The sequence below is a fragment of the Taudactylus pleione genome, unplaced genomic scaffold, assembly GCF_031769625.1.
Source record: "Taudactylus pleione unplaced genomic scaffold, aTauple2 ptg000824l, whole genome shotgun sequence".
NCBI lineage: Eukaryota > Metazoa > Chordata > Amphibia > Anura > Myobatrachidae > Taudactylus > Taudactylus pleione.
Window position 1 is genome coordinate 3,782,239 of NW_028285226.1, and position 72,089 is coordinate 3,854,327.

Here is a 72,089-nt window from a genome sequence, read left to right on the forward strand (position 1 = left end):
AAAACAGTGATACAACTATAAAGATAAATGTTTTGTCAAGTTAAAAACTGCTGCTGTATATATAACATACAATGGGACATTTATGAAAATTGGTCCACAGGTAACTTCTAAGAGTATGTGGCACTGTCATCAGTAGCCAGACTGTGAATATTTTAGCCTCACACCTACCCTACTCCAACATATACTACTCTCACTGGTACACCATCACATCCACTCCAACCTATACTACTTACACTGGTATACCCTCACACCTACCCTACTCCCACCTATACTACTCACATTGGTATGCCCTCACACCTACCCTACTCCCAACTATACTACTCTCACTAGTACACCATCACATCTACTCCAACCTATACTACTCACATTGGTATGCCCTCACACCTACCCTACTCCCAGCTATACTACTCTCACTAGTACACCATCACATCTACTCCAACCTATACTACTCACATTGGTATGCCCTCACACCTACCCTACTCCCACTGGTACAGCCTCACACCTGCCCTACTCCCACATATACTACTCTCACTGGTACACCATCACATCTACTACAACCTATACTACTCACATTGGTATGCCCTCACACCTACCCTACTCTCACTGGTACAGCCTCACACCTACCCTACTCCCAACTATATAACTCACACAGGTACACCATCACATCTACTCCCACATATACTACTCACACTGGTACAGCCTCACACCTACCCTACTCCCACATATATTACTCACACTGGTACACCCTCACACCTACCCTACTCATCCTATACTACTCACCCTGGTATACTTTCACACCTACCCTACTCCCACCTATACTATTCACACTGGTATATGATCACACCGACCCTACTTCACCTATACTACTCACGTTGGTATACCCTCACACCTACCCTACTCCTCCTATACTACTCACACTGGTATACCCTCACACCTACCCTACTCCACATACTGTATACTACTCACACTGGTACCCCCTCACACCTACCCTACTCTCAACTATACTACTCACACTGTTATACCCTCACACGTACCCTACTCCCAACTAAACTACTCACACTGGTACATCCTCACACCTACCCTACTCCCAATTATACTACTCACATTGGTACAGCCTCACACCTACCCTATTTCTACCTATAACAAAATCCACCAGTAATCCCATTTTTGGAACTGTCTTAATCCTCTTTCTGAGTCAGTCTCACTCTTTCCATCTAAAATGTGACATTTTCTCCTTAGACTGTAATCTAACCCATGAGCAGGGCCCTCCCAAACCATTTTATTTTTTTTGTCTACCATTTATGTCCCTGTTTTAATTATCATGTGTTTTCCTTTCTGTCTATTGCTGCCCAGTGTAATGTTTTACAAATCAGATACAACAATAATAATAGCAATATTAATAATAACATTTATTCATAGTATTTGAGCTCTAATGACTAAAGTAGTTTCTACGCAACTTGTTACATGATAACCATACTTGCCTACTTTTGAAAAAGCATTTCAGGGAGATTGTGAAAGTAACACCTATGAGCGCGGTGGTAAAGTGGGTGTGTACTGCTATATCTGAGAGGCGAGCTATAAAACTGACTTCCATCCACATGTAAACAAGCCCCAAAGAAATGAGTAAAATCTACTTGTTAATGAAATCACACTGATACTTTTCAGGGCTTGCTCTTGTATTGTGTTTTACAAGGGGTTCCATATAAGAGGCCGAAAGAAACCTTATATGAAAATTAGCGATGTTTGCTGACCCCCGTGTTTTGGTTTTGGAGCTGGATTCATCATTGTATTTTTTGGGGTTTTGGATTTGCAAAACCACCCTTAAGTGTGTTGGTTTTGATTTTGGATGTGAATTTAAAAAACAAAATAGATTAAAAAATAAATAAAAACAGCTAAAATCATGTAATTTATGCAATCCAAAACCCAAAATTCGGATTTAAAATCCGAATTCCGAACCACGAAAACATTAGAACCGCGACTCAGGAGATCAGAACCGTGACTTGGATTTACCCGGATTCATGAAATTCGGATGGATTCGTATTTCTGGAAGACCGAGCCACAAATCTCAATGCAGGGAAATGACACTGATGAGCCCATTTGAATGTATATGTCTCTGAATTTTATTTTCCCAAGTATATAACAGCTTCCTAATGGAGTAAGGTGCAATCAGGGAGATTGCTGGACTCTTCAGGGAGTCAGGGAGATATCTGCTATTACTTCAGGTAGTCTCCCTGACAATCAGGGAGAGTTGGCAAGTATGATTCATAACTCAATGACATTTTGATGCACGTGTCACAAAATATTTAAATATTATTGAATATGAATAAACAAAATGATACTCACAATATCTCCATCATATTCATAATCTTCCAATTGGCACTGTATGCCAGGGAGAAATGCAAGGACTGTAAGTACAAAGACAACATGTTACAGCCTTTAAAACTAACAACAAGTATAATCTCACACCAAAAAATAAATATATCAGTATATTAGTTACGAAGAAATAGTACTTTTTTATAATCTTTCAAGACCCATCCACTTCATCTATTTCATTTGAGAAATGATTTGTATATATGAAGGTGCTACCTAGTAATCTTATGGTTACCACTATTGAAAAAACACAAGAAAAGATAAGATTTTATCTGGTGCACTAATGGGATCCAAATATCCTTTCGTAGCTTTGGGTTCATATATTTAAAATATAACTTTTATTCTTATTAATTAAAATAGTAGCTAGATCCAAAAATAAAGGCGAAATATGATTGACAAAAAAGAGTATAAAGAAAGTGTGTATACATATGTAAGAATGATGTTACAGCCTTTACCTGTGTATATATGACTATGCAATAGTGTGTTATGTTCATGTGCTGCTATGTACGTTTTCTAATAAATACACATGAATAAACATTGGAAACCACACACACCCCCCTTTTAGTGTGAGCCCCACATGCACAGCTTGCTCCGCTTTCTGGCTGGGCAATCTTGGCAAATATCAGGGTTGGACTGCCCATCTGGAAGTTCTGGCAAATGCTAGAAGGGCCAATGCCCAGATGGGCTGGACCGGCCCGACCAATGTCGGTCTTTGGATTTGTTGGCGCACGCCCTGCCGCCTGCAGCAGCCCTTGAGAATGACAGCCCTATTTTTGGGTGCGTGCTCACAAGTGTCCCTCTTCCCCATCTTCAAAAGTTGGGAGTTATGCCAATGTAGTGCCAGCGTTACCTAACAGAACCAACCAAATACCAAATGTTTAACTATAGCACATGTATGAATCCCCTGCAGGATGAGCTCTGTAGTGTGTGTATTTTAATACAGAGAATAATGTACACTTCTATGTCCTAATATTATATATAGTTGTAAGAGCATAGACTAAGAAGTGGGAGGAGTCAGGAATAGTAAGGGGAGGAGTTTATGCCAGGAGTCAGATGCTGATACGAGGTGGGCCTGTGTGCTTTAAACGCCAGGGCCTATTTTTGGTCCCAGTCCGGCCCTGGCAAATATGATATATAAAAGCCTAACTGTATGTCCCAGGGATAAGTGGCGTCTATGTAAAGGAACCCGAGAAATGTGTCTGCCTCTCTTTGGTTACATTTATAAAATAAAGATAAAATAATGTTACATGCATGCAAGCTAAATGTTGGAATACTCACAGCATAGGATCCAAAGCATCTTGCTCTGTGTACACCTCATTGCAAATCAGGGGCCTTTGTCTGGGAGGGGAGGTTATATGGCAGTAATGACATCACACACTGTGATGTCATAGTAGTCTGCTTTACAGGGAAACTGCACCTCAATAATAAGTGACCTGTATAAGTATCAGTAGTTATACAGGTAGAATGACCGGTAATGCTGCCTCTCAGTACACTAGGAACTACTGACGTACACTTTGTGCCTCCGATTTTGCATCCACCTCTCCACTGGCCACAATATGTGTATTTTATTATCAATATATCTGAGTACTAAGTGATGCAATATATAGGAGGTTACATCCAGTGCAAGATTAATGTCCACATGGGCCTGGAGCTGACATTTATGAAGGTCCTATTGTGTGCCGCTGCAGGGGGTGTGACCAGCGCTGCAGCAGTGTGACTGGTGATGTGGGGTCATGACCAGTGTGGTGTAGGTGTGATTTACATAGGGGTGTGCAGGTGGCGGAACTACCGGCGGTGCAGCTGGTGCATTCCACTGGGGCCCACTGCAATAAAGGGTCCTGCAACTGGCTGCATTATAATGAGTCAGATTGACTGGTTATACACCACCACGTGACGCCAACCCGTCCCAGTGGTAACATTATGGAATGATGAGCTGCCTGTGGTCGTGGATGTGATCCGGCTGGAGTTGGCTGGGCCCCCTCTCCTCCCCTTATATCCTCTCTCCTACTTGTTCCTCCCGGTCCCGCCCTGCTTTTCCCCGACTGGCCTGGCTCTTCCTCTCTGAGGTAGTCCTTGCCACTGGTGCCTGGGATCTGATTTCACAATTTCGTGACCGTCCCCGTTGTTAAAATCCAAGGAGGAGAGGAGGATCCACGAGCTGCAGTTCTGGGATCACGTAAGTAAATAGTAATATAAGTAATATATTTGTCACCCTCTCCCTGTCACCTCTCCCTGTCACCCTCTCCCTGTCACCACTCCCTGTCACCCACTGCATGTCACACACTGCCTCTCACCCTCTTCATCACCCTCTCCCTGTCACCCACTGCCTGTCATCCTCTCCCTATCACCCAGTCCCTGTCATCCTCTCCGTCACACACTGCCTGTCACCCTCTCCTTGTCACCCTCTACCTGTCACCCAGTTCCTGTCACACACTGCCTGTCACCCTCTCCCTATCACCCTCTTCCTGTCACCCAGTCCCTGTCATCCTCTCCCTGTCACACACTCCATGTCACCCTCTCCTTATCAGCCACTGCCTGTCACCATCTCTCTGTCACCCTCTACCTTTCCCTGTCACCCACGGCACTGTGAACTTGGGGTGGGGCAGAGGAGGGGGGCCCAAACATATTTCTGCACATGGGCCCACCAGTCACGAGTTCCGCCACTAGGGGTGTGGCCTGTGTTGTGGGTGTGTTTTGACTGTATACAATGCCATAACTACAGGTATGCGACCGGTGTTAAAATCCAAGGAGGAGAGGAGGATCCACGAGCTGCAGTTCTGGGATCACGTAAGTAAATAGTAATATAAGTAATATATTTGTCACCCTCTCCCTGTCACCTCTCCCTGTCACCCTCTCCCTGTCACCCACTGCATGTCACACACTGCCTCTCACCCTCTTCATCACCCTCTCCCTGTCACCCACTGCCTGTCATCCTCTCCCTATCACCCAGTCCCTGTCATCCTCTCCGTCACACACTGCCTGTCACCCTCTCCTTGTCACCCTCTACCTGTCACCCAGTTCCTGTCACACACTGCCTGTCACCCTCTCCCTATCACCCTCTTCCTGTCACCCAGTCCCTGTCATCCTCTCCCTGTCACACACTCCATGTCACCCTCTCCTTATCAGCCACTGCCTGTCACCATCTCTCTGTCACCCTCTACCTTTCCCTGTCACCCACGGCACTGTGAACTTGGGGTGGGGCAGAGGAGGGGGGCCCAAACATATTTCTGCACATGGGCCCACCAGTCACGAGTTCCGCCACTAGGGGTGTGGCCTGTGTTGTGGGTGTGTTTTGACTGTATACAATGCCATAACTACAGGTATGCGACCGGTGTTAAAATCCAAGGAGGAGAGGAGGATCCACGAGCTGCAGTTCTGGGATCACGTAAGTAAATAGTAATATAAGTAATATATTTGTCACCCTCTCCCTGTCACCTCTCCCTGTCACCCTCTCCCTGTCACCCACTGCATGTCACACACTGCCTCTCACCCTCTTCATCACCCTCTCCCTGTCACCCACTGCCTGTCATCCTCTCCCTATCACCCAGTCCCTGTCATCCTCTCCGTCACACACTGCCTGTCACCCTCTCCTTGTCACCCTCTACCTGTCACCCAGTTCCTGTCACACACTGCCTGTCACCCTCTCCCTATCACCCTCTTCCTGTCACCCAGTCCCTGTCATCCTCTCCCTGTCACACACTCCATGTCACCCTCTCCTTATCAGCCACTGCCTGTCACCATCTCTCTGTCACCCTCTACCTTTCCCTGTCACCCACGGCACTGTGAACTTGGGGTGGGGCAGAGGAGGGGGGCCCAAAACATATTTCTGCACATGGGCCCACCAGTCACGAGTTCCGCCACTAGGGGTGTGGCCTGTGTTGTGGGTGTGTTTTGACTGTATACAATGCCATAACTACAGGTATGCGACCGGTGATGTTGCACTGCTCTGTTTGCAGCACTGTCGCTACCCCATGGCCCTTGTTACTGGCTTGCAGGGTGCTTGCACCATGCAGCCAGTATCACTCCTGCAGTGCTGCCAAGTCAGACACCCTGCAGTCTTTGCACCGTCTTCAGGATGCTCCGGGCAGTGTTGCAATTCCAGGCCCCTCTACGGGACATCATGCACTTGGGGGGCAGTGCCAGACACAGGGCGGTCTGGAGTAAGCTGATTGTATGTGTGTGTGTGTGTGTGTGTGTGTTGTGCTCTGGAGCCAGCTGATTGTATGTGTGTGTATGGGTGTGACATGTGTGGATGGCTTGTATATAACACACTGACCCGTTTACATAATCAATGTTTCAGAACTTGTATTTGTCCTTTTGGTAATCCTGAGAAAGGAATGAATACAAGTTCTGAGATTGATTACTTAAATGGATTTTGGTGTGTTTTATACAAACCGACAGTCATGTTGACATGAAAATTAATGATAAAATTTCGGTGTATTTGTGTATGAGGGGGGGTTAGGCCCTAGGGCAGGTGTGGGGAACTTTATGATATATATAACATTATTCACGGGCCCGGTCCAGGCTACTCTCCCTTGATGTGATGTCGCCGGTGATTACAGTAATTCCCGGAGCATCCTGAGGATTCTCTAGGGAGCTGTAAGGGCAGCGATGTGACCGTCTGAGGCGTCCTAAGCTCCTGGTGGCACTGCTGCATAGATTCTGGCTGCAGAGTGCCATTCTAGGCCCCCTGCTAGCCAGATGAGGCTAGCAGAGAAAAGTTCAGAGGGCCAGACCAAATGACTCTGCGGGCCTTATATGGCCCGAGACCTGAGGTTCTCCACCCCTGCACGATGTGGGGGAGGAGGATAGGTTTAGACACTGCACGGAGGGTTAGGCACTAGGGGAGGATACAGTTAGATTGTGGAGGGTGGCTAAGGTTAGGCACTATAGGGTGGGTTAGAGGTAGGGATTAGGGTTAGGTTGTGCAGGGAGGTTAGGCACAGGGCCAGCTCCAGGGGTAGCACCCCCTGTGCCACCCAGGTGGTAGTCTCCCCCTAATTACTATAGGCCATGCCCCCTAAATGACATTATTTGGGGCATGCCCGCATGGCACTCCTCCCGTGTAACTTCAGGCTGGGGGGAGCCCAGCACTTTGTCACTAGCTGGGTATCCCCCAGGCCTCTCCCAGCACTGAATGGATGCCGCACACATGCGCACAGCATCCATTCAGACTCCGGGGTCCAGCACAGCCGCGTCAGTGGGGGTACCCGACATCCCAACCAGACCACCCACGGGCCACTTCGGCCCATGGGTGGAACAGTGTTGTCCCGCTGAAATCGGGATGTTGGGGAGGGCACCCCATTTCGGCTGCACTGGTCGAACATCCCAAGAGCTGGCCCTGGTTAGGCACTAGGGGAAGGTTAGGGTCAGGCTGCAGGGGGAGAAGTGGGTTAGGCACTGCAGGGAGGGGTAGGGATTAGGTTTAGGGATAGGGGGGAATACTCACCGGAAGGCAGGAGCAGCAGAGGTCAGGTCATAAATGCTGGGACCCGGAAGCTGCGCTGGAGCTGCCACAGCCGTCAGGAGCATGTAAGTGGGCCAACAGGGATGATATGTCGCTATTCCATCACAGTCTACATGATGAATGTCGACATATCATACCACACCCGCTTTAGTCGCCATAAGTGTGTCTCATTCTCCTGTACCCTCCCTATTTACCACTGTGTGTGTGATCTCTCTCTCTATATACACACACACCCACACACACACATATGATATGTGTGTATATATATATATATATACACATATTATAAATAATATATATGTATAATATATGCTCCTGTATCCACCTAATTTCACACACACATATATATATATATGTAAATAAATATATAGATACATACATATACACAAAACATACATAAATAATACACAGAGGCCAAACTTTACACTGACCTGTTAACCTGAAGTGACATGCTGGGCTGCAGTGCCTTCCATCCTGAACTAGGCGATTGGTCTGGTGAGTCACAGGACACAGCTTTGCAGTAGGAGAGCTCAGGAGGCGGAGCTTAAGGCACGTAGGGGCGGAGCTTCAATGGCCAGTGATGGGCAGGGTTTAGGTCAACCAGCTGAGAGGGGGGGTGTGGGGTTACGATGGGCCCAGCTTTGTGCGGCCAGGAGGTGAGTGAGCTGGGCAGTGAGCTCGGCTGTCGGTGGTGACAGGAAAAAAAACTTTTTTCCTGTCTGTACTGCAGTCAGTGTATCCTGTGTGACTAGTTTCAATGGTAGGCCTGGAGCTGTAGCTCCACCCGCCCCACTGTTAATCCGGCCCTAATAGGGGCCCCCAAATGTTCTGATTCAGAGCCACTCCTAAGCGGCAGCTCGTTCGCTCCGAGTGATGTTTGGCCAACTGCGCATGCGTACGGATCGTTATACGCATGCGCGAACCAGTCAGTGCGGTCGAAATTCATGTGCTCACAAAATAGCGAATGCCTGCTAATTTGAGTGACAGAATGAGGCGTTTGTGGGTGGTAACAGGGGAAGGTGCTTGAAAACGGGGAGTGGAAATCAGAACGCAGGCGTGCTTAAAGGTCAAAACGGGCGTTTTATGGGTGTGCATAATTAAAACAGCAGCGTCATTAACCACGTCACTGGGTTATTTTATAGCCAGAACTGCTCGCAAAATTGTGGTAGCAAAAACCGACCACAAGAATAGCGAGCAGTTCATACCCTGTTCGATGTAGTCGATTAATCTAATAAATAGCGGACATGACGTAGGATGCGAGCGGCCAGGGGGCGTAGTTTCCCAAAAAACGACCGCAAGTTTTGTTCGCTCGTTCAGACCTAGAGGCGTGAACAGAACGCAACAGCGAACGGTTCATTTGAATAGCCACCCCTATTTTCAGGACGAGCGAGCACTAATTGCGTCCAGCTCTGAATCAGGCCCAAAGAATGTTGCAATGTCAGTTAAACACATATTCACTCCATTGTATTTGAAATCTTTCTAACGTAAATATGTTTATTATAGCTGAACATTCATAGTTATATTACACACGATACAGATGAAAATAACTGCTTTGCTATAAGAATCCACATTGCTCAGTCTACCTATGGCTGTCACTTGCTGCTGTCCATGAAGAGGATCAGTCAACGACTAGTAACCCTCTACAGATAACAAAATAATAAAGAGTAGCGATATAGGTTTCTAATGAAATAACAACTAATAATATATGTTTATAGTCATCTCTAATGAGTTGCCCAAGAGCTAGGCAGGGGCTTATCGCCTCTTTTGGGATGGCCGCTGAGGGTCTCGACTTCTTTCATGAGACGCAGGCAGAGCTCATCCTGGTGGGTAAGCGCCACACACTGAACAGACAGCGGTAGACCCACCCCTCCTTCCACAGCCTGCAGAGATAGTGATAGAGAAGCAGTTACACAGAGTAAACAGTAGGGGGAGGAAGAGAGACATGGCACATAACCACTGAGCCCCAGCAATGTTTAGACACCTGTCCAGGCTTTGTACTCATATATATATAAATAAACACAATCCTGGAGATTAAACACTTTATAACAATAGTATTATGGGCTCTATTTAATAGAATCCGCATTTTGAATGCAGATTGTAGTGTGATATTACCGACTGAATTCGTATTGCGAATTCAGGCAATGGGCTCTATTTATTAACATTATTTTTACTAAAATAAAGTAAAAAAGGGTGTTTTCACACCCTTTTCACATTATTTTAGTTTCACTTGTAGTTATTACAGGGCAATTGGAGTAGAATTAGTAAAATTCTACTCCAACCCCTAATTATCACTTATTTTTAGTAAAGCAGATCGCATTTCCCATAATTGTAATGGGAAATGTGATCCGACCATAGTTACTAAAAATAAATTGTAAAAAAATACCGGGGGAAGCCCTGTGATAATAACGCCACCTGGAGGTGGCGTTATCCAGGGTCTCCCCCGGTTACCGGCCTCCTGCTCTGCTCTAACGGGGAGAGCAGAGGCGGGAGCCGGTACCAGTAATCAGCTATGTGGTCTAAATAGACCGCAAGCTGATTGCTGTAAAAAAAAATAAAAAAAAAATGAAACATTTTTTTTTTACTTACCTGAATCCAGGGACCGGTGATCGGGCCTCCGGTGATGGCTCCTCTCCGGTCAGCTGGTCTCCCACAGTGCACTGCTGCCCGGTCATCAGGTGATCGGGCCCCAGTGCAGTATGGGAGATCACCTGATCGGGAAGCCCGGAGAAGATCACCAGAGGCCAGGAGGATGTAGGTAAGTGTAATGAAGGGAGGGGTGGAGTCGCGGTGGGGGAGGGGTGGTCGCGGGGGTCCGCGATCGTGGGGGGCGGGGCTTAGCGTTGGTGGGGGGTAGCAGCGACGGTGGGTTGGCGCATGCGCGAGCTCTTAGTCACTGTATTTTTTCCGAAAATACCGCGACTAGAGTGCGGATGGGATCCGCAGGTACAGAGCTTTATCACAAGCTCTGTCCCTGCAAGGGATTTATAGTAGTACGATTTCACTCGGTAATATCACACTACAATCCGCATTTAATATGCGGATTGTAGTAAATAGAGCCCAATCTCACAGGGAATTTTACTAATTCTACTCCAATTGCCATTTAGTAACTTTAGGTGAAACTAAAATAATGTGAAAAGGGTGTGAAAACACCCTTTTTCACTCTATTTTAGTAAAAATAATGATAATAAATAGAGCCCTATGAGAGATAGCACAAATAAACCTCACCTATATCTTAAAAACCACTATAATAATTACCTTCTTATACAGTTTGTCCCAGGGATCATTACAGTAACCTTTGTAATTTTTTAGCTCTTCCTCATCCTCCGCAGTGACGGAACCGACAGGAACGACTCCAGCCGGATAATTTAATACATTGTACAGCATTGTGCAGGCAATGGGAGCTGAGAGACATAAGAGAGATTGGTGACTTATGTAAGCTTCTAAGTGGCGCCCTCTTATCGCTTTGTTTGTCTAATACCCAAACCCAAACTTATAGCTGTATTGCTTCATAATTGAACAGCGCTGTGGACTATGCTGGTGCTATTTACATACATGTTAATAATAATAATAAATCATTTAGGAAGGGTTTTGTGACATCATGTGCCTAACCCTAATCCTCCCCCAAGTGCCTAACTTTAACCCCTAACCCTCCCCCTAACCCCGCTACTCACCTTCGGAATGCTGGTGGTCGGGATTCCAGCGCCAGGACCTTGACCGGTGTCGGCATGCCGGCACCGGTATTTTAAGCACTGGCATCCCCTTTGCTAGGATATTAACTGTATCCCCTGTGAGCTTCACATCATACGTCTTATTTTGTCACTGTTGCACACTAATTGCCATTGTGTACAAAATGAGGTTACAATATTACTGAGCATTTCTCCTTTGTATAAAACCAATGCTCTGTATATGTACTGTCCCCAAACACCTGCTCATTACAGACCAATCACTCAGTGCCAGAGCCGTAACTAGACTTTTTGGTGCCCTGTGCCAGAAAGAGCATTGGCGCCCCCTCATTTTTCAAATAGGGACATAATGCACCCAAAAAAGGGCCATGGCTTCATGGGGAAGGGCCAGGGAAGTGATAGAAGAGACCAGGAGATGCTGGGAATGAAATAAGAGGAAGCTACAAGCAAGAATGATAATAAACAGAAATTTGACAGGCCCAAACAGCGCCCCCTGACCTGTGGTGCCCTGTGCCATGGCACAAGCCACACTACCTTAGTTACAGCCCTGCTCAGTGTACTTTGATGTGTGCTTCTATACGTAACATTTTGTAGTATAAATCATAAATGAGGATGGATCTTTGATCAGTGTCTGTGGCTTGTGGTATACTGTATTTGTGTCTTGGATTTGATCCCCATAATTACAGTGCTTAAAACTATTCCATATACCAAAGTTTCACAAACTCCGCCATTTACAGTCCAGGTTTTATGGATAGCCATACCGAAATCCAGATGGTTAAATCAAATTGACTGAGGTACTAATTAAGTCATCTGTGCTCAAGTATGGATATTCTTTAAAACCTGGACTGTAATGGCAGAGTTTGGGAACCACTGCCATATACTTTTGGTATACGAAGCTCTATGAGTATGACTATATGAGGCATGTTTGGTTGGTTGCCTATGGGTATACTGACCATACGGGGCACATTAGATTGATGGAATACAATGCTCTATGGGTGTATTGGCGATAAGAGGCACATTAGGTTGGTGGCATACAAAGCTCTATGGGTATACTGGCCATAAGGGGCACATTAGGTTGGTGGCATACAAAGATATATATCGGTATAGTGGCCATACAGGGCACATTAGGTTGATGGAATACAAAGCTCTATGGGTATACTGGCCATATGGGGCACATTAGATTGATGGAATACAATGCTCTATGGGTATATTGGCCATTAGAGGCACATTAGGTTGGTAACATACAAAGATCTATATCGGTATAGTGGCTATACAGGGCACATTATGTTGGTGCATACAAAGCTCTATGGGTATACTGGCCATAAGGGGCACATTAGGTTGGTGGCATACAAAGCTCTATGGGTATACTGGCCATAAGGGGCACATTAGGTTGGTGGCATACAAAGATATATATCGGTATAGTGGCCATACAGGGCACATTAGGTTGATGGAATACAAAGCTCTATGGGTATACTGGCCATTAGAGGCACATTAGGTTGGTGGCATACAAAGCTCTATGGGTATACTGGCCATACGGGACACATTAGGTTGGTGGCATACAAAGATATATATCGGTATAGTGGCCACACAGGGCACATTAGGTTGATGCAATACAAAGCTCTATGGGTATACTGGCCATAAGGGGCACATTAGGTTGGTGACATATAAAGCTCTATGGGTATACTGGCCATATGGGGCACATTAGGTTGGTGGCATACAAAGATCTATGAGTATACTGGCCATATGGGGCACATTAGGTTGGTGGCATACAAAGCTCTATGGGTATACTGGCCATATGGGGCACATTAGGTTGGTGACATACAAAGCTCTATGGGTATACTGGCCATAAGGGGCACATTAGGTTGGTGGCATACAAAGCTCTATGGGTATACTGGCCATATGGGGCACATTAGGTTGGTGACATACAAAGCTCTATGGGTATACTGGCCATATGGGGGACATTAGGTTGGTGACATACAAAGCTCTATGGGTATACTGGCCATATTGGGCACATTAGGTTGGTGACATACAAAGCTATATGGGTATACTGGCCATACGGGGCACATTAGGTTGGTGACATACAAAGCTCTATAAGTATACTGGCCATAAGGGGCACATTTGGGTTGGTGGCATACAAAGCTCTATGGGTATACTGGCCATATGGGGCACATTAGGTTGGTGACATACAAAGCTCTATGGGTATACTGGCCATATTGGGCTCATTAGGTTGGTGACATACAAAGCTCTTTGGGTCTACTGGCCATACGGGGCACATTAGGTTGGTGACATACAAAGCTCTATGAGTATACTGGCCATAAGGGGCACATTTGGGTTGGTGGCATACAAAGCTCTATGAGTATACTGGCCATAAGGGGCACATTTGAGTTGGTGGCATACAAAGCTCTATGGGTATACTGGCCATATGGGGCACATTAGATTGGTGGCATACAAAGCTCTATGAGTATACTGGCCATATGGGGCACATTAGATTTGTAGCATAGAAAGCTCTATGGGTATACTGGCCATATGGAATTAAGTTAGACAATTGAGTCTGATAATTCTTTTGTCATGAACATTGAATATATATTTTTTCTCTGTACTGAAATAAATATATCCTTATGTACCATAGCGCACATGCTGAGATCTCCCTTTTATTCTGCAATAAGAACTTCTTATATCTTATATGAAGTAAACCAGTTATATCATTATCATTACATTATGCACATTCTATATCTCATGTTGCTGTATTGGCTGCTAATGATTAGTGAGTGTTGCATGTGCCACTGTCATTATACACTGCAGGACACCCATCGGAGGACCTAAGGTGGTCCTACTGTAGTGAGAGGGGGTGCAGCTACAAGGACCCCACAGCTGAGAATGGTTTTCTATTAAACCTAAGCCACACCATTTCCAGCGGACAAAATGTACAAAGGGGCTCGTAATAAATGTTGCTGTGGGGCCCATAAATCTCCAGTTACATCCTGTATAATAATATAAATAAATTAGTGACGAAGCACAGTGACTTATAGAAATACCATAAAGTCTCCCCGGATAACCGATGTTGAAGGCCGGGCCCAACATGGGACATAGGACCACATCTAGATTCAGCTTTCTCCACTCAGTGAGGAATTCTGTCTGGTATTCCTAAAAGAAAGACTTATCACAAGAGCTGACAATCACAGACAGACCTCAGAGAACAGACTGGGGTACATGAATTATAGGTATTTAATATGTGAATAAAATTTAACAGTGTCATTAAAGACATTACTGAGAAATAATTTGAAATTAGAATTACATATATTAATTAAATATGAACACACTTTCCATATATACCTTGTTTACCAGATATATATCCAATCCTCTCCTATTTACATCTCTGACCTTATCTCCCTGCACACTCCTGCCCGGGTTGGGTACGGGATGCCGGTGGTCAGAGTCCCGACACTTTCCTCCCGACAGGGTTAGGATACCAACACCTGTCAGTCGGTATCCTAATGCTTCCCCTAACCCTCCCTCCCCTATGCCTAAACTTAACCTCCCTCCTAGTGCCTAAACCTAACCTCCCTCTCCCTGCACCCTAAACCTCCCCCTAGTGTCTATCCCTAACCCCTAACTCTCCTCCTAACAGGATTCTGACAGGTGTCTGGATTACGGCGCCGGTATTCTAATTGCCAGCATCCCCTTTGCCGGGATATTGACTGTATCCCCTCCCGCCCATCCACTTCGCTCCACAAATTAATGCTCACCAACTAATTACTTCATCCACTCCCTCCTGCAAGATTTTGCCTGTGCTGCTCCCTACCACTGGAACTCTCTTGCTCTCCCTTTCCTTATCAGACTCCACATCTATACAAAGTTTAAAACAGGCTCTCAAGACCCACTCCTTTATCAAAGCTTTCCAGCTCTTATCCTATCCTACCTTCCATGCTCCTTACTCACTGTCTCTCCCCTCTGTGTCACCCCCATCTGTCTCCCACTCCCCTTTAGATTGTAAGCTCTAACGAGCAGGACCCTCTTCCCTCATGTGCTTCTCCTTTCCTCACTTATACAATCATCTCTTCCCCATGCCCAACAATGGCACCAAAAGTTCTGTACTGTAATTATTTTTTTCTTGTTTTGTTCATCCAGTTTCTGTTTGTGTACTCTGTAAGGCCCTAATGAACCCTTGTGGGCGTCCTGTGGATCCTATGGACTTTGAAGAAATAGGTATACTTCTGAAGAAGCTGGATATCGATTTACCAGCGAAACGCGTTAAGCCTCTCCACCATCGCTACAACCCTTGGGGTACATCTATATCCATTCATCTTGGACACTTTGACACATTTTCCTGCTTTTGGGACATTTGCATCAACTCCACAGGATAACAGCTACAAGTGGATCCCATCCAGTCTATACTCTGTGATAATACCAACAGGATTTGGACACATGATAATTTCTTTGGACTGAGATTAAGAATACGCCACCTGGTAAATATTTGCTGTACCTAGTTACACAGAACCAACAATTTGTCCCACAGCTAGTGTCTTTATCGAATATGGATTAACCAGCCTCCCCTAGTAGCGATTACATATGACTGCAACTATTTTTAATACAGCACTTATTTTGTGGATTTTATTATTTTCCATATAACAAATTTTATTATATTGTAATGTATTAAATGTGATATTAATTGACTACACATCCGTATCTGAGTTTTTATATACAAAAACTATATATAGCGCTGGTATCAACTATTTGTATATTTGAAGAAATAGAGTTAACAAATATAAGTCTACCATAACTCAATTTCTTCTTCAGGGTCCATAGGTGATCCACAGGGATACCATGGGGATGTCCCATAGCAGTTTCCCCTAAGGCCAGGGACGCTCCTGAACAGAAAGAAGGTGTAGAACCTGAGAAAGGTGTGGACGGAAGACCACGTGGCTGCCTTGCACAATTGTTCAGCAGAAGCGCCACATCGAACTGCCCACGAGGGTCCCACATACCGAGTAGAATGTGCTGTAACCCTGTTTGGAACAGGAAGATTAGCTTGTGTGTAGGCCTTAGCGAGTGTCATTCGGAGCTATCCAGCCAGAGTCTGTTTGTTAGCTGGCCAGCCTCACTTATGAAAGCCATACAATACAAATTTGCCATACAATACAGAATCTGATTACCTAAAGGAAATAGTAGATCCGAAAAGCACGAACCACATCCAAGGAGGCTTCACCTGCAGAAAAATCCGAGGACTGGAAGGTCGAAACCACAATCTATTAATTCAAATGGAACCGGGATACCACTTTAGGGTTATAACCAGCCCTGGTACAGAAGACAGCTCTGTCCGGATGAAAGATCAAGAATGGGGAGTGACAGGAGAGCGTTGTCAAATTATATACCCTGCTCACAGAGGAGATAGCGAAGAGAAAGAGCGTCTTCACTGTCAGCCACTTGAGGTCTACTGAGTCCAGAGGTTCAAATGGAGGAGCCTGTACAGCCCGGAGAATCAAGGACAAATCCCACGGAGCCACCGGAGGGATAAAAAGGAGGTTGAAGGCGGAGAACACCTTGAAAGAATGTTCTAACATTAGACAGGGGAGTGATCCTTCACTGGAACCAGATTGACAGAGCAGAAACTTGAACTCTAAGGAAGGCCAGATGGAGGTCGAGGGCTAACCCAGCCTGCAGAAAGGCAAGCACCCGGGAGACCCTAAAAACTGTATGGTACCCCTGGGCTCTTAAAGGGGTCTCTCAAGAGCCATGCCGTGAAAGACAGATGAGGTAGGTATGGGTACAGGCAAGGACTCTGTGCTAGTAGATCCTGCCATAGAGGCAGTGGGAATGGAGTGTCTATGGAGAGACTTCGTAGGTCGATGAACCAATGTCGCCTGGGCAAGGCTGGGGCTATTAGTATCACCATTCCGACTTCTTGCTTGAACTTTTGGAGAACTCTCGGGAGGAGGGAGATTGGAGGAAAGAGGTATGCAAGATTTAAGTTCCACCTCACTGCCAGAGCATCCACGAAGGCAGCTGAGGGATCTCTGGTCCTGGACCCATACCTGAGGACCTTGTGGTTGTGATGTGAAGCCATTAGGTCTATGTCTGGCAGGCGCCATTGTCCACCAGGAGTTGAAAGCCATCCAGATGTAGAGCCCACTCCCCGGCGTGTATGTCCTGATGGCAGTCCGCTTCAAAGTTGAGCACTCTGGGGATGAACACTGCCGAGATTGCCGGGAGATGACATTCGGCCCAGACCAGAATGTGTGCTTCTTCCCGCATGGCTGCCCAACTTCGCATGCTTTCCTGATGGTTGAGGTAGGCTACCACAGTCGGGTTTTATACTGAATTTAGACTGGCCTGTCCCGGAGCAGATCTTGTGCCAGAGAGAGCGCTTTGTACACTGTTTGCCCCTCCAGAATGTTTATGGGCAGGCGACTTTCCTCGGTTGTCCACCGTCCCTGAAAGGTATGATGACCGATTACCACATCCCATCCGCGAAGGCTGGCATCTGTAGTGAGAAGTCCCCAATTTGGAATCTAGAAGGGGCGACTCTTGTCCGGATTGGACGTCTGTAGCCACCATGAGAGGGAAAACCGAACCTCCGGAGAGATAAGGATCATCTGGGAGCAGATCAGATGATACTGCCCGTTCCACCGGGAGAGAATCAGTTGTTGAAGGGGCCTGGAGTGGAACTGGGCATATTCTACCATATCAAAGGAGATACCATGGACCCCAGGACCTGCATTGCTAAGTAAATGGATACCCCCTGATTGTGGAGCAAGTTGCGCAAGTGTAGTATAAAAATTTTGTCCGCTGGCAGAACGATCCTCTGTATTCGAGAATCCAGGAATGCCCAAAGATGTACAATCCGTTACGTCGGAGATAGGTAGGACTTTATCCAATTGATGAGCCAGCCGTGTGTTTGCAGGCAGTCAACGGTCAGCTGGAGATGTCGTTGTAACACAACTGGTGAATGTGCCAAGATTAAGTGGTCATCTAGGTATGGCAGGATTCTGATTCCATGGCACCTGAGGTGGGCCACCATAACTTCCATTATTATGGTAAATAACTGAGGGGCTGTTGACAGACCAAAGGGCAGCACCCGAAACTGGTAATGTTGCTGCAGAACATCAAACTGTAGGAACTGCTGGTGGGTTGGAGTAATAGGTACATGCAGATATGCATCCTGAATGTCGAGAGAAACCATGAAATCCCCAGGCTCCAATGCCAGGACAATTTATCACACATTTTCCATGTGGAACTTGGGTACTCGGATAAATCTGTTGAGGGGTTTGAGATTCTGAATAGGCTGGTGAGACGCATTCGGCTTCTGAATCAAACAGAGAGTGGAATAAAAACCCAGTTCCTCGCTGAGCCGAAGGAACCGGTATTTTCACACATGAACGCAGCATGGAGTGATTAGCTTCCTGGAGGGCCAGGGCCTCGATAGCTGGGGAGGACACCTGAGGAAGGTGAGGGCGTACTCCTGAGAGATCACTTCTCGGACCCAAGCATCTGTTGTTGCTTGATGCCAAGATCAGGCGGAGAGTTTGTCGTCAAACTTGGAAGCTGGACATCTAGCCAACCAAGACTGCTTGGATCGCGGCTTAGTGGTCTTGTGAGAACTAGACTGCCTGGGAAAGGACTGCTCACTTGCCTTACCCTGAGGGCTAAAGAACAGAGAAGAGGACAGCCTAGGCTTAGGGACAGCTTCTTCCTAAATATGGAAGATGTAGGTCAGTTTTACCTTGGTAGGGTCTGATGGCAGGCTCTCTTCCAGTGCCTCTGCCCATCCTTCGATAGCCTTAGCCACACAGGCCACAGCCATACTGTAGCTGGCCTGCTGATAGCGCCAGAAAGCGAGCAGACTGACTTGAGACAAGTAAAAGCAGAGTAGAACTTCTGACAAAGCGTACCACATGCGAATCAACAGTAGGAGGGATTTCTGACTTAGCACACTCACTATTAGGAAGAGGGTAAAAAGACACTAGTCTTTTTGGGACCTGGAACCGTTGCCAGGAGTACTCCAAGCTTCCCCCATGAGCTCAGTGAGCTGTTCTGATTGAGGGAATTCAGCCTTAACCACCTTTTGACGTTTAAACATCTGGGTTTTTGGCTTAGGGGCCGGCTCATCATCCTCTACATTCAGGATCGATATAACCGCCCTCACTAAAGGAGGGACATCCACTGTTGAATGATGGTTCTCCTTGCCCGAGTGCGACCCGGAGAGAGAACCCTGTGCATCATTTGCCTCCACAGATGATGCATTAGAATCCGAAAGCGGGGTGGACTGAGAGGATGATACAGTCCGCCTAAGTGTTTTAGTGGCTGTCTGTCCGCCTTTTGCTGATAGGCGGCAGATGATTGAGCCATATTCTGCACTGAGTGGACATAAACATCCATCCAAGGAGGATGCATAGGGGGTACTGACATAGTAGGCTGTAATAGCTGTGGGTACCCCATGGTGGAAGGCAGCATGAGGGCTGATAAGAGGTCCACTAGCTGCGTCATAACCTATGATAAGGAGCACACCAAAGGTGGCTCCTGGACAGGGGCTGGTATGGTGGACTGAGGAGGTGGTACATAACAAATAACTCACAGACCATTCTGCATGAAATCCTAAGGGGACAAGCCCGCTGAATAGGATCTGCAAGTAACCAGCACAGGGGCCTCAGGCTCCTGTTTACCCTTAGAAGACATAGTAATAACCAGCTAGCAGCACATAATCAGTGTATGACTAGTAATGCAGAGTGACACCTATCACAAATACAAGTAAATGTGAAGTAATAATGAACCCCTACACGCCTGGTAGTTGAGGGTTTAAATAAGAGCAGCAGGGATAGATATAACTGACGGAACGTTTTAAGACAGTATAATGCACATAAATAAATCTACTTATAATGGGCACTAAATCAACTACTCAAGCCTCAAAGGGCTGGCAGAGTTATACAGGAAGACTGGACCCAAATCTCCTGAGACCTGTAGCTTCAGAATTAATGGCTGCTGAGTGTCTCCTATAGGCAGGGCCGGATTAAAGGGGGGGCGACAGGGGCGATCATCCCTGGGCCCCCACACCCAGCCATCGGGGTTAAAGTGAACCAGAGGAGACGGAACCAGTTCCGCCTCCTCTGGACACCTAACCCCAGTGCCGCACGGAGACACCAGACGCCCGCTTAGATTGTAACCAGCGGGCGCCCGGCTCCCTCCCCGCAGCGGCAGCCAGAGCCGGTGACTAGAGCTCACTCGTGAGCTCCGGCTTCCGGCTCAGGCAGTGAACTATGGGAGAGACGTCATGCGTCTCTCCCATAGTGCAGAGGAGCAGCGCCAGCTGAGCGGATCAGAAGGCAGCGGGAGCGGGGCTTAAGGTAAGTAAGATTTTATTTTTTTCTCTTTTTAGCGCAAGCGGCTTTTCCACTGCTGTGGGGGACATTACTCGGGGGGGACTACTGGGGGCATTACTACAGGGGACATTACTCGGGGGGGACTTTGCTACTGGGTGCATTACTCGGGGGGCATTTCTACTGGGGGCATTACTCGAAGGGGACATTACTACAGGGGACATTACTCGGGGGGGGACATTACTACATGGGACAGTACTTGGGGGGGGCATTACTACTGGTGCTACTACCACAGGGGGCACAACTACAGGGGTATTACTACTGAGGGCATTACTATTGGGCACACACAGGGGGCATGACTACTGGGGGCACAACTACAGGGGTATTACTACTGGGGGTATTTATACAGGGGGCATTACTATTGGGAACACTACTACTGGGGGTATAACTACAGGGGGCATTGCATAGGGGGCACTGCATAAGGGGCAACACTCCTGGGGGCACTACTACTGGGTGCACTGCATAAAGGGCACGTAATAGGGGCCCCCACATGTTTGTTGCCCTGGGGCCCCCACAGACCTTAATCCGGCCCTGCCTATAGGGAAGAGGGTGAGGAGGAGGAACAGCTCAGAAGCGGGAAATCTCAAAGTGAGGGATTGTGCTCTGGGCTGGGGGAGAGGATGCCGGGGGAGAGCCTACCTCCCCGCTGCTACACCAACCGCCGGGTGCCGCTGACCTCTTCATGGTCCCCGATGCCAGCTTTTAACTGCCCCTTTGGTCTAGTGGGGGAGCGGATGAAGCAGTCACCCCACTGCAGCGTCCTCTGGCAGATCTCCACCGCCGGAGGTAAGGACTGCACAACATGCCTTACCTGTTCTTCCTCATCTGTCTGGCTGCAGTCCTGGGTCCCCAGTGGAGCTGCAATCAGAGCCCCGCTGGCGCCCACCGTGATCACCGGACCACTCACCGGTGTTGCAGTGCTGGCGGAGGTAGCTGGAGCAGCAGTACAGGCACCCATTAGGACGCCTTGCTGCTTGCTCAGATAAACAACAAAAAAACCTCATAAAAAATCTTGGGGCTGCCTAAGCAGTCCTCCTGTCTAAAGGTGCGACCGGTCCTGCTGGCACCAAATGAAAAACTGTCTGCCTGTGGCTGGGGGCGAGGTATAAGTGGAGGAAGACCGGGGCATCCTGGGAGCTAAAGCTTTAACTGTTTGGTGCGTGGATCTCTCCAACCACACCCCCCCCATGGTATCCCTGTGGATCCCTATGGACCCTGAAAAAGACATTATTATTAATATATACGCAATGTATACTACCTGCAAGGCTATCTGCTCCTCCCAGAGATGCTTCACAGATCTAGATGGAGGAATGAGAGAGATCAATACAGACAATAACAGCAAAACATAACAGAGAAAACACAAAATCACTGAAACTTTGATGGAAGAAAACCTACAGATCCACCGAGTCTGCTCTCTCTGTGAGCCCGATTCATTAAGGATCGCAACTGCTAAAGCGTACATAGACGGCCGATTGTTGCGTACTGCGCATGAATCGCAGTGTGCAAAGACACCACTGTGATCGCAATGCGATCACCCAGAGCACGGAGAGCGATCACTAAGTGACTGACAGGCAGTGAGCGTTTGGGGGTGGTGATGAGAGGTGGTCAGAAAAAAAATGCTGGCGTGCCTGACCATTTGAACGCCGTTGCATGGGCATGCATAAATTAGCCAGTGTGATGGCATAAGCAGCTTGAGTACTTACTGCGTGCAATGAGGTTAGCAATATCTAAGTAGAGTCAGGGCTGCTGTAATTCTGCATGAGTGGCCGATGGTACTCGATATTACCGATTTTTATGGAGGTTTGCAAGGTATTACGGATGTGAGTTAGCAGTAATAGGAGGCAGTGGACGTCTCTATGCAGGCAGCGTGAAGGCATTGTGACTGCAATCATTAGAATATTTTCACAGCAGACCTGCGCGCGATTATGAGGCTGGAATCGCAATAGCGATCCTTAATGAATCAGGCTCTATGTTTTTATTGTATATTTTAGACAGAATCGGTATGAGTTCAAATCCCGATACCTGAAGACCGGCACTAGAAGATCCCTAGGAGGGTAAGTATTTGTACTATAGAAAGGGCACTAGAAGAGTAAGTATTTGTACTATTTCTAACCCTCTCCCCCCCCTAAGCCTTCTTTATGGGTGCCTAACCCCCCCCTAATGCCTAACCTCCCCCTGTATAATTATCACAAAATTGAAAAAAAGGTATAACTCCGGCGCACGGTAACTGTCAGCTCAATCTCAATCCTATACCTGCCCAGACAAGTAAAACATACAGAATTAAAAAGCAATGGGAAAAAAAGATCTAAGGCGATACAGATAAAATTATACTTAAATCGTGGAGGTCGTTGATATGGAGGTTTTTCCTTTTCTAGAGATGATCCACTCCGTGGAATACAATATGAAATTTAAACACAAACATAAAAGACCATATGTGAAGTAATATCAAAACGTAAAACCACAACAAAATGAAATAGTCCTTTTGTGTTTCTGAAGAAAAAAAGGGTAATATCCGTTTTTTCCAAAAGTAAATGTCAATCAAACAGATCAGGATAGATCCTCACCACCACAAATCTTAGAGATGGGCGTACCATAAACTCACTTAATACGTGAATGGGAAATATACATAAAGGTATCTTTCAAAATACTTCACCGTGTGTCAAATGAAAGATTGAAGGATAAGCGTACCCCAACTCACGTAATAAGAAGTTGGGATCAGCATATAAAGGTATCTTTTCCACAAAAAATTAAAAAACCATAGGTAAAGAAGACTTTTGATTTAAAATAGAGGATGAGGTATCACTTCAAAAAAGGTTTATTAAAAATACAAATATTAAAAACATGTAAAATAAAATAAAAAATCCTTGAACAAGTAAAGATGAAAATTAGAAGTATTAACAGTAGTATCTCCTCTTACAGGTAAAAGGTCCGGACTGAACCCGTAATGGATCTACTATATACCTCAAAAATATAAGTCCAAGTCTCTCTTGTAATCCATAGAATGCCCACAAATCTCTCCACCAACGCCGTTTCGATCCTCCTTGGATCTCCACCAACGCCGTTTCGATCCTCCTTGGATCTTTATATTTTTCATCAAAAGTCTTCTTTACCTATGGTTTTTTCATTTTTTGTGGAAAAGATACCTTTCTATGCTGATCCCAACTTCTTATTACGTGAGTTGGGGTACGCTTATCCTTCAATCTTTCGTTTGACACACGGTGAAGTATTTTGAAAGATACCTTTATGTATATTTTCCATTCACGTATTAAGTGAGTTTATGGTACGCCCATCTCTATGATTTGTGGTGGTGAGGATCTATCCTGATTTGTTTGATTGACATTAACTTTTGGAAAAAAACGGATATCACCCTTTTCCTCTTCAGAAACACAAAAGGACTATTTCATTTTGTTGTGGTTTTACGTTTTGACATTACTTCACATATGATCTTTTATGTTTGTGTTTAAATTTCATATTGTATTCCACGGAGTGGATCATCTCTAGAATAGGAAAAACCTCCATATCAACGAACTCCACGATTTAAATATAATTTTATCTGTATCGCCTTAGATCTTTTTTCCCATTGCTTTTTAATTCTCCCCCTGTAAGTGCCTAAACCTACCCCCCCTCCCCGCTCCCTAAACCTAACCCTCCCGGTGGGGTGACTAACCCTAACCTACCCCCGGGGTTGCCTAACCCTAAACCACCCTTCCCCTAGCCTGACCCTAACCCTCCCAGAGGGGTGTCTAATCCTAAATCCCCCCCAGGAGCCCCTAACATAACCCCCTCCCTGCGGCTGTCCGCAACCGCCGCCCGGCTTACCTTCATTCGGTGTGCCGGGCGTCAGGATCCCGACGTAGGGATAATGATAGGCGGCAGAATTTTGTCGTCTATCATTAGTCCCTCGGCGGGATATGACAGTCGGGAAGCCGGCGGTCGGCATTTTGCCTGCCGGCTTCCTGACTACATGCATTTTAGACTGGTCTTAAAAATATCCGCATGTTTACACCATGTATTCCCCAATTCTTTTACTGTGTGAGCCCCAACCACAATGGTCAGTAGACAATTCCTCATACCTCCCAACATTTGGGAGGGTCGCACGTAAATTTGGGGGCCTTGTCATACGTCACGCCCCCAATCTTAATCATACTGGGGGCCTCCTTCCACCGCTGCTCTGCTATTTCTTCCATAGCTGTATCCGTAGATTTATCACTCCCTCTGTATCATACATGCCTACTCTCCCGGAAGTCATGGGAGGCTCACGATTTTTCGGGTAACTCCCTGCACACCCCGTAGAGTAGGCACTTCTCCTGCATTCCTGCCCACTTCCTAGTGAAGTAGGCAGAATGGGGGAAAATTTCTAGAGCAAACGTGGATTCCCGTGTAGGGGCGGGGCTTAATGATGCTATTCTGCAATAATCAAGTCATTTGGTCCCGCCCCTATTTAAATTTGCACCAATCGTGGCAATTTACCGCATGGGGAGGGGCTTAATGATGCTGACAATCAGCCACCCACCGGCTTCTTCTCCCCGGGCTTCTACTGGGGAGGGAAAGCAAAAGGCGGCAAGTATGCTCTGTATAAAAGTTCTTCCTATTTCCTCTCAGGTTTCCCTCCTTCTATTCCACAGTTGCTGTCACAGTGTCACCTTGTTCTAGAAACCCTCTTATTTATGTAAATGCTGCCGTCCTGATCACCTATTATTACTTATCTATCATATCCCCTATGTTATGTCTCTACTTGGAGCTGGACAGCTCCTTTCATCATGGTCACAGCCCTCCATCTTGTCAGTTACCTATAACAGTCTTCCACCTCAGGACGCAGAGTGTGAGCGGGTGGGAATTTATGTGGAATAATCCACCAGGGTAATATATCTATGTAGAGAAAAGTGATTGGACACTGACAGGACATAGATAAACAATATTTTATTGACGTCAGTACTTTGTAGGTCCACCACGTGCAGTGATTACTGCAGACACCCTTCTTGGTAAACTGTCTGTCCACAAGTTCCTGGATAACAGCAGGGGGTATGTTTTGCCATTCCGCCTTACGTACAGTGACCAACTGTGACACTGAAGAAGGTCGAGTCAGCCTAGAACGCACCCATCGTTCCAATTCGTCCCAGAGGTTCTCACTGGGGTTAAGATCTGGAGTCAGAGGTGGCCAGTACATCCAGGTTACCACATTTTCTGTATACTAGTCCAGCGTCACCCTGGAAACATGGCAGGTGGCATTGTCATCCTGATAAAAACATTCATTGCTTCTGTAGAACTGCCACAATGAACATCTTTATACTTCTCAGAGTTAATGTGACCATGCACGGACCCATGCTAAACCAGCTGCAATGCAGAGGTGTCCAATCACTTTTGTCTACATAGTGTACATTGTATATGAGAGATAATCTGGAAGAGCACACAGGGTCTTACCTTGCACCAACACTGGAATTTAGAAACCTGGAAATCCTCGGATACTGGAAATATTTAAAATAAGATTTACGTACAGGGAAAAAATATCAGCATCACTATCAATTTTAAAATATTTTATCTTCAAGTTATTATTAGATGCCGCATTGCAACACTAAGTTCTATGTACTATACAGATGGTTCAGGATCTGCTCTGAATGCTGAAGTCTTATAATCAGTGGCTATGTAGCTAACCAACAGCGGCCAAATATCTGGAGACGGAACCAGTTACGCCTCCTCCGGCCCACCTCAGCCCAGCGCCGCAGGGAGGCTCCATTTGCTGGGCGCCCACTGATATTTTGTTACCAGCGGGCGCCCAGCTCCTTCCCCACAATGGCACTGGCAGGTGGAGGCTGGCGCTCACTCCAGAGCTCCGGCTTCCAGCTCCTGAAGTGTGCACTATGGGAGAGATGTCATGAGGTCTCTCCCATAGTTCCGAGGAGCAGCCTGTTGGACGGCCGGGGATTCAGGTGCGGTTCTTATGGTAAGTATTGTGTTGGGGTTTTTTTGTGTGTAAGTGGCATTACTACTGGGGGCATTACTATTGGTATCACTACTACAGGGAGCATTACTATTGTGGGCACTACTACAGGGGGCATTATTATTGATGGCATTACTATTGGGGGCATAACTATTGTAGGCATTAATATTGGGGGCACTACTACAGGGGGCATTACAGCTAGGGGCATTATTATTTGGGCATTACTATTGGGGGTACTACTACAGAGAACATTACTACTGGGAGGCATTACTACTGGGGGCACTACTACATGGGGCACTGCATATGGGGGCACTACTACTGGGGGCACTGTATAAGGGGCACTACCACTATGGACATTGCATAAGGGCCACTGCCACTACTGGGGGCACTGCATAAGGGGCACCACTACTGCGGGCACTGCATAAGGGGCACTACTACTGTCGGCATTATGTGTATTAGGGGCACTACTACTGTGGGTATTGTGTATACGGGGCATTACTTTGGGTTAAAAAGTTAAAATGCCCATTGGTCACAACTTAATGTACCTGCTGCTTACACACCGCTAATTTCTTCTCATGGACTCAAGGTCTAAGGATTACTATTGGGGCTAGGAAACCCATGTCAGGGCATTATCAAAGTGTCACTTAGGATTTTAGCGAGTATTAAGTGAAGCAATAAAACATAACATCACTTATGTAACCATTGTGTCTGCCAGAGCAATGATAGATTTTCGGAATTATGCTGTAGAGTGAGAAAGTTACTAATCAGTGTTAGGGCACCTGGGCGCACTTACCAAACACAGGGACAGGGGTTGGGGGACAGGAGCAGTCTGTTTCTTTACGGTAGTATTCAGGTTATGGGCTATTGCTAGATATGTTATATATTCTCATATAGAAAAATCATTTATTAATTAGTGGGATAAAAGTATAGCTACAATATGGGGCCTGTTTATTTATTATCAGGTTTTAGACCCGATAATTAGAAAATGATTATTGCCAATAAGGAATGATGTACCGCATGCATGTATTTAAATGCACTCGCAGGAATCTGTCCTTGCTGATTGTAAAAGTAAAGTGACCACTAATGTGACCACTTTGCTTTCAGTTTTCGGGACGTTAGCTACCAGGGCCAAGGTCTGGAATGAATTGCTCGTTTCCGCATTATTTAAGGAGAAATTTGATTGATGAATAGAGTTCTAAGGAACCTATTCATCATCACTTAATTTTTACAAAAGTTGTAAAAATTAAGTTATTGGGCCATTCATTAAGGAGGTAAAGCAGCGGAATGGCCCGCTGTCCCCATATACTAGTATCACAGATATCTCCTACTTACCTTCCTCTGGCGGAATGGCCCGCTGTCCCCATACACTAGTATCACAGATATCTCCTACTTACCTTCTTTTGGCGGAATGGCCCGCTGTCCCCATATACTAGTATCACATATCTCCTGCTTGCCGTCCTCTGCCGGAATGGCCCGCTGTCCCCATACACTAGTATCACAGATATCTCCTACTTACCTTCCTCTGGCGGAATGGCCCGCTGTCCCCATACACTAGTATCACAGATATCTCCTACTTACCTTCCTTTGGCGGAATGGCCCGCTGTCTCCATATACTAGTATCACATATATCTCCTGCTTGCCGTCCTCTGCTGGAATGGCCCGCTGTCCCCATACACTAGTATCACAGATATCTCCTACTTACCTTCCTCTGACGGAATGGCCCGCTGTCCCCATACACTAGTATCACAGATATCTCCTGCTTACCTTCCTTTGGCGGAATGGCCCGCTGTCCCCATATAATAGTATCACATATATCTCCTGCTTGCCGTCCTCTGCCGGAATGGCCCGCTGTCCCCATACACTAGTATCACAGATATCTCCTGCTTACCTTCCTTTGGCGGAATGGCCCGCTGTCCCCATACACTAGTATCACAGATATCTCCTGCTTACCTTCCTTTGGCGGAATGGCCCGCTGTCCCATACACTAGTATCACAGATATCTCCTGCTTAAATTCCTTTGGCGGAGTGGCCCGCTATCCCCATACACTAGTATCACAGATATTTCCTGCTTACCTTCCTCTGGTGGAATAGCCCGCTGTCCTCATACACTAGTATCACAGATATCTCCTGCTTACCTTCCTCTGGCGGAATGGCCCGCTGTCCCCATACACTAGTATGGGGACAGAATTCATCAAGCACCATAAATACAATATTTTCAGAGCTTGTTTGCTGGAGCATTTGCCATCTTCAGATGGCGAGTGCTGCCGCTACCCACTCCTTCCGTATGGGAAGGAGTCCTGGGTCATGAAAAGGGATCCTTTCGGACGTCGGAGCTCTTGTGTGCATGCGTGACCTGCTCCGAGAGGAGCAATGAAAGTGTTCGGGAAGACAGCTGATTTGATGAATTCCTCCGGCGCTCTCGTCGAGAAGAAACATTAACTATCGAAGTCCGTTCGGACAATGATAATTAACATATTGAATAGACCAATTAGTGTTTATAATTATGTTGTGTTTTTTTCATTTTTGTTTATAATGAAATTGTCCGTGTTAAATTTAATTACAGTAAGAATTGGGTTTTTTTTGTTTTTCGTATCTACTTACTATCGGCCGGAAAATGAAGCCCAGGATCCTCTTCACCACGTCGGGCATTTTACAGAGTTGTGCGCATTCCCCCAGGTTGGGGTCTATGAAGTTGTTCTTACTAATAGGAATAAAATACAAGGTGGTTATATAAAGTGGTCCCATTTATTCACTACCCCTGAAATGCATGAGTATTCCGAATATTCCAGGAGAGTGGGCAACGTACGGACAAAGGTTTTTAGTTTCCCCTGCCTATACATACTATGCCAGGTTATCAGCCCCCGCCATCTTTATTAGCCCCCCTGCATTTCCTGATCACAGAGGTCATGGCATCAGAGACTGCCCCACAAACGCTGGCCAGGATTTTATTATGGATCCGTTAGAGTGCTGCCTCTTGTGCACAGCACTCTAGAGCTTCAGCAGTCCCACAGCTGAACATTTAGGTCCCTGTTGACTATAGGCCGCATAGGGGAGCAAGGCCAGTAAGCATCACAGGTGGCCACGTGGTGCCTGCAGACTGTTGAGGCCCCCCGTTGATAGTTACACCGATTGTCATAAGATATTCTTATAACAGCTCTGCTAGGGGGGAGATGCTGAGCAAGGATCCTTATGTACATCAACTCATCGTAACATAAAGGGATTCTCTCCCGCTTTCCTACATGCCCTCCAGTCTGCTTACTGCAATGTTATCTATATATAACTAGATTGGAGATTCCATTCCACAGTTGGCAACATTCTCATATTATTGGCTCTCTCTGAGGTAAAAAAAACCCAAATAAATAAAAAATACTTAATTTCTATATATACTGTATATTGTTAGAGGTGTCCAGCATGGAATCTGGTATCCAGAACATTAGGGAAATCCAGAAAAAGTTCCTGTGACTGAGGACAAATTATGTGATAATTAGGGATGCAATCGGGAAGCCAGCTGACATTAAACTGACAGCTGGCTCCCCGACTGTCATATCCCGGCGAGGGTGAAATGCCCGGCGTCTAGATGTATACGCCGCTCATTTCCCCGACGCCGGGAGACCTTCGATCGGGATGCCGGGCGCCACGAGCGGACAGCCGTGGGGGGGAAGGGTTAGGTTTAGTGCACCCGGGAGGGACTTAGGGTTAGGCACTCCCCCGTGAGGGTTAGGGTCAGGCTAGGGGGAGGGAGGGTTAGGCACCCCCCCAGGGGACTTAAGTTTAGGCAGCGGGGAAGGGGGGGTTAGGGTTAGGCACTTACGGGGGGGATTAGGGTTAGGCACTTGGGGGGATTTTAGGGTTAGGCACCCCTAAGGAGAGTTAGGGTTAGGGGGGTTAGGTTAGTCTATACATACCTTACAACGATCAGGATTTCCAGCGCTGTCGGGCTCACGCTGCCGGGATGTGTTCCAGTGTCGTGCTGCCGCTGCCGGGAATCGAACCACCGGCCATGCGGGGGCGGTATTTCATACCGATTCCGATAATTATATGTACTGAATAACTTTTCCCTCATTCACTTGGGTCACATAGCTCCTCTCAGTGATTACAGATGGTGGAGGCCAATGGCCATGTCTCCATGTATGGCTCCCCTTAGAGATTGTTTGTCATGGCTGTTTTTTGTGACTTTCCCTTCTTGCACTTGTGTAGCAGTGCTCCTCTCAGTGACTGAAGGAGGGTCACTGGCGGGCGTATCTATAATGGGTGCAGGCTATGCAGGGCACATGGGCCTCTGGCTCCCTTTATTCCGTTGTGTCGCAGTGCTCCTCACAGTGACTGTAGGAGGATGCGATCATTAGTCCTGTCTGGGTGTACAACATTCCCTTGTATAGCAGTGCTCCTCACAGTGACTGTAGGAGGATGTGATCATTAGTCCTGTCTGGGTGTACAACATTCCCTTGTATAGCAGTGCTCCTCACAGTGACTGTAGGAAGATGTGATAATTGATCCTGTCAAGGTGTATAACTTCCCCTTATTCCCTTGTGTAGCAGTGCTCCTCACAATGACTGTAGGTGGATGTGATCATTAGTCATGTCTGGGTGTATAACTTCCCCTTATTCCCTTGTGTAGCAGTGCTCCTCACAGTGACTGTAGGAAGATGTGATCATTGGTCATGGCTGTGTTTATGACTTTCCCTTTATTCCCTTGTGTATCAGTGCTCCTCACAGTGACTGTAGGTGGATGTGATCATTAGTCATGTCTGGGTGTATAACTTCCCCTTATTCCCTTGTGTAGCAGTGCTCCTCACAGTGACTGTAGGAAGATGTGATCATTGGTCATGGCTGTGTTTATGACTTTCCCTTTATTCCCTTGTGTAGCAGTGCTCCTCACAGTGACTGTAGGTGGATGTGATCATTAGTGATGTCTGGGTGTACAACTTCCCCTTATTCCCTTGTATAGCAGTGCTCCTCGCTGTGACTGTAGGAAGATGTGATAATTGATCCTGTCAAGGTGTATAACTTCCCCTTATTTCCTTGTGTAGCAGTGCTCCTCACAGTGACTGTAGGAGGATGTGATCATTAATCATGTCTGGGTGTACAAGTTCCCCTTATTCCCTTGTAGAGCAGTGCTCCTCACAGTGAGTGTAGGAAGATGTGATCATTAGTACTGTCTGGGTGTACAACTTCCCCTCATTCCCTTGTAGAGCAGTGCTCCTCATAGTGACTGTAGGAGGATGTGATAATTGATCCTGTCAAGGTGTATGACTTCCCCTTATTCTCTTGTAGAGCAGTGCTCCTCACAGTGACTGTAGGAAGATGTGATAATTAATCCTGTCAAGGTGTATAACTTCCCATTGTTCCCTTGTGTAGCAGTGCTCCTCACAGTGATTGTAGGAAGATGTGATCATTGGTCATGGCTGTTTTATGACATTCCTCTCATATTTTTATGTTTTCTCTTGGTTTTTCCATACTTTTGTCATATTATAATTATAAATATGACAAAACCCTTTTTATTTTTTCTGTTCTTTTTCACTTCAATATGAAAAGGGGGTCTATTTACTAAGCTTTGTTAGGAGATAAAGTGAACGGTACCTTATCATCGTTCACTTTGACCCGTATTTAATGTGAGCCGAGCTGCGGCCCGGACTTAATGCTGCCTTCGCCTGTTTTGTAGGCATTAAAGTATCGCGCGCGTGCCCGCGTATCCCCGTATTCAATTTGAAAGTAGGCAAAAACGGGACCCGGCGATACTTGGATCAGCGTTAAAAAAACGGGAATTTTCGGGAAATAATCCTAGGACCCCCCCAAAAGATGTCCAGACATGGGGGATCACTATGGGTACCCCCGTTTTTGGTTGCAAAAGAAAAATCGGGTTTTAAATAGCCGCTGCAGGTGTTTTTTTTCCTGACTTTGAAGAAGTGATGCAGAAGAGCACTTAGCTAATTTTTTTCGTTTTTAAAAATGGTCCCATCAAATTTGGGGTACATGAAAATGGGTACTAGCATATTTTTAAGTCCCAAAACGCATTTTTTTAAATTCTGCAAAAATGCACCTGCCACGGCTATTTGAAACCCCGACTTCCTTCAGGAGTTAAAAATGGGGGTACCCATAGTGATCCCCCATGTCTACACATGTTTGGGCGATTCACGCCACGTGGGAACTGTCAGTAGCCGGAGCCAATCAGCGGCCGCTCTACAGTCAGTGCGGCCGCTGTTTGGCTCTCGGGAAGTGCCAGCTCCATGCATGTTCTGTCAGCAGGCATCCGTCAGCTGGCATTCGGGAGCTATCAGTATGTGTGGCAGCACACATACTGATAGCTGTTGCGTGGGTCGTGTAAACTCGTTTTTTTGTCTTGCTAAGTTCCTGGATTACTGCGGAGACCGGCGCCAGGATATAGGTGAGTATGAATTTTTCTTTGCAGACCCATTCATTGAAGACAATCTACTGGACAAGGGGACAGACACATCTGGTATAGGTAAGTATGTGTGAATGGGTAGGTGTGTGTAATAAAGTTATACTGTCACGGTGTGTGTTTTGTCTTTTTTTAACTATTTATTTTACAGCGAAGTTACAGGTGCCGCATGTCTGCTGGCACTTGTTGTTCCACAAGTGCAAAATGGCAGGCATGCTGTCACTTCTAGTTCCACTGTAAAACACAATAGTTTTACATTATTTGGCCCCCCCATTACCTCCATACCCACCAAACCAGGGGTATGGGGAAGAGCCCCAGGCTTCAGCATAAGCCTGTGGTGCTCGGGAAGGGGGGACCCTTCTTTGGGGGGCCCCCGACTCCCCAGAGATCACCGGCTTGCGCTGACCGATTTGGGATGCCAATGCTTTGGACCTGGAGCCCCGGTGATTGGGTCTCCTGGCTGTGGCATTACACCCCAGTCAGTTGGGTCTGGTGCTGGTCTTAAATATAGGGGGATTCTCACATATTTTTTCCATCTATATTTAAAACCAGAACTGGTCCCTGCAGCCTTGGGTTGGTTTCTAAAATACGGTGGAACCATACACAATTGGTCCCCATATTTTTAGAAACCACCACTGGCTGGCAAGACTGGGGCTGGTTTGGCTTTTGGGGGGGGACCTTATGTAATTTTTTTGTAAATTTTTACCCCGTTTTTTTACAGGTTAAACAAAAGGGGAATTTTCGGGAAATATTCTAGAGTACCCCCTAAAGATGTGCAGATATGGGGGATCACTATGGGTACCCCCATTTTTAACTCCTGAAGGAAGTCGGAGTTTCTAATAGCCGCTGCAGGTGCATAAATGCGGCTTTGAATAAGGTGATGCAGAAGAGCATTTAGAAGTTTTTTTAAGGCAAAACAACTATGCCCATCAAATTTGGGGTACTTGAAAATGGGGTTCAGCATATTTTAAATTTGCTAAAGTGACTTAAACAAATCATGAAAAATCCACCTGGCGCAAACACCTGCAATCAAAAAAACACATGGGGCATACTTGGGGACCCCCCCAGAGTCAAGTTTGCTAGTTTTTAAGTTTGTACCCCAACTTTTTTTTTTTGCCCCCTTTTTCAAAGTAAATTTTTGGGGTGTCCTTAAGTTTTTTTTGTTTTTTTTTACACAGATTACCTTTGGGGAACTAACTGAAGGCTGCACTGGGTTTCCCGAAATATTGAACCCCACTTCTGCACTTTTTACCGCCTGTCATTCATAGGCGATACTTTACCGTCTATTACATTGCATTGACTTTCCGCCTAGGCGGAAAGTCTTTGAAATTGAATACGGGGTAAAACCAAAACAGGCAATAATGACGTCATCGGCGGTAAATTACCGCGGATCCGGACTTAACGCCTCAAATTGAATACGCCCCTTTATCTCCTAACAAAGCTTAGTAAATAAACCCCTATATAACACAGAGCAGCATTTTCATGTACCATACCCTGACAGTGATTGTTACCAGCCAATTGTGCAGACACCACATAAATGTACTTCATACACAGTCTAACACATGGTCCCAGAATTAATGTTCGCATTTCACTTTTTCAAATAATTGCTGACTACAATACTTAAATACCTGGACATGGCTTAACTGTGTATAGTGTGCATGTTCTCTTCATGTTTGCATGGTTTTCTCCCACACGCCACAAACATCCTTCAAAATTAACACTAGTCTCCATGTGTGTATGTTAGGGAATTTAGGGGGAGATGTTTCAAGCCGCAGAGTGGGATAAAGTTACGCAACGCAACCGGTCAGCTCCTGTCATTTATCTAGTGCAGCATTTGAAATGTTAGATGCTGATTGGTTGCATTGGGCAATTACACCACATTATCTACAGTGGTGCTTGGAAGTTTGTGAACCCTTCAGAATTTTCTATATTTCTACTGAAATTTGGCCTAAAGCTACCTCAGATTTTCACACAAGTCCTAAAACTAGACAAAGACTAAAGCAAATGAGGCAAATAAATTAAACATGCTAATTGTTTAATTTTTTTGAGGACAATGATCCAATATCACAGTTGCAAAAGTATGTGAACCTTTAGGCTTAGCAGACAGGGCCGCCTTCAGAGATCATGGGGCCTGGGACGGGCCAAATAGGCAGAGCCCCCCCAGCCCCCATTATACAGAACCTCACCCTTCCCCGAGTAATCTCCCTCCCTCCGCACAACGAGGCCCCGGGGCCTTCCCACCCACTAATTTTTCCCTGTTAAATTTACATTTACTGACAGGCGCCACCTGCGCCCAGTACTATATCCTCTCCCTACCTCTCCAACCGCCCGCTGCTGTTGCGGTGTTTATGGATGCTCCCGTCTGCTCGATTGTGTTATTGGTTAGCAGCACAGAGTAGGCTGGGAGCATCCACTCTGCCTGCCTCCAACAGCCAGCCACATACATAGCAGCAGCGACGGGCGTTTGGAGAGATAGTGAGAGGGTATATTGTAGTAGTGGGCGCGGGCGGCCGCGGACCACCAGCCGAGCCTGTCAGTGAACGTAAGTTTAGCAGGGTGGAAATAGCGGACAGGCGGTAGGAGGAGCGGTCGGGCCCCCAGAGTATCCGGGCCCGGGACTCGAGGCCCGGCCTTCCCCCTTGATAGCGGCCCTGTTAGCAGATACTGTATTTTGAAGGTGAAATTAGAGTCAGGTATTTTCAATCTATTGGATGGCAATCAGGTGTGAGTGGACAACTTGTCTTTTTAAAAGAACAGGGATCTATCAAAATCTGATGATCACAACACATGTTTGTGGAAGTGTATCAGGCCATGAACATAGGAGATTTCTGAGGACCTCAGAAGAAGAGTTGTTGATGTTCATCAGGCTGGAAAATGTTACAAAACTATCTCTAAAGATTTTGGACTCCATCAATCAACAGTCAGACAGATTGTGTACAAATGGAGAAAATTCCAGATCATTATTACCCTCCCCAGGAGTGGTCGGCCAAAAAAGATCACGCCAAGAGCAAAGCCTCAAATAGTTTGCAAGATCACAAAGGAACCCATTGTAACCTCTAAACAACTGAGGCCTTTCTCACTATGGGCTAATGTCAATGTTCATGAGTCCACCATCAGGACGACACTGAACAACAATGGTATGCAAGGCTGAAAAAGCATGAAAAAGCCAAAAAAATGAACATTACTGCCCACCTGCAATTTGCTAAAGATCACCTGGACAAGCCTGAAAACTATAGGAACAATGTTTTGTGGACAGATGAGTCCAAAATAGAGCTTTTTGGTTTAAATGAGAAGCATTATGTTTGGAGAAAGGAGAACACTGCATTCCAGCATAAAAACCTCATACCATCTGTGAAACACGGTGGTGGTATCATGGTTTGGGCCTGTTTTGCTGCATCTGGCCCAGTACGACTTGTCATCATTGATGAGACAATGTATTCTGAATTATACCAGAATATTCTAAGGAAAATGTCAGGACATCTGTCCATGAGCTGCATCTCAAGAGAACGTGGGTCATGCAGCAAGACAACGACCCAAAGAACACGTAATTTCACCAAACAATGGTTAAAGAAGAATACATTTTAAGTTTTGGAATGGTCAAGTCAAAATCCTGACCTTAATCCAATCGAAACGTTGTGGAAAGACCTGAAGCGAACAGTTCATGGGAGCAAACCCACCAACATAACACAGTTGAAGCTGTTTTGTACGGGGAAATGGGGTAAAATTCCTCCAAACCGATGTTCAGGACTAATCAACTAGTATCGGAAACATTTAGAAGCAGTTATTGCTGCACAAGGGGGGTCACACCAGATACTGAAAGCAAAGGTTCACATACTGTTGGCACTCACAGATATGTGATATTGGATAATGTTCCTCAATAAACAAATGAGCACGTCTATTTTTTTGTCTCATTTGTTTGATTTAGTTCTCCTTCTTTACTTTTAGGACTCGTGTGAAAATCTGAGGTAGTTTTAGGCCAAATTTCAGCAGAAATATAGAAAATTCTGAAGGGTTCACAAACTTTCAAACACCACTGTATCTCCAAAGCTTGGTACAGCCCCCTTTAGACTGTAAGCTACAACAGGGCAGGGACTGATATGAAACCCAAATAATCTCTGTACAGTGCTGAGTAAATTGTGGTGTTATATAAATAAATTATTATTCTTCCAGGGTGCTATGCTTAAATGTATTTACCCCTCACCCTAATATCCAGCTTTCATTGCTTGTACTCAGCACATGCCACTTACAACTTATCTGCTACGGTTTTCCCTTTGTCTCCAAGAAACGCCTTCCAGAGCAGCTCATATGCATAACCCACTCGTGGAGGCCTGAACAAGATGAGCTGAAAAGAAAAATTTAAATTTTAATAATTTTATATAATCTAAAATTGGTGAAATATAAGTAATGTAAGCAGTAAATGTAGAAGTGAAGAGGAAATTGTTGTTGGAATACTACAACAATTCTAGTCTTAACATTGCTTAAGTAGTTACACTGGAGGTACTGCAGGTGGTGCTGTTACCAACATGTTACTAGATGGTCTTTCAGTCTAGTGCAAATCGACTCCATGTTAGTTACTAGTTATGCTGTGTCTGTATGGTGATAAACCGGCACTGTTCATACTACAGTTTTGCTTCATAAACCTTCTATGTTTGTTTGATGACTGATCAAAGAAGCAAGGTTATAGGACCAGGCACCATGCATCCCAGTCACCATACCTGGCACGAGAATACTGCAAAGGGCATGTGGGATGCACTACAGAAGCTGCATGAATGATCCAGTTTAAACAGAAAATTATTCCTAAGAAAACTTTACCAAATGAGACTTGGCAAAGCAAAGGACACTCAGAAGCATATAAATGCAATACAGGAGACAGTCTATAGGTGAGGATAGAAAGTGCAATAATGTAGTACGGGTTGAGTCTCCCATATCCAAATATTCTGAAATACGGAATATTACGAAATATGGAATTTGTTTCACATTACTGAGATATTGAAACCTATACTTTTTGATGGTTCAATGTACATAAAGTATGTTTAAGGCACAAAATTATTAAAAATATTGTATAAAATGACCTTCAGGCTTTGAGTATAAGGTATATATAAAACAAATTAATTTTACATATGTACACAAACTTTATTTGAGCCACAAAATTATTGAAAATATTGTATAAAATTACCTGCAGGCTGTGTGTATAAGGTGTATATAAAACATAAATGCAGTCTGTTTAGATTTGGGTCCCATTCCCAAGATATTTCATTATGGTATGCAATTATTCCAAAATACAGAATATTCTAGTAAGGACATTTATGTGCTTACCTGATAAATCCTTTTCTTCAATTCCATAGGACACAGGCTTTTTGCGCTTGGTATAGGTTGGTGAGTAGGAGTCTAGGTACCAAATAGTTAAAACTCTTTACCCATGAGCCCCTGCTCCCTCACCCCCATGACCCTCTCCCAGCCACAGGCAACTCAGTTAAGTTAACATGCCTAAAGCAAGAAGGAGGAGAATGAAGAACGAGTCACATACAGGTCCAAAAACAAAGCAGATGCGGACAGGAGAACCTGAAGCAGTGCAAAGTCCCACATAAATCTCCTTTTCTTCTTTCTCCATAGGGGACACAGGCTTTACCCTGGGATGTCCCAAAGCTAATCTCCTAAGGGAGGGAATGCTGCTGAGCTGCGCTGAGAACTCTTCTCACAAAAGTCCCAACAGAAGAGGCGAAGGTATCAAAGGAATAGAACTTCACAAAGGTATGGGCAGAGGACCACTTGACAGCTTTACAAAGTTGCTTCGCAGAGGCGCCATGTCGAACTACCCAAAAATATATTTTATATATATATATATATATATATATATATATATATATATATACAGTCAGGTGCATAAATATTGGGACATTGACAGAATTTTCATATTTTGGCCTCTATTCACCACCACAATGGCTTTGGAATGAAACAAACAAGATGTGCTTTAACTGCAGACTTTCAGATTTAATTTGAGGGTAATTACATCCAAATCATGTGAACGGTGTAGGAATTACAACGGTTTCTATATGTGCCTCCCACTTTTTAAGGGGCCAAAAGTAATGGTACTATCAACTCAAAAGCTATTTCATGGACAGGTGTGGGCTATTCCCTTGTTATTTCATTATCAATTAAGCAGGTAAAAGGTCTGGAGTTGATTCTAGGTGTGACATTTGCACTTGGAATCAGTTGCTGTCGACTCTCAATATGAGATCCAAAGAGCCGTCACTATCAGTGAAGCAAGCCATCATTAGGCTTAAAAATCAAAACAAACCAATCAGAGAGATACCAAAAACATTAGGTGTTGCCAAATCAACTGGAACATTCTTAAAAAGAAATAACGCATCGGAGAGCTCAGCAACACCAAAAGACCCGGAAGACCACGGAAAACGACTGTGGTGGATGACAGAAGAATTATTTCCCTGGTGAAGAAAAACAACTTCACAATAGTTGGCCAAATCAAGAACACTCTCCAGGAGGTAGGTATATATGTGTCAAAGTCAACAATCAAGAGAAGACTTCACAAGAGTGAATATAGAGGGTTCACCATAAGATGTAAACCATTGGTGAGCCTCAAAAACAGGAAGACCAGATTAGAGTATGCCAAACAACATCTAAAAAAGCCATTACAGTTCTGGAACAACATCCTATTGGCAGATGAGACAAAGATCAACTTGTACCAGAGTAATGGGAAGAGAAGAGTATGGAGAAGGAAAGGAACTGCATACCACCTCATCAGTGAAGCATGGTGGTGGTAGTGTCATGGCTGCTAATGGAACTGGTTCCCTGGTATTTATTGATGATGTGACAGCTGACGAAAGCAGCAGAATTAATTCTGAAGTGTTTCGGGCAATATTATATGCTCATATTCAGCCAAATGCTTCAGAACTCATTGGACAGCGCTTCACAGTGCAGATGGACAATGACCCGAAGCATACTGCAAAAGCAACCAAAGAGTTTTTTAAGGCTAAAAAGTGGAATGTTATGCAATGGTCAAGTCAATCCCCTGACCTGAATCCGATTGAGCATGCATGTCACTTGATAAAGACAAAACTGAAGGGAAAATGCCCCAAGAACAAGCAGGAACTTAAGACATTTGCAGTAGAGGCCTGGCAGAGCATCACCAGGGATGAAAACCAGCATCTGGTGATGTCTATGTGTTCCAGACTTCAGGCTGTAATTGTCTGCAAAGGAGTTGCAACAAAGTATTAAAGAGTGAAAGTTAGATTTAGGATTGTTTAGTTTGTCCCATTACTTTTGGTCCCTTAAAAAGTGGGAGGCACATATAGAAACCGTTGTAATTCCTACACCGTTCACATGATTTGGATGTAATTACCCTCAAATTAAATCTGAAAGTCTGCAGTTAAAGCACATCTTGTTTGTTTCATTCCAAAGCCATTGTGGTGGTGAATAGAGGCCAAAATATGAAAATTCTGTCAATGTCCCAATATTTATGCACCTGACTTTATATATATATATATATTATATATATATATATATATATATATATATATATATATATATATAGTAAATACTGCTAGAGCATGCATGATAATGTACCAGATTAAGAACAGCTATTAATTATAGAAAATACATCATAGTCCTGTGAATTATAACATATGTATAATGTATAATTCAAGTGCACAGCTTGGAACCTGATCCCTAGAGGAGAGATTGGCCCCCAGGCAGTAGGGCCCACCAGGGGTTTTCTCTGTACCTCTGTGGGCCAGTCTGAACCTTGACATGTACCAGAAAGGGCCCCATCTGCGTGCTCCTCTCACCTTGTGTCCAGCATCCTCTAGAAGATGTTTGGTTTCTAGAAGAACTCGTCTCATACCGGGGTTCGCCTGGAAATATCCGTCCTCTTCATAATATCCAATTCGGAGAGGTTTGGTAGAGGAGTAAATCTATAGAACAAAGATCAGCGAGATGAGGGTGTGTCGTAGTGCTGGTCACTAAGTGAATTATAAGTTCTGTACTAAGCTCCCAAAACATATACCCCGTTTTCTGCTGTAAACATGATATTATTATGGTTTTCTGTGGAAATCAGTATAAATCTCACTCCTCCCATGGGAACATCAGAGTTAGGGAGTCCTTCCCCTATCCCCATACACTCCTCACCTATTATATATGTGTGTGTGTCTCATTACCTCCTCATTGAAATGAAGGGGTGGCAAATTTGGGTCCAGGCAAAAAAACTCATCACACCATAGAGCCCTCATGGAAAGTACCAGAGCGTCCACATCTCTCGCCATAGGTCCTGTGCATAGTGACACTGAAATAACAGATACATAATAAATGTTCACCCTTCTTACACTCCATCGCAGTCTGGGCAATAGGAGATACCAAAAAAAAATGTCCAACCCCAATATAATGTATTACTATCTGTGCAACAGACATGCAACAAATGCGTACCTCTTATATCCTATTAGTATCATAGAAATAACATACATGCAACACATGTATACAGTACCTGTTACATCCTATTACTGTCATAGATATAACACACACATTGTACAAATATGCACCCTCTCTTACACGTTTTTAATGTCACCATTGACTCCCATTAAAAGTGTACCCCTCTTGTACCCTATTACCCTCACTGAAGTAACAGACATATAATACTCTGTGCTGTGTACCGGTATCTCAGTTTACAGCACAAAGGAGCAGCTGACTGGGGTCACAGAGCATGAGCCCAGCGATCAGCTGACAGGAGTCCCGAAGGAGCTCACTGATCACCAGCCCCTGGTGCAGGTGAGTGTTATTTATTTATTTTTCTATGTAATCAGCCTGTGGTCTATCAGACACACATGGCTGATTACAGAAGCCTGCTCCGGGCCCTGCTTTTCCTGTCAGCAGGCAGGGAAGGCTGAGCTGGAGATGGGGAAACAGGGAAAAAGCCTGCATAACGCCATCTCTAAATAGCGTTATTATAGCAGGACTCCATCCCCTGCATCTTTTCACAATTTCTTTTAGTAATCTGAAACAGATCACATTTTCCCTTCCAGATATGGGAAAGGCGATATGCCTACTAAAACAGTGCAAATTTAAGGGCTGTGGAGTAGTTTTTATGAAAACTGCTCCAAAAGCTCTTTAATACATTTAAGTTATACTAAAATAATGTAAAAAGGGTGTGAAAAAAACAGTTTTCACATTATTTTAGTAAAAAATAATATGGATAAATATGCCAGTTAATAACAGAATCAACCAACCCCTAAACCCCAAAGTGGAGTGTAATGCTGGGCATACACCGTCAGATAAAATGTCTGTCAGTGTATGGCTCACAATATCTGCTTTCCTCTCCTGGGGAGGAAATATTTCCCCGTTCCTCCGCTGAGAAGGAACGGGAAATATTGAGTGGTCGGCTGCGGCCAGGGCCGGTGCAAGGTTTCAGGGCGCCCTAGGCAAAGGTTCACAATGCAGCCCCTGTTTTCCCCCAAACCTAATAATATTCACATGACCCGAATTAAAGGGATGATTCCATCTGCAGTGCCCCCAGTAGAAAGTGCCCCTGTAGTTCCCCCAGTTGTAAAGCCCTTGTAGTGCCCCCAGTAGTAATGCTCCCTGCAGTGCCCCCAGTAGTAATGTCCTTGTAGTGCCCCCAGTAGTAATGCTCCCTGCAGTGCCACCAGTAGTAATGCCCCTTGAAGTGCCCCCAGTAGTAAGGGCCCCTGTAGTGCTCCCAATAGTGCCCCCATATGATGCCCCCAGTAGTAAGGCCCCTGTAGTGCCCCCAATAGTAAGGCCCCTGTAGTGCCCCCATATGATGCCCCCAGTAGTAAGCCCGCTGTAGTGCCCCCATATGATGCCCCCAGTAGTGCCCCCTGTAGTAAGACAGCACCCCTCCCCCCCTTACCTTAAACTCCATACCGGTGCCTGCTGCCGTCCGTCCCCGGTGCCCGCTCTTCGGAAGTATGTGAGTAACGTCATCATGATGTCACTCCCATATTGCACTGCGGGACCCGGAAGCCAGACCTCAGGAGTGAGCTCCGTCCTCCGGCTGGCGCCAGGGGGGGGGTGAAGAGAGGAGCCAGGTGCCCGCTGGTAAAACAATCTCAGCGGGCGCCCAGCAAATGGAGGGTGCAAGGCGGACTCAGAAGCGCCCTCCAGTGGACGGCGCCCCTAGGCAGCTGCCTAAGCTTGCCTAGTGGAAGAGCCGGCCCTGGCCGCAGCAGTGCATGTTGGAAGATTTATTGGTCACAATACTCTATGCAATTATCGGCCTATTCCACCGATAATCTACATATTGGGCTCATAATTGCATAATTTATGCCCGCCATAACATACAATATTAAATTAAACCAACCAGATACAATTTCTAACATCTATTCATCCACAAATAATATCCAAATTTTACCTGCAGTCATTCCATCAATGCACGCACGGACTCCACGAAGGCTGCAAAATGAAATATTATATATTATATAGGGATAACAATTATTATTTAACTTTAAATCCTGACTACATGTCTTTAGTGCATATTGATGTTATTTCATCTACCATGATTGAATATTGTGCTAGAAATTAATATAATCCCATCCATCTTGACCAAATATTGTTCTAGAAACTGATATTACCGTACCTACAATTCTCTGACCATGCATTCTGCTAGAAATTCATATTCTCATATACTGTACGAATCGGTCCAGTTGTAAATAGTTTATGCACCATTATTTGTGCTGGGTTACCTGGGGAATTGGGTCTAACGGGAACCTTGGAATTCACTAGGAATCCCCTGCAAAAGAAGTGATGGACATTAGCCCAGGGAACTCTGCTCATGGCTGCTACTGATGAAGAGGAGGAGGATCAGAAACTGGTGAGGGGCTGGCAGCACTTTGTCATAGTCCATATAGATTCGCCCATTTCTACCCACTGTACATTCTTGGGAATTGCCCCAGGATCTGCTCAACGATTTCAGTTTGTGGATTGTGTACTTAAAAAAAAAAGTTGCTACCTACAGCATAAAATTAAATGTTTTGTTTTGGAATATATTGGTCAAGAATGATTCACTACAGTTTGTGGGCCGCACCATAAGACCATTGCACACCCGTTTTATGCTACATAGAAGAATTTTCAATAAATATCCAGACAAATTACATTATATCAGAATGGTTCTCTAAAAAATGCTTCCATCAAAGGAATTGAGGGCATGATTCACTACCTTAAGCAATTACATATGCAATAGCAATTACGCACGCAGTTCAACTACGATAGTATGCTAATACATTGCGATCGCCATGCCCTCGCAGCACTTCCCAAGGAGGCCCACTATACTCAGCACACATCCGTAATGTTTTGCAAGCCTGCAAAACCATCGGTACAATCGAGTACCATCGCAGCCTCGCGCACATCAGAAATTGCTAACAATGCACACTATGAGATCTCAGACTGCGTAGGCCATCGCAGTGGATAATTTATGCACGCCCCAGCAACGGCGTTCAAATGCACTGGCACACCACCGTTCGCCTCCCCACAGTCCCGATAATAATTGGCCGTTTGGGTGCATAATCGCAGTTGCGTAAGGTAGTGAATCAGCCCCCGGGAACATTAAAGTGACCAATAGGGGAGGAGATCGCTGTAGCCTTTTCTGTAAGAGAGAAGCCTATTGGATTTTTTGGCTACAGATCCTCACCCGTTTGGGACTGAATGACACTATAGAATTAAACAATCTCTAGGAATTTTAATTACTAGGATATTGCTTGATGTCTGGAATTAATTTTATGTTTTTGTTGAATTTTCTTCTCTCGACTACTAATTATATATATATCGCTGAACATCAAAACAAATTGTATTTTCATTGAACACTAAAACATATCTTCTCCACTATTTTATTAATGACCAGCCCCATGGAATGGGCAGGTTCTCCATCTGAATATGAGTATGCGAGCAGTCAGGGGCGTTTCTAGAGAGGAGGGGGCCCGTGTGCAGTCTCCGACACGGGCCCTCTCCTCTCTCTCAGGTGAGTTGTGCGCGGCCAGCGCCGAAGTTATAGACTCTGGGCACTAGGGTGTGCCCAGAGTCTATAGAGTTTGCACAGGTCACCAGGAAAATGGGTGTGCAGTGCGGGGCCCCCCTGGACCCAGGGGCCCGTGTACCCCGCACACCCTGCACCCATTGTAGATACGCCCCTGCGAGCGGTTCAGCGTCTTTGCACTTAACCCCATGCAACGACACTCCCAGACAGGCCCGGCATGGATGGTGGACTCGAGTTCATTCCTGAGTGGGTGGTGAGCAGTATTGCCGATGGAAATTTTGCATTGAATCATGTGGTAACCAGCCTACACTGTCCTATACTTGGTACCAGTACACCTGTAACTGAGGGTCCTTTTAATGTTTTTATGCAATTAAAACATTTATGCACTATGGAGCGCCCCCTATCTTTCTTTTTAATTTAGTGATATATATTTATTATATTAACAAGTATATTGGCCCCGGCATATGCTATCACCTCCCCAGCTTTGCTCCACCCTGCCCCAGCAGTGTTGCAGCTGCTCGTACTGTTCTCACCCGCCTCCCTCTGATACTAGGCAGGGGTATAGCGAGGGTGGTTCCAGTGGAGCATGAGCTCTGGGCGCCAAAATGGACAGAGGGCGCCATTCAGGTTTCCCGGGAATTCTTGGGGCGCTGCACAGTATGACGGCCGCCTGTTAGTTTTATCTCGGTTTCTTTGCTCTATATCCTAAATAAGTTACAGATTGGAGATCCGTTTCTACATTTCATGCTCCCTCAAGCTGCCCAGATTGTCTCCCCTCCGGCCCCCCCTCCTCTGTGATCATCTTCTGTCACCTCTCCTTTACTGTCAGATTAATTACATTCACTTCTCACCTCTTTAATTCCCTCCCCTATCTACCATGGGATTGGCTCTTTGCCCCTCCCCTCTCCGTTCTTATTGGCTTCTGTCACCACCCCTCTCCTTTTCTTATTGGCAGGTATGAGTTTTAAAAAAAACTCACTGCTTTGCTATGTAAAGTAATGAGGTGTTCCTAGGCATGACCACAAAATGTTATTTAAAAGATCTTTTAAAAGATACTGGGCTCTATTTATTAACATTATTTTTACTAAAATAAAGTGAAAAAGGGTGTTTTCACACCCTTTTCACATTATTTTAGTTTCACCTGAATTTATTACAGGGCAATTGGAGTAGAATTAGTAAAATTCTACTCCAACCCCCAGTATCACTTATTTTTAGTAAAGCAGATCGCATTTCCCATAATTGTAATGGGAAATGTGATCTGTGTGAAAGTTACTAAAAATAAATTGTAAAAAAATACCGGGGGAAGCCCTGTGATAATAACGCCACCTGGAGGTGGCGTTATCCAGGGTCTCCCCCGGTTACCGGGCTCCCACTCTGCTCTAACAGGGAGAGTAGAGGCGGGAGCCGGTACCAGTATTCAGCTATGTGGTCTAAATAGACCGCAAGCTGATTGCTGTAAAAAAAAGAAAAAAAAAATTAAACATTTTTTTTTTTACTTACCTGAATCCAGGGACCGGTGATCGGGCCTCCGGTGATGGCTCCTCTCCGGTCAGCTGGTCTCCCACAGTGCACTGGGGCCCGGTCATCAGGTGATATATTTATTTTTATAACAATATATGCAGGAGGAATAGGGCTCACCTCTGTCTGCTTGAAGTTGGCTTAAATCCAGCAATTCCACAAACACTGGACGGGAGGCGAATGCTGCCAGCAAGGTCACTTCCAATACCAAGAATTGAACCTCCACCACCAATCAATGCCCCCTCCCCACCGGAAGATCCTGATACCACCTTGGCTCTGTTATGGGGGTTTAGTGTGTGTCCGTATATTGGGTTACTGGTTTCACAGCTACAGTAGGAGAAAGCGGTAGAGAGTATTATGTAATAGTACATAGCATTGGAATAAATTCCTAATACAGAAAATGTAGATAATGGATGCGTGATTAGAATATTCAGCAAAGGATGGAAATTATATATTATGTACATATAAGAGTTTCACATAACAAGAGTAGATTTTACAGTCCAGTGTTCTCCATGTGCAGACTGTTGGTAAAGAGTTGTGTATGCATTACCTTACCCATGATCCTCTGCCAGTAGTGGATGGACATGTGTAAATCCTGTTCAAATCCCCTTTAACCGGGTATACACTAGATGATATTGTGGATCGGACTATATATCGTCCACATCGGGCAGTGTGCATCCACTATGTCACTGACGATGCTGGCTCCTGGGCATCGGCAGCGTAGTCACCCATCGGACCTGCATGCAGGTCCAACAGGCAATATCGTCAACTGGGGGCCATGCTGCTGAATGGCCCCCGAAGTCACTCCCGGCATACTCACTTGCCGATGTCAGAACTGCCACCTGGATCCGCCTTACTTGACATCGGCTGGGTACTCATCGTTAAGTGTGTAGCCAGCATAAGACTGTGCACTGCTTAGTGGACTGTGCCCCATAGTAAGGGTGACTGTTAGCTGCACTCCAGGGCAAGAAACAATAAATGATCTTTCCAATCCCATGGGATCTATGTGTGAAGAGTGTGAGATAATAGAAGTGCCATGAATTGAGTTTAAGTAGTTTAAAATCCAACCCCAACCAAACTACTAAGAAGTCTATATCAGTATGATCAGTGCCTCAATGGAGTTCAAGCCCAACAGGATAGTTCTGACCTTGTCTGACTGGATGAGGACTAATAGTACAGATACAGGACCCGAATATAAGTCACACTCAGGTCCAAATGCGACCACATTCAGAATATTGACTGTGTATGGGCAGTCAGCTACATATCACGAGAATCAGGCTTACAGAGAGAGAGCAGCAGATACGAGATACAATAAGCAGAGTTTCAAGTGGGAGATGAGCTGAGCTAGACACATGTGGAACTACAGCAGTGTTTCCCATCCTCAGTCCTCAGAGTTCCCTAACAGTACGTTGTACAGACTAGAAGATCTGGAAAACATGCACTGTTGATGGTCCCCGAAGACTGAAGTTGGGAAACTTGAACTATAGAGATACTGGGGCTGATGTAGATTTGGACACATTTTGTGCAGTTTGCATGGGATGAGTCTGAGCCACGTGGAACACTGAATAGGCAGCTAGGTACACTGCCATCGAGCACCCAGATCACATAGACCTGGGGATAGGAACTACCAGCAGAAACAGCAGAGATTTCTTGAATTTACCATAAAAGAGTCTGAGGAACATTTGTCTTGGCAAACACAATGGCTCCTTGTTTCTTAAAAACCTTTACCAGGACGCTGTCCTCTTCCTCCACATCATCGAGGTACTGCACAAGGCCGCAAGTGGAAGGATGGCCCTGAAAATCCAACAAAGGTGCTGTTAAAAGGGCGTCCGTGATTCACAGGTGAATCAGTTTGAGCCTTTTATTAAAAGTTCTATTCATTATCACTTATTTCTACAAAAGCAGGTGAAAATTGACATTTTCACCTGCTTTTGTAGAAAATAAGTTTTCAGGCCATCCATCAAAAAGGTAATGCAGGAGACATCACAGATATGTCCTGCTTACCCTCCTCTCGGGGAATGGCCCGCTGTCCCCATACACTAGTATCACATCTATCTGCTACTTACCTTCCTTCCTCTCGCGGAATGGCCCACTGTCCCCATATATTAGTATCACAGATATCTCCTGCTTACCCTCCTCTTGGGGAATGGCCCTCTGTCCCCATATACTAGTATCACAGATATCTCCTGCTTACCCTCCTCTTGGGGAATGGCCCTCTGTCCCCATATACTAGTATCACAGATATCTCCTGCTTACCCTCCTCGCGGGGAATGGCCCGCTGTCCCCATACACTAGTATCACATCTATCTCCTACTTACCTTCCTTCCTTCCTCTCGCAGAATGGCCCTCTGTCCCCATATACTAGTATCACAGATATCTCCTGCTTACCCTCCTCGCGGGGTATGGCCCGCTGTCCCCATACACTAGTATCACATCCTCCCGAGGAATGGTCCGCTGTCCTCATACACTAGTATCACATCTATCTCCTACTTACCTTCCTTCCTTCCTCTCATGGAATGGGCTGCTTTCCCCATATACTAGTATCACAGATATCTCCTGCTTATCCTCCTCTCAGGGAATGGGCCGCTGTCCCTATATACTAGTATCACAGATATCTCCTGCTTACCTTCCTCTCAGGGAATGGCCCGCTGTCCCCATACACTAGTATCACAGAAATCTCCTACTTACCTTCCTCTCAGGGAATGGCCCGCTGTCCCCATACACTAGTATGAGGAGACAAATTTATTGAGCGCCGGAAATACTATATTTTTGGAGCTTGCCTGCGGGAGCATTCACCATCTTCAGATGATATTTGCTCCTGCTCGCAGCGCACACCTCGCTCCTCCATATTGGAAGGAGTTCCGGGTTGCAAAGAGGGATCCGAAACCCCTGTTTGGCTGCTTCCGCCAGACGCCAGGGCTTTTGTGCGCAAGTGTGAACTCTAGTTCACGTAGGCGCACTAGTTTCACTGCTCCTAAAGACTCGGAGAGACAGGAGATTTTTGGATCAGCTGTCTCCTCGTCGGAGCAATGATGATTTGCTTCGGCACTTGCTGCAAGTTGGATTGTTATATATTGGGTTATCTGATGGTATAGTAGTGAGTGTGTACCAAATTATAATTTACAATTTTTACATTATTTAAGCACTAAGATCCTGATTCAGAATTTCCCTCAAGGCTGCCGAAGCCGCTGTCACATTGCGTGGTCTAAAATAAATGCAAATATTCTCCTGTATTCAAACCAAACCACCCCTATCCGTCTGTTGGTGACAGCAGTCGTCATCACTATCAACACGCATTAACACCAGCCCGATACCTGCACGTTCATTTGTGAATAGCCCACAATACAGCCTACATGCCCCCAGCCCCCTCCTCCCCCTGGGACACTCAGATGAGTGGTAGTGCAGTGCAGATGAGAATAGTCAGTAGCATGGGAGGGGGAGGAGGTGACAAAGTGGGAGGAGCACAAAAGCAGGGTTCCAGTCAATAGATAGATATCATTCTAACCTGCTACATGCTCCTTCCTCCCCGTCTACCCCATCTGTGTCACCCCTGTTTGTCTTCTCCTCCCTTTTAGAGTGTAAGCTCTAACGAGCAGGGCCCTCTACCCTCTTGTGCTTCTCCTTACTTTAGTTTCATCTACTTCTTACTCACCACAAGGGCACCTAACACTTGGTTGCTTATGCTCTGTTGCTGAGCTGTAACTAGACTTTTTGGTGCCCTGTGCCAAAAAGAGCATTGGCGCCCCCCTCATTTTTCAAATAATGCACCCAAAAAAGGGCCATGGCTTCATGGGGAAGGGCCAGGGATGAGATAAGAGAGGCCAGGAGATGCTGGGGATGAAATAAGAGGAAGAATGATAATAAACAGAAATTTGACAGGCCCAAACAGCGCCCCCTGACCTGTGGTGCCCTGTGCGATGGCACCGGCCACACTACCCTAGCTACGGCCCTGCTCTGTTGCTTATCTGGGTGTTATGGTCGCTAATGTAGCAATATATATATTATCCATGTCCTGGTCCTGTATTGTATTGTTCTGTAAGTCGCTTGTCTACAATTTGTTTATGTACTTGGTAAGGCGCTGCGGAACATTTTTGGCACCATATAAATAAATGATAATAATAATAATAATAGCTATGAAAAAGGTTGACAATGTTAGACAGGCAATAGGTTGACAAGGACAAAAGGTCGACACAGAAAAGGTTGACATTGATAAAGGTTGACAAGGTCAAGATGTTGACACTAATATGGTTGGCACTTTTTTTTATTTTAAGGTTAGACACTTTCCGGATGGTTAGGGATAGGCACTTGAAGGGACCGTTCGGGTTACGCACTTACCTCGACGGTTATGGTTAGGCACCATGAGGGAGAGTTAGGTACCAAGAGGAGGGTTGCGGATAGGGTTTAGAAAATAAATGTCTACTATTTTTGTGTTAACCATTTGACCCTGTTGACATTTTGAACCTGTCGACCTGTGTTGACCTTTTCTCCCTGTCAACCTATTGTCTGTCTAACATCTGTTGTCTATCTTATTCTTGACTATCTTTTATACCAAGCCCAGGTGGCAGTCAGAGGAAGAGCAGAGAAGGTGAGAGGGAGTGTGTTCTGAGATGGGGTCGGAGATGTAGCAGCGGGAGGAGTGATGCCCTGTGACATAATATATAATATAATAGTTACCTGATAACCGACATGTTCCTTTATAGAGATGGGGATTCCGTACAGTGGACCCTTTTCCTCTTTCTCTAGAAGTCCTTTGAGCTGGGCCTCTATGTCCGGCATAAATAGGGTCACGCAGTTCAGATTGTCATTTACTTCCAGCGCCTGTGTGAGAAGATATTAATCAGAGTCTAATGCGATCACTTTACTTATACATATCACAGGGACGGGATCCTATCGGAGCCCCCAGTCCCTGTCTGTGAAGATTGATACTTCTGGATGGTACTTCATTCTTATTGGCGCGAATAACGGAGATAAGAAATTATAATTATTGGGTCATAAGCCCAATAATGAATAAATGGGCCCCTTAATGAAGCAAAGAATGCTCATGTATCATTCCTTCCCTTGTCTGCATAGTTACAGGTATTAGGCAGGCTTATGCTGTGTCCATGCAATAGATCAGTGCTGAATCCAATGCAACAAATGTATCTATAACTGTATTAGTGCATCATACGGATCCCAAAAATGGAGACTAAAAGCAATTGAAGGGACCTCCTCTCTGGTCCATATAGTCACTTGGAGGTGGTGGGGAGGGGGGGGGAGGGGCAGTCCTTCAGAGACTATTCCATTCCTATTAGGCGAGTTCTGGGGAATGGATGAACAGAGATGTAGTTACCTTGCCTGCTGTTTAAATCTCGGCGGAATATCGACAGCCGGCGCCCCAAACATAAGTATAGAGGGGCCTGGTTAGGTGTTAGCCGTGGGGGGAGGGTTAGGTTTAGGCACCATGGGGGGATAGGGTTATGCTCCGGGACACACACACACACACAAAATCTCAGCTAGCTTAATATAGTTGTAGGATACAGACAGCGGCATCCCGACAGACTCCTGACACGTGCAGCCAGAGCCGGCCCTAACCAGTTTGATGCCCTAGGCAAGATTTTGGGTGATGCCCCTAGCACCATCGCTAGTTCCGCCTCTGACCCAGCACCCCTCTCCAAGCACAGCACCTATCAACCAGCAGCACAGATCACAGCAGCAGTCAGCAACATCCATCACCCCATACCCATTGCAATCCTCATCCACAGACATTTTAGTGCCCTGTGCCAGCAAGAGCATTGGCGCCCCCACTCCCTTGTTTGTCTCAGGTTACTGGACTCCGCAAAGGTCCATTGTAGGAGGAGATGCTGTGGCTGGGCATGCCCAGCAGCCCTCCTCCAGTGGCAATTTTTTTTACTGCCCGCTGTCTCTGCTCCCCAGTTCCGCAACTGCCAGCTGTATGAGCTGCCGCCCAATCAGCTGAGCTGAGAGCTCCGATCGCGTTAGGACAGCAAGAGCAGAGGTGCGTCCACCTGTCCCAATCCCTTCATTTCCTGCTGTGAAGCTGAATTGGCCCTAGGCTTGGAATGCATGCCCCTAGGTATTTATTTAATTTGTCTATGCCTATGTCTATGCTCTGCGTGCAGCTAAGTACCCTAACCCACCGTTCCCGCAGCCTAACCCTCCCCTCCCACAGCCTAACCTTAACCCTCCCCTAGTACCTAACCCTAAACCTAGCCCTTTCCCTAACCCTAATACTCAGCATCGGGATGTCAGCGGTTAGGATTCTGGAACCGGGATTCCTACTGCTGTCTGGATTCCGGCGCCAGGATTCTGACCGCCAGCATGCCGACTGCCGTGACGCAGGCAACTTCCCATTCAATCTACTGTGAGTATCATTTCATTATTGTTGCTGATCAATACTATAACACAGGGTTGCCGACATTTAGCTCCCTCCTTCCGGGAGGGAGCTGTCAGGCTTCCACACGGAGGGCGTAATGCGGTAAAAGGGGGCGTGGTCCAGCAAATGATGCATCATTGTGGCCCCGCCCCCTCTTCACAATGCTGAGATTAATGGCATTGTGAAGCAGGGGGCGGGGCCACGAAGACACGATTCAGCGCGAATCTCGTCACTTCCCCCTCCCACCGCTGCCGATGTTTATACAGACGGGTCGCTGGGGCCGATTAATGTGGACCAGTCTCACAAACTGCTATACCATGTTGAATTAATACTTTGCCTGCTTAAGCTGCACAGACTGTGCGCTAAACTGCAATCTCCATATATGCACTCTCCTGTCACAAACTCCTGATAATACTTATGGAATATTTATTACTTATGCATACAGTATGTCTGCTTAATGTTAGGCCTGATTTACTAAGAAATGGGTTGTCAAAACTACCAGTCATCGGCGCCTTTGACTGATTTAAAACAGCTATAGTCTGGTTTAGCATTTATTTCTATTGCTATTGTGGGTTTCCAACTTAAAAATGTTCATCAAGCGAAACGCGCGTTTCTAATAGAGCAGGAATCTCACTACTGACATCACGAGTGATGTCAGTAGGGCCGCCCACAAATGGCAGGCGTTCCCTCAGGAACGCCTCCGTTTGTCTGGCCACCCCCCCTCCCCGCCTACAAAACGGGGCGCGCCGTCGATCAACATCGACAGCCGCCCCGTTTGTAGCGAGCCCCAGAATGCAGTGCGCAGTGCCCCACCATCGACCCACTTGCGAGCGCACAGCAACTATTTGTAAGAGAACATAAGCTAATAGCTTTGCATTAAGTGCTATAGAATACAATTATACTTAACTTGCTGAGATGATGCTCATTTATAGGCAAAAGTTTGACTGCATACCATCTACCAGTGTAAAGGCTCGGTGAATAATTCATAAAAGGATTTCGGTACTATAGAAGTAGAACATTGGTGCACAAACCACAGACCATGGAAAGCGTACAGCCTGTGGCCTATGGCCACCGCTGGAAGCCCGCCATCCTCTGTTCAGATCTACCCTGATTATATTAATAAGAGTAGGTCTGTCAGGCAGTCACTAGTTGGGCGCATCCCATCAGTAATTTGTCTGTAACAGGCAGTCTTTGCAGCAAATTAGATCAGTTGCCAGGTTGCAGAACTCAGTCTCACATTTGGCGATCTCACCAGACTGAGGGGTCTATTTACTAAGCAGTGTTAGGAGACAGAGTGAAAAGTGATAAGAAAGGGATAAGGTACCAGCCAATCAGCTCCCAACTGTCATTTTTCAAACACAGCCTGTGAGATGACAGTTGGGAGCTGATTGGCTGGTACCTTATCCCTTTCTTATCACTTTTCACTCTGTCTACTAACACTGCTTAGTAAATAGACCCCTAAGGCTCTGTTCCTGCACACGTGTGCATGGCATGCAGGATCATGGTAAAGAGCAGAGTCCAACCCGGGACAGACACATCCCGATGGACAGTGCCAGGCTGCACCAACCTTTCTGGACAAACGTATATATTAGCTTTTCTAATACCGGTATAAAAGACAGTCTAGGACGCACATGTAACATAACATATAAAAGTAGTTTATATAAAGCTGTTTAATTGTTTTTAGGCTTAAGTTCATAGTGATCTGTGCAGTGATTCTCCCAAACTCACCTGCCTCAAGCAGGTCTATTGTCTGGTCGATATTTGGATGCTTCTCGGTCAAATTCAGAACCGACCGTTAGTAAATCTCCATCATCTATGTAAAGTTTTGATGGTCATTCCGATGTTCTAAACTGCTCTATAGTTAAATTTTTGGCCGATTTGGCATCGATTTTGACTTCAATAAATCTCTGATTTTCAAACTAGCTACCAAATTGCACAAAAATGCTAAATTGCCCTTTAGAAAATTTACCCCACACAGTAATTTGCTGACAAAAGCCATAAACAGTAACCACAAGCCACCCTCAAACTTTAATCTCAGTTATCTGAAAGACAACAATATAAACACCTCTGATAGACTTTGATAGTATGTACCACCTTGAATCATTACACACTAAAAAAACAAAGAAGAACTCCCAATCTCACCAAAACAAAGGTACAGTAGAAGCACTTAAAGAATTTCAGAACAATAGAGAAATAACCGTCAAACAAATGGAGCAGGGAGTTGTGATTGTGGATACACAGAGACAGTGGTGGGCTGGGCCGGGGGGCAGGGTGCCAGCTGCCCCCCGGGCCGGTACATATTGTGTGGCACTAGGGCCGCTGGCCGTAAGCTCCTTCCCGGAGTCAGCTGCTTCACTCACTCACCCTCCCCGTCACCGCACCACCTGATGAGGAAGCAGCTGAGACAGGAGCCAGCAGCAACCAATACATGCCCTGTGAGCCGAGAAGGTCTCACCCAGACGCGATCCATCTCCGCACTGCACCGACACTATGAGAGCCGCAAACCCCGGCCAATTAGCAGAGAAGATGGAGGCCGGGCTGTTTTTCTACAAACAACAGCCCAGGTGGAGATCCTGGAGACCTGGACTCCCGCTGCATCTCCTCCTGGACCACAAGGTACAAGGTACAGTTAATAACTGGCTGCATGCAGTGACCCCTGGCTCCTCAGCTCTCATACTCCAAAGAGACCTGCTGCATAAGATCTTGCAATAAAGCTGTCAATCATTCACCTTGAACATGCAGCAGAGTGACTGTAATGCATACAGATGAGCAAGCATCTAGTGGTTATGCAAATTTTGGTACCATAAAGAGCCCCAGAAGCATGTATTTGGTGACTGGCAGGGCTTTCTGGGACTTGTAGTTCTCCCGCAGTATGGGAAATGTAGTTAGCTGAAGCTTTGTCTTATTTCTAATCCTTCTTGAAAATAGACTTCCTGCACTCTACCAGACTGCCCTGAAGTGTGTTTGGTGTATCTGATGTTAAATGGCTGCACAGAGAGTGATTGGTGTTGCATTAAGTGAATTGTTTCCTTGGTCTGTGAGGAAATGGTTTTGATGACATGTCTCGGTAGTGCCATCATTTGAAGAGTAGCATGTGTTTTATAGTTGTCTGGCACCCATACACAAACCACCTCTGGCAGAATGCTGAATTTAGGGCCTAATTCAGCATGGATCGCAACTGCAACAGCATATGCAGATGGCTGATTGTTGCGTACTGCGCATACACGATAGCAGCATTGCACTCGCATTGCGATCACACAGACTACAGAAAGCCATCCTAGAGTGAGTGATGTCAGGTCATCATTTGGGGGTGGTGACGGGGGAGGTGGTCAGAAAAACGCAGGCGTGCCTGCCCGTTTGAACACTTACATAGGCGTGCATAAATGAGCCATTGCGACAGCATACGCAGCTTGAATACTTACTGTATGTGACAAGACTTGCAATACCTGAGTAAGGTCAGACCTACTATAATTGTGCGTGAGGGGCCGATGTTAGCAGTGACAGCCGGGAAGGTTCCTCGACCTGCCTCCTGGCTGTCAGTGTCAGGCTGTGGCACAGTGCAGCTAGCATGAGAAGGGTCCCAGCATACTAACACAGTTTCCCCCCTCAAGCTCCCCCACCAGAACAGCTTCCCTTCCTTGGCTCTGCAATAGCCCCACCCCCAGTTCTCTTCACTTCCTCACTTCTCTTTCCTCCCTTCTTCTACTGGCACCACACAAAAGAAGGCTGACCCTACTGTAACTGCAGTGCACACCACAGAGGTCTCTCCCACTGTCACCTTCTCCCCTGCAGTCTCTCCCACTGTCCCCTTCTCCCCTGGAGTCTCTCCCAAGGACCCCTTTCTCTGCAATCCCTCTGGCTGTCCCCTTAACCCCTGTAGTATCTCTCACTATCCATTGTGCCCTGCAGTCTCTCCCACTGACCCCTTTCCCCTGCAGTCTCTCCCACTGTCCCCTTTCCCCTGCAGTCTCTCCCACGGTCCCCTTATCCCCTACACTGTAGTCTCATTCACTTTCCATCTCTCCCACTATTTCCTTTTCTCCTGCAGTCTCTCCCACTATTTCCTTTTCTCCTGCAGTCTCTCCCACTATTTCCTTTTCTCCTGCAGTCTCTCCCACTATTTCCTTTTCTCCTGCAGTCTCTCCCACTATTTCCTTTTCTCCTGCAGTCTCCTCCACTGTCACTTTTCCACGGCAGTCTTTTTTACTGTCTGAAAAGTTTGAGCTTCATCCCCCTCTCCATATAAGGTATGCCCATACTCCCTCCCCATCTGCACCTCTTCCCCCTTTCCATCTGCACCTCTTCCCCCTCCCCATCTGTGCCTATGTCCCCTCCCAGCATGTTTGCCTCTGCCCTATTACCGCATGGCTGGTGGCTGCAATCAGGTGGCTGGACAGAGGACCAATTGCATTTGCGCCATAAAACTGAACCTAAGGATGACAGGTAATCACAACTGTCTGTTACTAACGGGCTTATTTATCACAATCTGCAATTTAAATGTGGATGTGATAAATATTTTACGCCCAAATTTGCAATGTGTAAATTAATAATTTGATGCAAATTTACTAAAATCCTCTTGCCAGGAGACGGGCTCCGATAAGAGCCTGCCCTGGGGAAGAGCTACGCTATCACAGCTATCACACTGCTTTCTGGTTCGGGTCCTCGGTGTACACTGCTCTCAGGGGCCAACAGAGAAGAATTCAGAGCACCCCTCTCCGGAAGAATTTTCAAAATACTAGCCCATAGGCTACTATTGGGTAACGCCATCTGGAGATGGCGTAACCCTGTTGGGGCCAAGCTCCACAATGTGCTGGTAGAAAAGCCAGGGCCACTTACTTGTGTTTGCCCCCCAGGCTAAAAGTTGCCAGCCAGCCCTTGCACTAGAGGAGCCCTAACGTCAGATTCTCTCGCGAGAATCTGACATCAGGGAGCTGCGGCTCGGCCTCGAACGGGGATCCGAGTCAGGCGGGGAACACCCGAACATCGTTCGGGTGGACTCGGATCCCCAATGTTCGGAGTGGTTCGGATTCCACAGAATCCAAACCGCTCATCTCTAAGCCAAAGTATGCAAATCCCGCGATCACACACCAAGGCATTAGCACGCCCACTATGTCTTGGTGTGCGATCGCGGTGTGTATTTAGATGCCCACCAGCCTGACTCTCCAGGAAGTGTATGCAACAATTGGTAACATCGAGTAACATCGGACCCATATGCAGCACTTGTGGCAGACCATACCCAACCGCCAACACTGGGAGTGCTTCCGTGTGTAATTCAGCCATGTGACATGTACTATGACACTGCGTCTTAATTATGCACGCCTCTGAAATGGCGTTAAGACGCTCAGACACGCCTGCGTTCACACCACCACTCCCCCATTTCCATCGACCAACCCCTGTCACCACCCACAAATGGCTCGTCCTGTCACTCAAGCTAGCGAGGCATCTGTATACAAGGGGCGATTGCTTTGCGATCGCATGGACTGGTTCACACATTGCAATGCATACACATGCGCACATTGCAAACATCGGCAGGCTATGTGCGAACACAGCCTAGTGAACGGGTCTCAATCGGGCCCTCAGTATCATAGCAAGGCACTATTGCACCCTTTGACCCCCCCAATTATGATGTCACAGAGGAGGAGGATGAGACCAGGAAGCTGAGTGACGGTGCATATGAGGTGGCTCTCCAGGCTGCAGGTTACTATTCCAGCCAATCAGCTGCAGCTATTCCACATTACACACTCAAGGCACTGAAATTGCATTGGAATTCTTGAGAGAACCTCACACTGTAGAATAAGGCACAAGGCTCAGGAAGAGTTACCAGCAGTGTATGGTCTCATTCCCTCATCACACAAAATAATTTTCCTTATACACTCTAGGACAGTGATTCCTAACTTTGGTCATCAAGGCACACTAATACCCCTTTTACACCGGAGCTAAAACACGGGTTTTTGAAGGGTTAACCCGGGCAGCTCCCTGGTGTAAAAGGGGAGAGAGTTGGATCGCCGGGTCGAGTGACCCGGCAATCCAACCCAGGTTACTAGCAGGGTTTAACACGGGCCTAGCCCGTGAAACCCTGCTATGAGAACAGCGCACTCCGGGTCACGTTGATCTGGCGTGCGCTGCTAGCCGGCCGATTGGTCCGGCTTCAGTGGCGCTTGGAGATGACGTCTGCAGTGTGAGCGGCGCAGACTCGGGAATATCCTGAGTCGGCGCCGGCAAAATTCCGGGTCTGATCCGGATAGGAACTTTGTTCCAACTCCGGGTCAGACCCGGAATTTAGGTGGAAAAGGGGTATTACAGTCATGGTTTTACTGATATCCATTCTTAAGCACAGATGGTTAAATCAAAATAACTAAGGTACTAATTAAGTTACCTGTGAACAACTATGGCTATCCTTAAAACCTGGACTGTTAGTGTGCCTTGAGGATCATGGTTGGGAACCCCTGCTCTAGGACAACAAGATTTGCTAAACCTATTTACTGAAAGGAACAGTATAAGAACCAAATGTACGGTATCAGTGTTATATCATTCCTTAATATCTATTTCCCATTCTAAATGACAAATGGGCATGTCAGCTTTTCCTATGTTTTAGGAAACCTCCGTAAAACCAGATGAGCAATATTCACACACTGGGCGGGATGAAAGAAGCATCACAGGCGGAATGCATCCTGCTGCCCTTCGCATGCATGCCGGCATTCATAACCCCGGTATGCATGATGACCACCACAAAGGACCGCTCTCTTGGTAAGAGCGGCTCTTTGTGATGGAGAGACTTTCGGGTCTATGATCCCTCACACCCCTGTGAAACATAACCACGCCCCTTTTGCGAGCGCTCACGTGCCTACAGTGTGCGCACAGGGGGAACTGCCGGGGCTGATCTACAACCCCAGTTCGTCCCTGTAGAAGACTCTTACCCTCGCCGGTCACCACAAAGCAGGCATGGAGACTGGGCGGAGTTTAAAGATCCTGCAGGGACTTATGGGAAAATTTCCCTCTGTCCCTGCAGTTTTCGGGAAATGTAAGGATTTTCTTTGTATGACGCCATTCTGAGATGACGTTATATAAAGTAAATATTTTTCAAGCAATTTAACGCTTTTTGTTTTGCTGAATAGCAAAAAGCATTGAAGCACTGTAGAGATCATTGGCTGATCCCTACAGTGCGGTACTCTGCGAGATGGGAATTAATGGAGAAGATAATTGTGTTATCTTCTCCATTATCCCATTGCTGAATAGTGGATTTAGATAAAAAATGCGGAAATGATAGTTTCTGAATTTTTTCTGAGAAAAAATCATTGCTGAATAGACCCCTTAGTAAAAAAAGAAAGATTAATGCCCTATCGACAATTGACACTAGTACATTAACTTAAATGCATATATTAAACTGGTCAGCCTTTTTATTAATTATCAATCAATCAATAACTTAACTATGGTGATGGCCGAAAGAAACAGCAGCCATCAGAGGTCAGCAACTACCAAATCAGATGACTAGAAAAACTTGCAGGGCCACTTGCCCACTCAGAAAGTCCATAGGTCACATGAGACTCCCCCATACCTTCCAACGCACGGTTAGCCAACCAAGGCTGCTGACCCCAACAGCGACAATCAGCCAAAAGGTATATCAAAGGGGAGTGACCTATTAATCAGCCCACTGACCTCCCGGCTGCAGTTCTTTCCCGCCCAACGCCAAAGAAAAAAAGCGACATCAAAAATAGGCAAAGAAAAATTAAAATAAAGAATTGGGAGAGAGGGGAAAAAGCTGAAAAGAGGTCGTCTCATATCTGCAGCTGCCCTAAGTAAACTGTAGCTCCTCCCACACCACGCCATAATAACTCTACCATTGGCTACACACTGAGAAAGATTAACCCTCTACTATCTATACAGCTATGATGTACCACTGTCCTACAGCTTAGGGGTTTCAAACAGTGGCGTAAGTTCATCCCAGACGCCCGGAGCCAAGTTACAATTTGGCCACCCCTCCTAAAAAAGGGAAAATAAATATGGTATCTATCTATTTATCTATCTATCTATCATATAGTATATACAGCCACGCACCACAGTACGCTATGGCACATCCGGGATCGCGTGTCCATTAAGTTCTATGGAGACGCACTTGCACGTCCGCGGGAGTACGTCTCCATAGGATTGAATGGGGATGCTATTGCACGTCCCGGATTGCGTGAGGGTGTCTCACGCCATGCATGGCGTAAGATGCTGCAATACGAACACCAAACCAGCTGGACAGATAAGATAGTGACCTGTATAGTGCAATTAGTATGAGGCTCAGAGTCCTCCTGATGGAGGTGAAAGCCACCTGATACCACTGATGGAGGGGAAAACCACGGACTGAGTTTGAGTCAAGATATTGTAAGACCGCCACTGTGGTGGGACTACAAATCACAAAATTCCCAGTCTACTGCCGCCTAGTTCACATTCCGGGAAGATTGCTTTACCAAAGATCTGCCCCCATATTCAGTCGCTGGTGCCCCAGGCCCCCGCCTCCCATGCCCAGGCTTGGACTGGCCCAGCGGGGAGCCGGGTAATTCCCCGGTGGGCCCGACTGCTCCGAGGCCACGTCCCTTTCAGCGAGGAGGCGGGGCTTAGTGGGCAGCGATCGCGGCAGCGGGGAAGGAGGGGGAGGCCGGGTGCTGCTGCACAGCATGTGTCCTGGACACTGTGTCAGAAGCGCAGCGGAGGTAAAATAATAGGCTGTATACATTGCTGCTTGTGTGTTTTAGTCCAATCAGCAGCAGAGATTAAAAACAGGCATGCCTGTCAACCATTTAGCACAGTAGGGGGAGTGGCCTCAGCACAGGATGTTGTGGGACAGTTCTCTTCTGAGATCTGGCAGACCTGGCAGGCGGAGACAGACACAGTTCATGTTGAGAAAGAAAGTATTTGTATGCAGAGTCCTAGCAACAGTGAAATTGCCCAATAACCTATTGGCAATAGGTGAATCACACACAGTGGCCACATTAGAGGTTACCGCGTTAGACACATACTGAGGGCACTACAGGGGAGATTCCTGCTGCTCTCACAGACAGCCCGTCCTGTCAGCATCAGTCCTAGTAGCCAGCAACATTGTCCTATAACCCTCAGTGACCTGACTCCCTCTCACTGTGAGCACTACACTCACAGTGTCTTGTTTGTCTTGTCTCATGGCTGCTCCTCCTCCTCACAGCTGCGGGACCTGTTACCTCCTTCTGCCTGCTCAGTGACTGCAGATGAAAGATGAGTGGGGGAAGGGGTGAGGGTTGAATTGAGGCATTAGGTACACTGTATATAGTGAGGCCTATGTATTGATGTAGGTGGTTATGTACACTGTGTTGTGACCTTCAGAGACTATTCCATTCCTATTAGGCGAGTTCTGGGGAATGGATGAACAGAGATGTAGTTACCTTGCCTGCTGTTTAAATCTCGGCGGAATATCGACAGCCGGCGCCCCAAACATAAGTATAGAGGGGCCTGGTTAGGTGTTAGCCGTGGGGGGAGGGTTAGGTTTAGGCACCACGGGGGGATAGGGTTATGCTCCGGGACACACACACACACACAAAATCTCAGCTAGCTTAATATAGTTGTAGGATACAGACAGCGGCATCCCGACAGACTCCTGACACGTGCAGCCAGAGCCGGCCCTAACCAGTTTGATGCCCTAGGCAAGATTTTGGGTGATGCCCCTAGCACCATCGCTAGTTCCGCCTCTGACCCAGCACCCCTCTCCAAGCACAGCACCTATCAACCAGCAGCACAGATCACAGCAGCAGTCAGCAACATCCATCACCCCATACCCATTGCAATCCTCATCCACAGACATTTTAGTGCCCTGTGCCAGCAAGAGCATTGGCGCCCCCACTCCCTTGTTTGTCTCAGGTTACTGGACTCCGCAAAGGTCCATTGTAGGAGGAGATGCTGTGGCTGGGCATGCCCAGCAGCCCTCCTCCAGTGGCAATTTTTTTTACTGCCCGCTGTCTCTGCTCCCCAGTTCCGCAACTGCCAGCTGTATGAGCTGCCGCCCAATCAGCTGAGCTGAGAGCTCCGATCGCGTTAGGACAGCAAGAGCAGAGGTGCGTCCACCTGTCCCAATCCCTTCATTTCCTGCTGTGAAGCTGAATTGGCCCTAGGCTTGGAATGCATGCCCCTAGGTATTTATTTAATTTGTCTATGCCTATGTCTATGCTCTGCGTGCAGCTAAGTACCCTAACCCACCGTTCCCGCAGCCTAACCCTCCCCTCCCACAGCCTAACCTTAACCCTCCCCTAGTACCTAACCCTAAACCTAGCCCTTTCCCTAACCCTAATACTCAGCATCGGGATGTCAGCGGTTAGGATTCTGGAACCGGGATTCCTACTGCTGTCTGGATTCCGGCGCCAGGATTCTGACCGCCAGCATGCCGACTGCCGTGACGCAGGCAACTTCCCATTCAATCTACTGTGAGTATCATTTCATTATTGTTGCTGATCAATACTATAACACAGGGTTGCCGACATTTAGCTCCCTCCTTCCGGGAGGGAGCTGTCAGGCTTCCACACGGAGGGCGTAATGCGGTAAAAGGGGGCGTGGTCCAGCAAATGATGCATCATTGTGGCCCCGCCCCCTCTTCACAATGCTGAGATTAATGGCATTGTGAAGCAGGGGGCGGGGCCACGAAGACACGATTCAGCGCGAATCTCGTCACTTCCCCCTCCCACCGCTGCCGAGGTTTATACAGACGGGTCGCTGGGGCCGATTAATGTGGACCAGTCTCACAAACTGCTATACCATGTTGAATTAATACTTTGCCTGCTTAAGCTGCACAGACTGTGCGCTAAACTGCAATCTCCATATATGCACTCTCCTGTCACAAACTCCTGATAATACTTATGGAATATTTATTACTTATGCATACAGTATGTCTGCTTAATGTTAGGCCTGATTTACTAAGAAATGGGTTGTCAAAACTACCAGTCATCGGCGCCTTTGACTGATTTAAAACAGCTATAGTCTGGTTTAGCATTTATTTCTATTGCTATTGTGGGTTTCCAACTTAAAAATGTTCATCAAGCGAAACGCGCGTTTCTAATAGAGCAGGAATCTCACTACTGACATCACGAGTGATGTCAGTAGGGCCGCCCACAAATGGCAGGCGTTCCCTCAGGAACGCCTCCGTTTGTCTGGCCACCCCCCCTCCCCGCCTACAAAACGGGGCGCGCCGTCGATCAACATCGACAGCCGCCCCGTTTGTAGCGAGCCCCAGAATGCAGTGCGCAGTGCCCCACCATCGACCCACTTGCGAGCGCACAGCAACTATTTGTAAGAGAACATAAGCTAATAGCTTTGCATTAAGTGCTATAGAATACAATTATACTTAACTTGCTGAGATGATGCTCATTTATAGGCAAAAGTTTGACTGCATACCATCTACCAGTGTAAAGGCTCGGTGAATAATTCATAAAAGGATTTCGGTACTATAGAAGTAGAACATTGGTGCACAAACCACAGACCATGGAAAGCGTACAGCCTGTGGCCTATGGCCACCGCTGGAAGCCCGCCATCCTCTGTTCAGATCTACCCTGATTATATTAATAAGAGTAGGTCTGTCAGGCAGTCACTAGTTGGGCGCATCCCATCAGTAATTTGTCTGTAACAGGCAGTCTTTGCAGCAAATTAGATCAGTTGCCAGGTTGCAGAACTCAGTCTCACATTTGGCGATCTCACCAGACTGAGGGGTCTATTTACTAAGCAGTGTTAGGAGACAGAGTGAAAAGTGATAAGAAAGGGATAAGGTACCAGCCAATCAGCTCCCAACTGTCATTTTTCAAACACAGCCTGTGAGATGACAGTTGGGAGCTGATTGGCTGGTACCTTATCCCTTTCTTATCACTTTTCACTCTGTCTACTAACACTGCTTAGTAAATAGACCCCTAAGGCTCTGTTCCTGCACACGTGTGCATGGCATGCAGGATCATGGTAAAGAGCAGAGTCCAACCCGGGACAGACACATCCCGATGGACAGTGCCAGGCTGCACCAACCTTTCTGGACAAACGTATATATTAGCTTTTCTAATACCGGTATAAAAGACAGTCTAGGACGCACATGTAACATAACATATAAAAGTAGTTTATATAAAGCTGTTTAATTGTTTTTAGGCTTAAGTTCATAGTGATCTGTGCAGTGATTCTCCCAAACTCACCTGCCTCAAGCAGGTCTATTGTCTGGTCGATATTTGGATGCTTCTCGGTCAAATTCAGAACCGACCGTTAGTAAATCTCCATCATCTATGTAAAGTTTTGATGGTCATTCCGATGTTCTAAACTGCTCTATAGTTAAATTTTTGGCCGATTTGGCATCGATTTTGACTTCAATAAATCTCTGATTTTCAAACTAGCTACCAAATTGCACAAAAATGCTAAATTGCCCTTTAGAAAATTTACCCCACACAGTAATTTGCTGACAAAAGCCATAAACAGTAACCACAAGCCACCCTCAAACTTTAATCTCAGTTATCTGAAAGACAACAATATAAACACCTCTGATAGACTTTGATAGTATGTACCACCTTGAATCATTACACACTAAAAAAACAAAGAAGAACTCCCAATCTCACCAAAACAAAGGTACAGTAGAAGCACTTAAAGAATTTCAGAACAATAGAGAAATAACCGTCAAACAAATGGAGCAGGGAGTTGTGATTGTGGATACACAGAGACAGTGGTGGGCTGGGCCGGGGGGCAGGGTGCCAGCTGCCCCCCGGGCCGGTACATATTGTGTGGCACTAGGGCCGCTGGCCGTAAGCTCCTTCCCGGAGTCAGCTGCTTCACTCACTCACCCTCCCCGTCACCGCACCACCTGATGAGGAAGCAGCTGAGACAGGAGCCAGCAGCAACCAATACATGCCCTGTGAGCCGAGAAGGTCTCACCCAGACGCGATCCATCTCCGCACTGCACCGACACTATGAGAGCCGCAAACCCCGGCCAATTAGCAGAGAAGATGGAGGCCGGGCTGTTTTTCTACAAACAACAGCCCAGGTGGAGATCCTGGAGACCTGGACTCCCGCTGCATCTCCTCCTGGACCACAAGGTACAAGGTACAGTTAATAACTGGCTGCATGCAGTGACCCCTGGCTCCTCAGCTCTCATACTCCAAAGAGACCTGCTGCATAAGATCTTGCAATAAAGCTGTCAATCATTCACCTTGAACATGCAGCAGAGTGACTGTAATGCATACAGATGAGCAAGCATCTAGTGGTTATGCAAATTTTGGTACCATAAAGAGCCCCAGAAGCATGTATTTGGTGACTGGCAGGGCTTTCTGGGACTTGTAGTTCTCCCGCAGTATGGGAAATGTAGTTAGCTGAAGCTTTGTCTTATTTCTAATCCTTCTTGAAAATAGACTTCCTGCACTCTACCAGACTGCCCTGAAGTGTGTTTGGTGTATCTGATGTTAAATGGCTGCACAGAGAGTGATTGGTGTTGCATTAAGTGAATTGTTTCCTTGGTCTGTGAGGAAATGGTTTTGATGACATGTCTCGGTAGTGCCATCATTTGAAGAGTAGCATGTGTTTTATAGTTGTCTGGCACCCATACACAAACCACCTCTGGCAGAATGCTGAATTTAGGGCCTAATTCAGCATGGATCGCAACTGCAACAGCATATGCAGATGGCTGATTGTTGCGTACTGCGCATACACGATAGCAGCATTGCACTCGCATTGCGATCACACAGACAACAGAAAGCCATCCTAGAGTGAGTGATGTCAGGTCATCATTTGGGGGTGGTGACGGGGGAGGTGGTCAGAAAAACGCAGGCGTGCCTGCCCGTTTGAACACTTACATAGGCGTGCATAAATGAGCCATTGCGACAGCATACGCAGCTTGAATACTTACTGTATGTGACAAGACTTGCAATACCTGAGTAAGGTCAGACCTACTATAATTGTGCGTGAGGGGCCGATGTTAGCAGTGACAGCCGGGAAGGTTCCTCGACCTGCCTCCTGGCTGTCAGTGTCAGGCTGTGGCACAGTGCAGCTAGCATGAGAAGGGTCCCAGCATACTAACACAGTTTCCCCCCTCAAGCTCCCCCACCAGAACAGCTTCCCTTCCTTGGCTCTGCAATAGCCCCACCCCCAGTTCTCTTCACTTCCTCACTTCTCTTTCCTCCCTTCTTCTACTGGCACCACACAAAAGAAGGCTGACCCTACTGTAACTGCAGTGCACACCACAGAGGTCTCTCCCACTGTCACCTTCTCCCCTGCAGTCTCTCCCACTGTCCCCTTCTCCCCTGGAGTCTCTCCCAAGGACCCCTTTCTCTGCAATCCCTCTGGCTGTCCCCTTAACCCCTGTAGTATCTCTCACTATCCATTGTGCCCTGCAGTCTCTCCCACTGACCCCTTTCCCCTGCAGTCTCTCCCACTGTCCCCTTTCCCCTGCAGTCTCTCCCACGGTCCCCTTATCCCCTACACTGTAGTCTCATTCACTTTCCATCTCTCCCACTATTTCCTTTTCTCCTGCAGTCTCTCCCACTATTTCCTTTTCTCCTGCAGTCTCTCCCACTATTTCCTTTTCTCCTGCAGTCTCTCCCACTATTTCCTTTTCTCCTGCAGTCTCTCCCACTATTTCCTTTTCTCCTGCAGTCTCCTCCACTGTCACTTTTCCACGGCAGTCTTTTTTACTGTCTGAAAAGTTTGAGCTTCATCCCCCTCTCCATATAAGGTATGCCCATACTCCCTCCCCATCTGCACCTCTTCCCCCTTTCCATCTGCACCTCTTCCCCCTCCCCATCTGTGCCTATGTCCCCTCCCAGCATGTTTGCCTCTGCCCTATTACCGCATGGCTGGTGGCTGCAATCAGGTGGCTGGACAGAGGACCAATTGCATTTGCGCCATAAAACTGAACCTAAGGATGACAGGTAATCACAACTGTCTGTTACTAACGGGCTTATTTATCACAATCTGCAATTTAAATGTGGATGTGATAAATATTTTATGCCCAAATTTGCAATGTGTAAATTAATAATTTGATGCAAATTTACTAAAATCCTCTTGCCAGGAGACGGGCTCCGATAAGAGCCTGCCCTGGGGAAGAGCTACGCTATCACAGCTATCACACTGCTTTCTGGTTCGGGTCCTCGGTGTACACTGCTCTCAGGGGCCAACAGAGAAGAATTCAGAGCACCCCTCTCCGGAAGAATTTTCAAAATACTAGCCCATAGGCTACTATTGGGTAACGCCATCTGGAGATGGCGTAACCCTGTTGGGGCCAAGCTCCACAATGTGCTGGTAGAAAAGCCATGGCCACTTACTTGTGTTTGCCCCCCAGGCTAAAAGTTGCCAGCCAGCCCTTGCACTAGAGGAGCCCTAACGTCAGATTCTCTCGCGAGAATCTGACATCAGGGAGCTGCGGCTCGGCCTCGAACGGGGATCCGAGTCAGGCGGGGAACACCCGAACATCGTTCGGGTGGACTCGGATCCCCAATGTTCGGAGTGGTTCGGATTCCACAGAATCCAAACCGCTCATCTCTAAGCCAAAGTATGCAAATCCCGCGATCACACACCAAGGCATTAGCACGCCCACTATGTCTTGGTGTGCGATCGCGGTGTGTATTTAGATGCCCACCAGCCTGACTCTCCAGGAAGTGTATGCAACAATTGGTAACATCGAGTAACATCGGACCCATATGCAGCACTTGTGGCAGACCATACCCAACCGCCAACACTGGGAGTGCTTCCGTGTGTAATTCAGCCATGTGACATGTACTATGACACTGCGTCTTAATTATGCACGCCTCTGAAATGGCGTTAAGACGCTCAGACACGCCTGCGTTCACACCACCACTCCCCCATTTCCATCGACCAACCCCTGTCACCACCCACAAATGGCTCGTCCTGTCACTCAAGCTAGCGAGGCATCTGTATACAAGGGGCGATTGCTTTGCGATCGCATGGACTGGTTCACACATTGCAATGCATACACATGCGCACATTGCAAACATCGGCAGGCTATGTGCGAACACAGCCTAGTGAACGGGTCTCAATCGGGCCCTCAGTATCATAGCAAGGCACTATTGCACCCTTTGACCCCCCCAATTATGATGTCACAGAGGAGGAGGATGAGACCAGGAAGCTGAGTGACGGTGCATATGAGGTGGCTCTCCAGGCTGCAGGTTACTATTCCAGCCAATCAGCTGCAGCTATTCCACATTACACACTCAAGGCACTGAAATTGCATTGGAATTCTTGAGAGAACCTCACACTGTAGAATAAGGCACAAGGCTCAGGAAGAGTTACCAGCAGTGTATGGTCTCATTCCCTCATCACACAAAATAATTTTCCTTATACACTCTAGGACAGTGATTCCTAACTTTGGTCATCAAGGCACACTAATACCCCTTTTACACCGGAGCTAAAACACGGGTTTTTGAAGGGTTAACCCGGGCAGCTCCCTGGTGTAAAAGGGGAGAGAGTTGGATCGCCGGGTCGAGTGACCCGGCAATCCAACCCAGGTTACTAGCAGGGTTTAACACGGGCCTAGCCCGTGAAACCCTGCTATGAGAACAGCGCACTCCGGGTCACGTTGATCTGGCGTGCGCTGCTAGCCGGCCGATTGGTCCGGCTTCAGTGGCGCTTGGAGATGACGTCTGCAGTGTGAGCGGCGCAGACTCGGGAATATCCTGAGTCGGCGCCGGCAAAATTCCGGGTCTGATCCGGATAGGAACTTTGTTCCAACTCCGGGTCAGACCCGGAATTTAGGTGGAAAAGGGGTATTACAGTCATGGTTTTACTGATATCCATTCTTAAGCACAGATGGTTAAATCAAAATAACTAAGGTACTAATTAAGTTACCTGTGAACAACTATGGCTATCCTTAAAACCTGGACTGTTAGTGTGCCTTGAGGATCATGGTTGGGAACCCCTGCTCTAGGACAACAAGATTTGCTAAACCTATTTACTGAAAGGAACAGTATAAGAACCAAATGTACGGTATCAGTGTTATATCATTCCTTAATATCTATTTCCCATTCTAAATGACAAATGGGCATGTCAGCTTTTCCTATGTTTTAGGAAACCTCCGTAAAACCAGATGAGCAATATTCACACACTGGGCGGGATGAATGAAGCATCGCAGGCGGAATGCATCCTGCTGCCCTTCGCATGCATGCCGGCATTCATAACCCCGGTATGCATGATGACCACCACAAAGGACCGCTCTCTTGGTAAGAGCGGCTCTTTGTGATGGAGAGACTTTCGGGTCTATGATCCCTCACACCCCTGTGAAACATAACCACGCCCCTTTTGCGAGCGCTCACGTGCCTACAGTGTGCGCACAGGGGGAACTGCCGGGGCTGATCTACAACCCCAGTTCGTCCCTGTAGAAGACTCTTACCCTCGCCGGTCACCACAAAGCAGGCATGGAGACTGGGCGGAGTTTAAAGATCCTGCAGGGACTTATGGGAAAATTTCCCTCTGTCCCTGCAGTTTTCGGGAAATGTAAGGATTTTCTTTGTATGACGCCATTCTGAGATGACGTTATATAAAGTAAATATTTTTCAAGCAATTTAACGCTTTTTGTTTTGCTGAATAGCAAAAAGCATTGAAGCACTGTAGAGATCATTGGCTGATCCCTACAGTGCGGTACTCTGCGAGATGGGAATTAATGGAGAAGATAATTGTGTTATCTTCTCCATTATCCCATTGCTGAATAGTGGATTTAGATAAAAAATGCGGAAATGATAGTTTCTGAATTTTTTCTGAAAAAAAATCATTGCTGAATAGACCCCTTAGTAAAAAAAGAAAGATTAATGCCCTATCGACAATTGACACTAGTACATTAACTTAAATGCATATATTAAACTGGTCAGCCTTTTTATTAATTATCAATCAATCAATAACTTAACTATGGTGATGGCCGAAAGAAACAGCAGCCATCAGAGGTCAGCAACTACCAAATCAGATGACTAGAAAAACTTGCAGGGCCACTTGCCCACTCAGAAAGTCCATAGGTCACATGAGACTCCCCCATACCTTCCAACGCACGGTTAGCCAACCAAGGCTGCTGACCCCAACAGCGACAATCAGCCAAAAGGTATATCAAAGGGGAGTGACCTATTAATCAGCCCACTGACCTCCCGGCTGCAGTTCTTTCCCGCCCAACGCCAAAGAAAAAAAGCGACATCAAAAATAGGCAAAGAAAAATTAAAATAAAGAATTGGGAGAGAGGGGAAAAAGCTGAAAAGAGGTCGTCTCATATCTGCAGCTGCCCTAAGTAAACTGTAGCTCCTCCCACACCACGCCATAATAACTCTACCATTGGCTACACACTGAGAAAGATTAACCCTCTACTATCTATACAGCTATGATGTACCACTGTCCTACAGCTTAGGGGTTTCAAACAGTGGCGTAAGTTCATCCCAGACGCCCGGAGCCAAGTTACAATTTGGCCACCCCTCCTAAAAAAGGGAAAATAAATATGGTATCTATCTATTTATCTATCTATCTATCATATAGTATATACAGCCACGCACCACAGTACGCTATGGCACATCCGGGATCGCGTGTCCATTAAGTTCTATGGAGACGCACTTGCACGTCCGCGGGCGTACGTCTCCATAGGATTGAATGGGGATGCTATTGCACGTCCCGGATTGCGTGAGGGTGTCTCACGCCATGCATGGCGTAAGATGCTGCAATACGAACACCAAACCAGCTGGACAGATAAGATAGTGACCTGTATAGTGCAATTAGTATGAGGCTCAGAGTCCTCCTGATGGAGGTGAAAGCCACCTGATACCACTGATGGAGGGGAAAACCACGGACTGAGTTTGAGTCAAGATATTGTAAGACCGCCACTGTGGTGGGACTACAAATCACAAAATTCCCAGTCTACTGCCGCCTAGTTCACATTCCGGGAAGATTGCTTTACCAAAGATCTGCCCCCATATTCAGTCGCTGGTGCCCCAGGCCCCCGCCTCCCATGCCCAGGCTTGGACTGGCCCAGCG

General features: G+C 46.4%; 1 protein-coding gene across 1 annotated transcript; it reads right to left on the reverse strand.

Annotated features, from left to right (window-relative positions):
- Nucleotides 1-9,369: 9,369 nt before the first annotated feature.
- On the reverse strand, nucleotides 9,370-55,587 carry LOC148474666 (fatty-acid amide hydrolase 1-like). Its single transcript, XM_088458286.1, has 14 exons — nucleotides 55,573-55,587; nucleotides 51,419-51,562; nucleotides 48,405-48,538; nucleotides 46,865-47,071; nucleotides 43,610-43,650; nucleotides 41,403-41,527; nucleotides 41,034-41,159; nucleotides 37,476-37,570; nucleotides 29,431-29,530; nucleotides 26,313-26,356; nucleotides 22,150-22,189; nucleotides 14,556-14,664; nucleotides 11,093-11,238; nucleotides 9,370-9,717 (listed from the first exon to the last, which is right to left on the reverse strand). Exons 1-14 carry the CDS (start codon nucleotides 55,585-55,587, stop codon nucleotides 9,559-9,561), a joined length of 1,485 nt encoding a protein of 494 aa, XP_088314412.1. The 3' UTR covers nucleotides 9,370-9,558.
- Nucleotides 55,588-72,089: the final 16,502 nt, after the last annotated feature.

Excerpts from the sequence above, each read along its gene's own strand:
- LOC148474666 (XM_088458286.1), bottom strand. Across the intron at positions 26,357-29,430 it reads GCTTCATTTTCCGGCCGATA|TATCCGAGGATTTCCAGGTT; the intron begins GTAAGTAGATAC and ends AAATATTTCCAG. Across the intron at positions 11,239-14,555 it reads TTATCCGGGGAGACTTTATG|CTCCCATTGCCTGCACAATG; the intron begins GTATTTCTATAA and ends TATGTCTCTCAG.